The sequence below is a fragment of the Rosa chinensis genome, chromosome 6 (assembly GCF_002994745.2).
Source record: "Rosa chinensis cultivar Old Blush chromosome 6, RchiOBHm-V2, whole genome shotgun sequence".
Classification (NCBI taxonomy): Eukaryota; Viridiplantae; Streptophyta; class Magnoliopsida; order Rosales; family Rosaceae; genus Rosa; species Rosa chinensis.
This window is the reverse complement of record NC_037093.1, coordinates 34841365-34913453: the sequence shown is the minus strand read 5'-3', so window position 1 is coordinate 34913453 and position 72089 is coordinate 34841365. Positions and strand designations below refer to the sequence as shown.

General features: G+C 38.9%; 3 protein-coding genes and 2 long non-coding RNA genes across 7 annotated transcripts; 3 read left to right on the top strand and 2 right to left on the bottom strand.

The window, feature by feature from the left end:
• The first annotated feature begins 25390 nt into the window (after window positions 1-25390).
• Window positions 25391-29231, top strand: LOC112169011. Its single transcript, XM_024305947.2, has 9 exons — window positions 25391-25398; window positions 25545-25644; window positions 26578-26734; window positions 26815-27059; window positions 27230-27436; window positions 27516-27605; window positions 27768-27854; window positions 27947-28252; window positions 28945-29231. The coding sequence occupies exons 3-9, from the start codon at window positions 26584-26586 to the stop codon at window positions 29032-29034; spliced, it is 1176 nt and encodes a 391-aa protein (XP_024161715.2). The 5' UTR covers window positions 25391-25398; window positions 25545-25644; window positions 26578-26583; the 3' UTR covers window positions 29035-29231.
• Window positions 29232-32027: 2796 nt separating this feature from the next.
• On the top strand, window positions 32028-34507 carry LOC112174530. The gene is made up of 4 exons (XM_024312315.2): window positions 32028-32243; window positions 32340-32625; window positions 32711-32896; window positions 33663-34507. The coding sequence occupies exons 1-4, from the start codon at window positions 32193-32195 to the stop codon at window positions 33968-33970; spliced, it is 831 nt and encodes a 276-aa protein (XP_024168083.1). The 5' UTR covers window positions 32028-32192; the 3' UTR covers window positions 33971-34507.
• Window positions 34508-52034: 17527 nt separating this feature from the next.
• LOC112169790 lies at window positions 52035-53081 on the bottom strand. The gene is made up of 3 exons (XR_002924871.2): window positions 52928-53081; window positions 52782-52840; window positions 52035-52535 (listed from the first exon to the last, which is right to left on the bottom strand). It is a non-coding gene; the product is annotated as an uncharacterized LOC112169790 (long non-coding RNA).
• Window positions 53082-57218: 4137 nt separating this feature from the next.
• On the bottom strand, window positions 57219-61221 carry LOC112171229 (polyadenylate-binding protein 3). The gene is made up of 7 exons (XM_024308441.2): window positions 60749-61221; window positions 59281-60035; window positions 59054-59131; window positions 58820-58909; window positions 58403-58705; window positions 57813-58037; window positions 57219-57687 (listed from the first exon to the last, which is right to left on the bottom strand). Exons 1-7 carry the CDS (start codon window positions 61008-61010, stop codon window positions 57466-57468), a joined length of 1935 nt encoding a protein of 644 aa, XP_024164209.2. The 5' UTR covers window positions 61011-61221; the 3' UTR covers window positions 57219-57465.
• A 3540-nt stretch (window positions 61222-64761) lies between these two features.
• Window positions 64762-69183, top strand: LOC112173230. Of its 3 annotated transcripts, none has more exons than XR_005802126.1 (8): window positions 64762-65021; window positions 65242-65433; window positions 65544-65585; window positions 65718-66050; window positions 67340-67424; window positions 68156-68353; window positions 68530-68589; window positions 69045-69183. It is a non-coding gene; the product is annotated as an uncharacterized LOC112173230 (long non-coding RNA). The 3 variants fall into 3 exon arrangements; XR_005802125.1 differs by having other exon boundaries at window positions 65544-65594; XR_002925490.2 differs by lacking the exons at window positions 64762-65021; window positions 65242-65433 and having other exon boundaries at window positions 65519-65594; window positions 69045-69177.
• Window positions 69184-72089: the final 2906 nt, after the last annotated feature.

The following is a 72089-nucleotide window of genomic DNA, read 5'->3' as shown; positions in this document are numbered from 1 at the left end:
TTATATTTACTGTGGCTATACTAACTCATAGTTTGATGCCCTAGAATCTATCGAAGATGCAGGTAAAGAAGCTCTTCAATAACATCAATAGCTCAGAGTATGTGATAGTTACCTAGACATAAATGTACTAAAAGCACTAGCAAATATAACTTCATTTTATGTGCATATTATCTGCAGGGTTATGCATATATACTCACACAGCCCGGAATACCTTCTGTTTTCTGTGACTACTTCTATGATTCGGGTGATTCCATTTATGATCATATTGTGAAACTGGTACAGCAGTGCAGCTAGCTAGTTCCTGTATTAACTTGTGTCGAGTAGAAATTCTTCCTTCATTAAGCATTTGGACTTGTCTATAGATTCAGATTAGTAGATATGAGCCATTTTGAACTGATGCTCATGATTAGGTTGTGTACATAAGACAATGGTGGATTAATAGAAATTGAATGATTTTGGATGTGGATTTCATACTTTCATGAATGGGAAATTTTAATTTTCAGAATGCATGCATACCAATTGTAATATGTGTTATCTCAGATTGCAAGCTACAACAAAAGCACACCAAAATGTGTGGTTGCAGCTGCACAAAAACCAATTAGAAGTGTATTGTTCTTTTGACATTGGTACAACATAAAATTGTAGTCTAAATGGCAAAAGAACAACAGAAGTTAGATGAAAATGTTGGCTAAAGCGTATAACAACAACAAATAAGTGTGGTTGGACTTAACCAAAGAAAATATAACTGACCTACAATTTGTGGTCTCTTTTATATTCAGACCACAAATATTTGTCGTGTTAATAACCTCAAACGACATAAATCTGTCTTGCAGATATGCTTCACACAATAGAATTTATATCAGAATGTAGTTGTTTTGTTTCTCAGACAACACAAAATTGTTGTGTTACCGCTTTTAAAGATACAAATCACATTGGTCCCGAAATGCAAAACTCATCAAACAACACAAGACTTTTATTTTTTTATGTTGTCTGAAAAATCAGACGACAAAACACTTCTGTCGTCTGATGCCCCCAAGAGACGACACCGTACTAGACGACATATTTTTGTTCGTTCAGATGACAGAACTGTTCTGTCGTCTGAAGTCATTTTTGGCATAGTGAGCAGAGGTGAAAACTACCACGACGAGATCAATCAATCACGAATCCGTCTTCCAAAATGAACCCAAACAATCGACAATTTCTTACCTTCGTTCCAATTAGATACAACTTCTGCTTTTCAACAAGATCAAAGCTCACCCTAAGTTCTAGAACCAGGAACATTATCAACGTTAGCCCAAGAAGCATTGGAAAAGCTGTCGTGCGCTGAGTTTCCGACAAAACCCGTAGACACCCAAAACATCAATCATCAAAACTTGATTGAAACCAAAAACCAATCATAGCACGACGTAGAGAACGATGAGAGGGTTATGTTTAATACCACATGCAGACAATTCGGTGACCGGTTTATTTCAAAAAATTTCAGAGTTATCGGCAATTCAGCATTTACCGTTTCATCTTAAATTATTACAAATTACTATATAACAAGGTTTATTCAAGGTTTTCTTTTTATATATAGTAGTACAATTGATAAAATAAACATATCTAAAAGTTTCACTTAAAATTTCCATGTTTTTCTTCAAATTTCCATTATTTTTCTTGATTATTTACCGAAATCGATATATCCTCGATATTTCCTTCGAAATTTTCGTTTTCGGGACCATCGATATTTCCTCGAAACTCAATATTTTGGTCCTTAGCTGCACAATCTCCACCTCGCTACCGCCTTTCTCCATAACGTGAACACCAATGCCACCCCCTTTTCTTATCATTTTAATCGTGTACTTTGCAACTACCTTAGCGCAGCAATGAATGAAATGCTCTTCTCACAATGAATGCAATGCTCTCACAACGAATGAAATGCTTTTACTCGTCATACTTATCACCCAACGAGTGCCAATGACTATCGCCATCCTACCCTTAAATGGTCAAATATCGTATTCTTATACCATTATCGCCATAGGCCCTACGCCGGCCATCACAACGAGTACACGCAACAGGCAAGGGCAAGCTATATAACAATCCCAACTTATTTCCTACGCGTTATCACTAATGTAAATGTGATATCGCTTCCGGCTGGTTCTACTAACACAGCACAACGCTGTCCCTCGCGAACCCTTGAGTTGCCAATCGCAATCATATGAATGCTTTTATCATTAAATGAATGTCAATGATATGCGACACATCGCGATAACGAAATGAATGAATGAATGTTAAGGCTACGCGATACATCGCCACAAACGACTGAATATTTTTATCAATGAATGAATGTCAATGATACGCGACACATCGCAATAACGAAATGAATGAATGAATGTTAAGGCTACGCGATACATCGCCACAAAAGACTAAATGTTTTTATCAGTGAATGCATATCAATGATACGCGACACGTCGTGACAATGAAATGAATCAATGAATGAATGTTAAGGCTATATGATACATCACCACAAACAACAATGATTTTATCAATGAATGAATGTCAATGATACGCGACACATCGCGATAACAAAATGAATGAATGAATGTCAAGGTTATGCAATATATCGCCGATAATGACTAAGCAACGATACGGGTCAACTACCAAAACTGGAAAAAACTCCGTTGCCATGAAGGGCGATACACAATGAAAGGAAAGTAACACAGCGAAAGGCGAGTACGGAAATGAAAACGATAGCATAATAAACACCGATACATTTGTTATTCCAGAATGGCAAAGGAAATTTATTACAAAGGCTTTGCAGCCAATAGCGATACACCAATCTTTACTCTATACCAATGCGATATACACACTATACATAGACTAGCTTACAAATGCAATATTCACCATAGCACACAAACGCAATGTCCATCCCAAAAACACGAATGCGATCCACATGCCTTTCCTTGTCACCCCTCCGATCAAGTCTGATTCTTTGGAAATGAGGAGATTCGGAAGAAAATCACTGACCCTGGGATTGACGGGCTGGTCAAACTCTGGTGGGAAAGACTGGGGGGGCAGTACCACTCTCTGCCCCATCGCCACTCGATCTCCACCATTGTAGCCTTCGCTGCACCACCAACAATCTGTGCCCTTGGGTTTCTCACTTGAACGGAGACTCAGTTCTAAAGGAGTACCGATTGCTCAACCCGCCAAGGGATGGCATCACCGAGCCAGCCTGAGATTAGGCTATAAAGCCTATTACCCAGGCATGAGATTAAGCTATAAAGCCCAGAATTCTGGAAACGTAAAATGACAAAGGGGAGAAAAGATTTCAGGAGTAGAAGCACAATGAAAAACAAGGAGAATGCCATGTTGAAAATATGGTCAACCCCCCCCCCCCCCCCCACTCCGCCTATTTATAAGGGAAGGCCACCGCCATGAACCGCCCCCAAATGACCAATGGTCACACTGATTTAATGAACTGCAATAATGACAATGCACCAAATCAACAAAGCAACAAATAATTCAACACACGAGGGACTGCCGCCCAAAGAAATGTTTGCTCGCAATAAACCTTTCATATTTCCAAGCAAAATGAACATCCCAAAAACAAGCCCAATCGGTCAATGCCTCGACCAAATTCAAAACATTTACACATCCGCAAGCCTATCACTAGCAAAGTAAAAACAGAAAGAGATATTACGTCTCGCCCTCGGCACTGCGCGCTTGCCCCCTACTCGATCTCGCTCTCCCACTCCGTCTCTCTCCCCAACATTCTCGCCCTGCAACTCGACCTCGGCATCCAAGCACGCTTCCCCTTGTTCGCCCACATCAGCACCCTCCGCCTCCCGATCGCCAGCCAGGCTCGAGACGCATTTCGTGGCAGTAGCTGGTTCGCGGATAACAATCCTCCCGCCGCAACCGCCACTCGCGGAACTGGTTTGCGATCTCGCTGCTTTCTTTGCCTGCATATCGTTGACCATTTTCTCTTGGTCAATCCAGCCAACGGCGATAGCATCACTGATCGAGTTGAGAACTCCATCTGAGAAAGCCTTATTTATCTTCTCTTGAAAGTCGGCCGACAGAAGATAGTGATCCACTGCCTTGGCTGCACCATCTCGTTTGGCCTTCTTGAGCTTGTCAAAATTCATCTCGGCAGCGGAACGTAGTCGAATGCACTCCTCAGCGAAGGTACTAGCCCGAGTGTACTGCTCACTCAACTCCTTCCTCAATCGCTCTAGCTTTACCTCCCTCTTGCCAGCCTGGCGCTCAATAACCCTCAGGCGGTCAATTTCTCCATGCAAAGTACCGACCTGCCCATCCAACTCCACAACGCGATCAGGATAAGGAGCCAAACTCTCCAAAGCTGCGTCGCGAACCTCCAACTCGGCATCCCGCTCTCGGACCTGCCTCTCCAACTCTCGCAAACGTTCCTCGGCAACACGAACTCGGGTCTTAACCTCCTCCAAGGCTTTCAAACTAGCCTTGGCCTGCTGCAAATTACTGGTCAAGTCTAGGTTTGACTCCCTCAAAAAAGCAACAGCGTCCTCAGCCTCTCGACAACGAGCCTCCTCCACTGTGAGTGATCGCTCCAATTCCATCATCCTTGCAATCCCATCGTCAATCGCCTGCCTCATCTCCTCGTGCTCCACCTAGCAGGGATCCAACGAATCCTGGAGCTCGCGCGCCCGCTCCCTCTCTGCATTCAGCTCCCCCTACAGCCAGGCGATCTCACGACCAATATACGCAAGCAACTCAGCAGAGGCTTGATAGTTCATGTTCATAGCCTACATCGCACACCAAGCAATCAGCACATTTAATAAAATAAAAAAATAAAAAAAACAACAACAACAACAAAAGAGCAGCCAATAACACATGAGAGAGAATGTATGCAACACATAACACGTACCCTCATCAGTCTCTCATGGGCCTCCCAATACCCAAGACGAGGATCCTCAACATTCACATGGCTGCGATCACAATGGCAATTGCACAAATCAGCAAACATGTGTAGAATGGCACCATCTCTGATACCAATCTCGCCCAAAGTACGTGCGAGACCCCTAGCAAACTCCTCACAAGAACCCCGAGAGCCCCCACTTGTTGATCTCGAGTGTGCCACACCTTCAACCTGAGACCTCTTTCCCCTGCGAGGATCGACAGCAACACCCATCGGGGGGGACTCCCAAGATGAAGCTGGGAGGCAACCCTCTTCCTCGACCGAGCTCCATCAGTACGAGCACAAGTATCCATTACTCGGGTCCCATCCACCTCGCCAGCTTGGACATGGGTCTCCACAACCTGACTATCCCTGACATCCCCCTCCCCAATCACCCGACAAACCTCAGGCACCTCAGCAGCCGGAATCACATCACCAACGGCTTGGCTTGTCACTTCAGCTTCCTCGCTGTAGACAGTAATCACTTCTCTTGACACCGGATCACCAACGTCATCACCAAAAACAGCGTCCAGCTGCTCCAACACAACATCCTGTACCAAGCGAGCCTTGGCACTAGTATCGCTTTGGCACCGTTCAGCTTCCTTAAACTGTTCCTCCATGGAGATCTCCACTTCGACGCCCGGCTCCGATGGCTCATTCATGACACCACACTCCACCCCTCCGGACAAAACTCTGGGGGACTGCCTTGCGCTCTCCTGCATCTCGAGAGACTGACGCTCCCCAACAAGTATCTAGGAAAGTTTACCAACTTCACTCACTCGGTCAAGCGGCTGAACTGCTTCCCTGACACTTGGCCTTTGGAGGCCTTGAGCTACATGCCCCTCGACAACTGCCTGCTCCTTGGCTTGCCAGTTAAGGTACTCCAACACGTTGTCAAGAAACCTCAGGTACATCTCATCGAGCAGCAGCATGTTCACCCGATGATCAGTCACGCGTACCTCTTTATCGGGAAGCTCGACGTCACACCGCCTCGCCATCTCCGACTCTCGCAACAATTCCCTGATGATGGCATCGGTATCCACCTCAACATATGGAGCATCACTCTTGCTCGGGGCCTCGTTCGGTATATCCGCTGCAAAATGACCAAACAATGTTAGCGAGATCACAAATGATTGAACGATCAAACATCATAAACTATGAAAAACAGCCCCTCACCCGGGCACCTCCCAAGCTCAAACCTCTCATATATCGGAAGCCTACACAGGCGATAGAAACCCTTTTTCCCCTTAGGGAACGCGTCCAAAACCCTCACCACATGCTTCTGCTCTAGCGTGGTCAGGACAGCCTCCTGCCTCACTATGATACAAAGACATGCTGTTAGCACACCAACGGCAAAATTTACCAAAAACGCAATCACGATACTCACAGATAGGCTGGAACAGAGTCGGAGCCAGATGCACCATGTCCGGGTTTTGCCAACGACTAGGCAAGGCCTGCCCCTCCAGCGAGCATAAATGTTAGACAGAAGGTCCTCCATAATCGCGAGGCCGCTTGCCCTAAAGTTCACACACCCGATGTCCCCAGTCTTCGTCGAGAATTGCATCTTGAACATCGAGTTAAACTCGCCGATACTGGGACATTGTTGCCTGCTGAGCTTCTATAGTAGCAAAACTCACATTATCTACCTCAGCGCGTTAGGCGATAACTGATAAAAGTAGGCCCACCTCTAGTATCAGAAATGTCAACCCATACATGAGTTGATACTCATAAAAGTAGGCCCACCCCACCTCAGGGTGTCTAAAGCACTCGCTACCTCTCAAAGGGCGTAAGAGCACGATGTCGGGAATACCCCAGGCCACCCTCATATCGGCAATCTGCTCCGCTGTCATACTCAGACCCGGCTGGTCAATGGGCATCTTGCCAAGCAGCCGCCCACCTGGTGAATGGGGAATCTCCAATACCTCGACGTCCCCTGCCTTGGGAACCTTGGGCCCCGCGATATGCTCAAACCTACTCGGCACCTCCTCGAGAAGTGCCCACGGCACCCCCGCGAGGAGCACCTTCACCTCTTCCTTGAGAAGAACCCTCTCTCCTACCGCAACCACAATGCTCTCGTGCCATATTGCGAACGACAACCAAGATTAGTCAGTTACTTCCTACCTATCGCCTTCCTCGACCAGCCCCATAAAATTTTAAAATCTAATAACCTAGCTCGGAGCCGCAATAAGAAAACCAGACTAAATCCAAATTCACCCTCCCTAAGGACTAACCAAACCCACAACGACGCAAAGCCTACCGACAACTCTCACCTCCGGCAAACAACCCCTTAGCAAACCCACAATCCACACAAATGTTCTCAGATGGAAACCTAGGAAAGTCAAGAGACAGCGTACCTGTTCACTCCTCCAACCGGAAAATAGAGGAAACGACGCCAACAACCTGGAATTCCAACCACCAAATGAAATATTCAAGCTTTCCAAATGCTAAAGGCTCTACCTTTACTCACCTCTTTTTCAGTTCCCAACAAAAACAGAGGAACAGTAACCACCCCCATCTCCCTCCTCAGTCTATATATAGAGACCTCGAGAGTATAGGGACCGTTGAACGTGAAAGGACGACAACACCAGATCTCACCACGTGTCTGATATCTGTGAGCTTTACAGAGGTCATGCGTCGTCTCCTCAACTCCTTACCACTACGCCATTATTACATGTACGGACTCTAGTACACCGGACTTCCCGCACACGAAAAACGAATGACAACAGCACACATGTCATCAGGGCATAACATATGCGCCAAAAGATGCATGAAACCCTACCACAGATTCACGATAGCAACACAATGCCAATTGCGAGAATGCTCTCCTCACCCCAGCCAGGACTCCTCTTAAGTGGGGACTTGGGGGACTAGGGGCAATGGTCGTACAGAAGCCACGTGGCTTGAACTCGCCTTGTACTTCCGATACTTCTACCAAGGACAAACTCCCCACCCAAGAGAACTCTTGACCACGGACTTGGAGGACTTGTTGGTATGCATATACGTCCCAGGCACAAGTATCGGAAGCACAAGACTCATATAGCCAATGCAGAAGTAAAGAAAGCTCCCAGCTGAGGGTCCCGATACCCCTCGGGGAGATATCGGGAACCCCAAACGTCCCACACCAAAAGAAACGAGACCAAGCTCCTACAAATCTGCTACATTAAGAACATCTCCAACGATCCAAAGTGGTAACTGTTTACTATCGCTTTCCATTATCATTATCTTATAACGATACTGAATTAGGCATCAGAGTGTTGAAGGCCGGCACACCCGGTCTTCCTTCTAACCTTCGTTTGTTTTACAGATAAGCGAGAACGATAGCGATAGTAGCAGACCAAGACATCTCGCCGTTTAGCTGGATTTAATGCCTCTCAAGACAGCTGAAATAAGGTGTATGCCTTAAGCCAAGAGAATGGAGAATATAATATGAAGGTTAGCAATATGCCTGCCAGTCTTGGTACTCTTGATGAGCATGTCATCCACATATACCTCTATGATCTTACCAAGGTGCTCCACAAACATGGCTTTCATCAACCACTTATGTGGTGCCTGCATTCTTGAAGCCAAATGGCATGACATTGTAATAGTACAGGCCTTTGTCAGTGACAAAAATGGTGCATTCATGGTCACCATAGTGCATTATGATTTGGTTGTAGCTAGAGAAAGCATCCATCATGCTGAGCAGTTCATGTCCCGCTATGGCATCTGTTAGTTGATCAATACGTGGTAGTGGGAAACTGTCCTTGGGCACTCCTTGTTTAGGCCCTTGAAATCTACGCACATCCGCCACTTACCTTTAGGCTTTTTCACCATTACCACGTTAGAGAGCCACTATGCGTAATTGACTTAGCAGATAAAGCCTATGCCCTGTAGCTTGGTGACTTCTTCTTTGATTGCATGATACTTTTCCTCGTCAAAGGCTCTCCTTTTTTGCTTGACAGGGTCGAATGATGGCTTGATACTTAGCTTATGTGTGGTGATGTCAAGAGAGATGCCAGGCATATCCGCGTAGGACCAAGCGAAGACAACCGCATTTTTCCTTAAGAATTGGGTGGCTTCTGCCTATATCTCTGGGGAGAGTTGGGGCCAATATGCACTATTCATTCTGGGTTGGTCAGAGATACTAATGATGCGTAAGGATGTTTCCGGATTGACGGGTTCATTCTTCACATATTTCTTTTCATTGTCTCTCGGATCATCTATCTTGTTTGTTAGAGCTGGACGACTTCCTACTATTAGGATCTTGTGGCGGCTCCTCGAGCGCGTAAAGATTGTTTAGTAGTACTCTGGTGCAATTTGCTATCTTTCTGTAACGCCTCCGGTACCATTAGGCGTAGGGAATTTCATGAGTAGCATGTACCCAATGATGATACACTTCAACTTGTTGAGGATTGGGCGCCCAATGATAGCATTGTAAGAACTGAAATAGTCTACGACAATAAACTCTGTGTGTACCTCCACCGTGCAGGGGCTAGTTGCAATTAACTAGAGCATGTAATTGGATCCTAGTGGTTGTGTGATGTTGCCAGAACAGCTTAGCAAAGGCTCGTGATCCTGCAAGTGTTTTCTCTTGTACTCGAGTTACTTGTAGCAGTTGTTAAAGATAACATCCATGGGAGATCCGCTATCTACAACACTCTTCCCACTGACCATTTGTCAAGTATTACGTGAATTAAGAATGGGCCGTCATAGGGAAGGTGCCCACCTCGTTCTTCCTCTTCACAGAAAGTGATTGGCTCCTAGCCAGATTTGATCATCTTGGCGGACCTCTCATAGCTGATGTTAAAGATTTCCTTTGGGTGGTTAGCACGCTGGTAGCGCTTCCTCACCTTGTGTGACATGTTGATAAGAGCTCTATCATCAATCATGTTGATACGATGCATGGGCTATGTTGTTGACCATCGGTGCCGACTGGTAGACTTTGTATTGCTCTAATTTTCTATCAAGGTCAAGTGTCTCTATTGCTGTTTTCAGGGCATTGCAGTCATTAGTGCTATGACCACTACTTGCCGGTATTTCTCAGTTTTCCTACTCCAGGGAACTTTCTTAGTGTCGGTGAAATGATTTGATCCTTACACTGATTAATTTTTTTTTTATAAGAAGCTGTGAGGACTGTGAACACTGCATATTTATGGGGAGCTGCAACTTGCTTGCTATTGCGATGGTCATTGTGGAATGAGCGATTACCCTTGTTGTGGTATTGCTTATCCTTCGGACGCCTATCCTGGTAGTTGCCCTGTTGCCGTTCTCTTTTCTTGTCATTAATTTGTGTAACAATAGCGGGGGCATTGCTAGTGGTCCCTTGCTGGGATGAGGAGGGTTGAGTTGTCTTGGTGGGAGTTTGAAGTGGCGGTGGCGTGGTGCCATATGTATTATATTATGCCTGCACATGGAGAACCACCTCACTCATGACATGATCATATGTGGCGTTTGGGCAGTCGTAATTAAGATGATAAAAGAACGGTCCATTTATGAGCCCTTGCTTGAAAGCTGCCAGTGCCATTGTTTTGTCAAGATCCAGATATTGAGATGCAAAGGCCCTCCATCTTGTGATGAATGCCCTTAGCGTTTCATCGGCGTTCTGCTTGATGCTAAATAATTGGTTTGTGTTGTTGTATCCCTCTGCCATAAGGATGAATTGTGACAAGAAGACGTTCCACAGTGCCTAGAATGAATCGATAGATCCTGACAGGCACTTGAAGAACCGACATAGAGTTGCATCATCAAGGCCTTTGTTATTGGTTACCTTCTTGAATGTGTCCATGTGGACGAATGGATCTATCAGGCTGCTGTACTGGGCTATTTTTGGCATCTTTGCATACGCTAGCCTGATAACCTGCAAGATTCTAGCGGTGAACTGGCCCAGTTGTGTTGCAGATAGTGGATTTGGAGTTGGCGCTGGGGCGCTTTCTTCTGCTCTAAGTAATCTTTCTTCCAACTGTTGCACCTTTTCCAAGATTAGGGCAGTAGCATCAGTGATAGGCCTTGCTTGAAAGTGACTTGGGATTTGGGGTTGGCGTTGCCGGGGTTGGTGGAATTCTCACTGTTCTCGCTCGACCGCCGTCGCTGAGGTTGGTGCGTGATTGCAACTCCACTTCATGTTCTTGTATTGGTTATGGCGGGGGATTTCGCCCCAAGCCGACTAGCTTAGGTAGGTTTAATGCGACGCCCATCTGTATTATAAGCATTGATCTTACTCTTTTTCCCGCGTTCAAGATGTGTCTTGTACTTTGCGAATGTTCTCTCTGTGCAGAGTTAACATTGGCCCATAGTGCCCTTTTCAACTCGTCAAATTTTGACAGTAACAAGGCTACTTGGTTTTGAGCTTCCGCCTTTTCCTTTCGCTCCTGCTCTCGTTCCCTATTTGCCTTATGCAAGTCCTCCAACACCAGCTCTAACTTGGCAGTGAGGTCCTGTCCTGACGGTTAGCGGCTGCCTCTAGGTTGATTTCTAAAGTTGATTAGGTGTGAGGGATATGAGGAGTAACTTAGGGTTCACCACTGACGTTGGCTGGAGCGCTGAATAATGCACAGTTCACTACAACTGTGGGCTTGGTGGGTTGGGGTTGATGGACTGATCCACTTGAATGTCGGCCATCTCCCCACTACCGTTAGTCATTGAAGGTTATGATGGGATGGATTTTTGCTCAAACATTCCCACAAACGGTGCCAATGTTAATGTTAGTGATCTGATGGTAGCTAAATCCCGTTAACATAGGTTCAGATTTGAACTGCTACTGAAGAAAGCGTAGCGCTTGCGTCAACTGTCAAATGAAATACAAAGGGTGTCAAAGGAGAGACCGCACTTGGCGGTCTTCTCTACTTTTATGCCTAAGTCAATCAATGTATTTATGCTGACATGGTAACGTTAAGTAAGTAATAAATGCGTAGTAAATGAGGAGAGAGGAATGAACATTTATAAGTGAAGAGGATACTGATCTCTTCCTTGTTTTTGATGTGGGACTAATGTGCATCAGTTTGCAGCTTTTGATGTCTCAGCGAGGTGAGCTTGACGCCGCACGTGGCAGCATGTTAGTGATGATCTTGCTCTGAGCTTGAACTCAGGTGACAGCCCGTCTGATGGTGTTCCTGGAGGTAACACTCTTGACGGTGCTGGTGCCGTTGGTGGCAGCATGGGCATGACCCATTATAGCTAATTATGCTTAGGAAAATGCTTATGTAAGTATAACTTCTTAACAAAGCCCATAGAAGAGATTCCAACAAAAAATAGAATCCCAACAACAAATAAAAATAGTTATCGATTCATAAAGGAATCATGATCTAGGCTTGTTGCCAGCTATGGACCAGGTTTAACTAGAGACCAGATCTAAGATGTCCAAGCCCAAATCTAGTCCTTATGAGGACAGTTAAAACAGACAAAAGGGCAGTGAATACATAACCTCGTCACGAGTCCTACAACCAATTCAGCCCTAAAAGACCCAATAGACCAACCCAACTAGTGTTGGCCCATGATCATCATGCAAGGGAGAACCCTAGCACCAATAGTGACACGATCAAAACCATCATCATCGAAACTTGCAGAAATGACACGACCAATACAGAAAGCCACCACAATAATCTCCCATCCACAGCGAGTAGCCACCCCAGCATCCTCTCATTTGCAGCAAAGGTCATCTACAATATTCTTAACTTCCCGACTCTAGCAGCAATGCCAACTCCATCCAATAAGGAAATTCAGGCTGCCTTCATTGCTACTCCAACTCGAAACACCCAAGTCAGCCACCGTGGTAAGACTTCTCCAAACATCGTTTGATATAGTCTCCACTATGATATTCCTCTTCAACCCAATCAGAGCAGACAAATGATTCTTGATGTGAGCCATATAAAAACCCATAGGGTCCAATACCTGTAGTCTAAGTTGAGATTTAGGAGGATCACCCAATCATCTCGTCACTCTGATGCTCCTACACAAAAAAAGACATTAACTAGAGGATGAAGACATTCTAGTATCAAAGAGTGGACGGAGCCGCCACTATAGTACTTGTTGGTTAGCACAAAAGAGAGCACAACGAGAGAGAGAATAGGGTTTTTCATGTTTTTTCTTTGTGATAGATCTATACTTTCAAAGAAAATCCTTATTAACAAGGCCTCATTTGAATTTTCATACTGGCCTCTTATAATTTATGACCAGCAATGATTCAAGCCCTTTCCAGTGATTAAGAACAGTTTAGTATGACTCAAATTAATGCTATGTTTGTTAGCAGGTGAAGTATTATTTAAATGAAAAGAAATAGGCTGCAATATGCACAAGGTAAATGCATGTGATATAACTAGATTATTGTATTATGGAACTAGGTATTTCTATAGCTAGGTTAGTTCAGCCATCCTTCGTTTCAAGACAACGTACTACAATTATGGACCGTTGTTCTTGGGGTGCATAGAGAATGAGCAAGGAGCATGGATGCAGAGAAATCAATAGCTAAGAACTATTGATAAGAAGTAGAAGCAAGACTTTGCTTTTCTCCTTGGCATGTTGTCTAAATTGTCGGTTGCGAAAGTGTTGGCTATAAATAGATTTTTGCATTGAGTAGTGTAGTATTTGAGGGATATATTGTACTCTCTTGTTTATAGAGAATTTCCTTCTCTATCCATTGTTGTAAGAGAGTTTTCTTTACTAGATATTGAGAGGGGTGTACAATGGTTCAAGAGTTTGAGTTAGGGATATAAACTTAAGTGATACAGCTTGTGTCACAGTGTCACTACACCAAAAGGTGTCTTTAGGGACGAAGTCTAGTGACAGATTAATAAAACCGTCTCTAGTGATTTTAATAGAGATGGATTTTTTGTGACCATCTTTAATGGTGGTACTGATGGATTGAAATTCGACTCTAATAGTATTACAAGCAGAATGTGGTCCCTCTAATATTTTGGGTGCGACCTCAAAATTTTGAGTCTAAAAAATTTGAAGACGCGGCATTTCTCTAGCGCAAAGTTTTGGATTTAGTAATTTAAAAAAAAAAATATATCTTTGGATCAAGCAAAATAAGGAAAAATTATCCCATTTACCTCAGCAACAGATTTTTATTATCACCAATCTAATTTAAAGTAAAATGACAACTTTACCCTTAACGTAATTAATAAACTACATTTTATGCCACACATCATCAATCTCTCTCTCTCTCTCTATGCGAATCACCGTGACTTCTCTCTCTTTCCCCTATCTCTTTCTCTTTGCGAATCACCGGCTACTTTTCTCTATCTCTAATCATGTAACGTCCCGAACCTAAATTTACCAGTTTACGAGTCTTTCGATCGGTAAATGACATTTACATTTACTTTTTGGCTCCGTTTCGACATTTTAGGGGGCCCTAAAAGTTTACTTTTTGTTCGGGTCAAAATTTGAGAAAATTTCCTACATGAAAGTTGTAGAGGACGTTAAACCGAGCGGGTGCATATGTGGTACATAAAAATCAGAGTTCGTATGTGAAAGTTATGGCCAAAATACTAAAGTTACTGTTTATAGTAATTTTCTATAAATAGCTGACTTACTGTGGTAAGTTTCTGCTTTCGGAAACTTACCGAGCTCTCTCTCTTCTCTCTCCCCGATTTTCTCTTCCTCTCCGACCTCTTCACCTTCTTCCGACCATAACTCCTTCATCTGATGATAGATTTTGACGTATAAGATGTCGTTGGAAAGCTCTCTTCCTTCTTTTCATTTCTGGGTTCGTTTGGTAGCTTAATATGAACTGTGGAAGGTGCAGCATCAAGAAGAAGAGGACAGTCACTGTAGCAGATTGAGGTCAACGCAGGTTTCTTTCGATTCCGGCCACCCTAGACGATCAAGTTAGGTTCTTTGGAAGGGCCTTGGGACGTAGATGATGCTCCCCAAGTATTTTAAAGCGATTTGACGCGAGAAAGAAGAATCAAAGATTTGAAATTCTGGGTTACTATTCACAATTCAGGTTCAAACTTCTCCTTAATTGTTGAGGTACTTCTAGTTGTTTTCTGGATTTGTTGTAGTTGAGAAAGACGCTTAGAATGTTGAGTTGATGATGCTGGTAAAATTTGGTAGCCAGATATGGTGGTTGACCGGCGGCACGTGGGCCCAAGCACAGGCTCCTGTGGCAGCACGTGAGGGCGCGTCCAACCGTTTCTGGTGAGTTGTTTTGGTCTCTTCGATAATACTTGTTATTATGAATTTATAGATAGGTGTTTGGTGGAAATTGGAGGTGGTTTGGATATTAACGGGAATTTTCAAAATTTTGGAAGGTTCGGATTTTGATTTGGGAAGATCCGACCATGGGATCGATCCTATTTTTCGATATGTTGATGTAGTTATTGATTGGATATAATATATGAAGTTTGGGCTCGTTCCGTGTTGATTTCGAGCATCCAATAATTTATTGGTTTTAGGGTATAGAATTTATTATAGTAAATTAAGTCTCGGTTCTTGAGAAACAATTATTTATTATATTGATTGTTCAGGATGACGGATATGTGAGTTAAGGATGGGAAAGTTGGACGACCATTGTAGCCGCAAACCGTGAGTGGACATTTATTTTAAATTAATTGTGCATGCAGTATATTATTATTTTCTAATTGAGGTTTAATTTATTATTTGAATTATTGAGTTTTATGATTTTATAAACTTTGGTTTATTGAGATTTATTCATGAATTACTAGGGTTAGTATTGAAATTCCTTCCTTAGGGCTTTTAGTAGATTTTCGAGATAGTTAGTTATGAGTTATTGAGTTGGGACATGATTTCGGGAAGTGATCGATTAAGAAAATATTATGAGAATTATATTGATTTCGAATATCGATTTATATGATGATATACGAATACGAATGATTTATCAAATATTAGAGCACGATGGAATTATAGAGATTTCTTGAGTTTTGAGTTCCGCACTTATCAGCTTTGAAGTTATATTGAGAATTCTTTCCGAAAGCATTTATTGATTTATCGAGTATGGGATTTATGCTTTCGAGAATTTATTGAGATATTGAGGTTTGAGTTATCGAGATATTCCTGAGTTATGCTTTCGATGAAATATTGAGGATTTAGTGAATTAATATCGGGTTCTTTCTAGAAGCAATTGCCTTAAAGAGATTGAATCCAGTTTATTGAGGAGGTAAATAAGTCAGCGCATGCATGCTTTACCTGGTCGGCAGTCCCTTCCAGAATATTCCTGTTGGCAGTCCCCTCCAATGAGTCATTTAGTCGGCAGTCCCCTCTAGATGACATGAGGTAGTTAGTCGGCAGTTACCTCTAACTACCTATGGTTAGTCAGCAGTCCCCTCTAACCATCACCTCCTAATCCAGTCGGCAGTCCCCTCCGATGTGTCACTGGTTTGCAGTCCCCTTCAGGTGGCATGAGATGACTAATCGGCAGTCCCCTTTAGTCATCGTCCATTTTGAGATATGATTTGGGACGAGTAATTTAACAAGATGTTTGAAATGTGATTAAGTATAAGAGGGATTGGAGATTTTAAGAGATTGCAAGATGTTCTATTTTACGGGATTAAGATTGCAGCAAAGTGATACGCTCAAAGCAAGCATATAATTTAACCCTGAAAATGTCATTGTTAGTATATAGTAAATAGGGATCGTTCTATTCCGGGGATTGAGGGTACACCTGTAATTGCAAAAACAAATTAATAAAAGTAAAAAGTATTATTTACAAAAATAAAACAAAGAAAGAAATATATACAAGTAAACACAAAAGGGGGTTTTAGAATTATAAAATCAAAACTTAAAATAAATAAACGTAAAAACATATATACAAGGGTGGAACGCAAGGAACAAAAATCAACACCTCATCCATATGAATGAAATCCAATCACAATTCCTATAGTTGATTTTCTATGTCATGAGAAAGAAGTTGACCATGTGAAACGTTAGAAAGCAAACGATTTCCCATTTTTTTTTCCTTGAATAATTAATCTAAGTGAAAGCACCTAAATCAATCCTATTGAACATGCAATCATAGTCTAGAAAGCTAGCTAATCAAAAACACATTCAACGCATGAAGAACAAAGAAAGGATGTCAACCAAAGTGCACAACCTAGTTATGAATAAGTTCACCTATTTGCAATCCTCCTTAATTGATTTCGACTTTTGTCCAAAGCCTTTACTACTTAAATTAGCTCCAATTACATGCATATATCCTAAGTTGGCCACCAAAGAACACAAACATGCAAAAGTTTTCTGTAATCCAAAATCAATCAAGCAATCTCACATAAGCAACATTTAAATCAACATATAAAAATCACAACTTTATTTCAAAACATAAAAATAGGCTTTAAACTTTGCCCTTAACGTTTATGTCAACTAGAAATCAAGTTCATACGAAATCAAAACAAAGAAAACCAAAAAGGTTACAAGGAATAAGATAGAATTACACCATGAAGGATGAATGGTGGAAAGCTTGAGACGTTGGTCTTGGATCTTGAAAGCAATGCTCCAAAGCTTCACGACACAAGGTGGATGATGGCGGCTAGGAGGCTTTATGGCTTCTTCTTCTCTTCTTCTCTTTGCATGAAGACGCAAAGACTTGAAACTAGAGGATGGAGAGAAAGCTTGACGTTATGGAGAGAATTTTCTGAATGAAGAGGTGTGTTGTGGTGTAGCATAGGGGGGTTTATATAGGGGAAGGCAAGGCTTCATGAATTTAATTTCTAAGGAATTTTCTGGTTGCACCACACAGCTCTAACCAATGAATTAATGCCACGTCAGCTCTGCCATGTCACTCAACCAATCAAAAAGCTCCAAAATAAATCCATAATCTTTCCAAATATATTATTGCTGATTTTCCAAAGATTTAATCTGATTTTATTCACCATTTTCGGCCAAATATCTAGGCATGAACCTAGATAATGTATCCGGACGCATTTTGGACCTTTTCTCCCTTAAATCTCTCCATGGCTTTATCCTTAATGTCCTCCCCTTGATTTTCTCTTGATTTTCACATTAAAATTGCATATTTTATTCTCTAATTTCAGCCAACATATCTTGAGGGAATTGAGGAACGAATCTGGACTTGTTTTGAATATTTTCTTCCTTAAAATTCTCCTTTGATATTCTCCACGTAATCTCCTTGATTTTCCATGCAAAAATCAGATTTAATATCCCAAAAATATCTCCCATGTCATCATGTTGTCTCCTAATGCCTTCAGGTTTCCTAGCCTCATCAGGATTCTTGCGTTGACTGGGATTCCTAGTCGGACTAGGAAAACTCCATTTCTTCATTTCAGCTCCATTTATTCCAAGGTACTTAGAAAATAGAAACTTTTATTAAAATTACTAAAAATAAAAACTTTCTAAAGATGGAAACTTTCCTAAACAAGAATGATTTATTTAAGGAAATAACTATGTAAATATGAGGAAATAACAATTAAAACGTCGCATTAAAATGCTCCTATCACAAATATGGTGATTAAGAGTGTTTTCAAGATTATTACTGCATGCGAGGTTTTAGAGAATAACTTGGGAAAGCATTAAGTTTCACTTGTTCATTTGAAATTATTTATTTTTCGTCCACTCACTCTAGCGATTTTCAATGCTTTTCCCCTGGGCCCTTCGGTTTCAAATGCCCAGTTTGCAGGCCAGTTTAGCTTGAGGTTGAGCGTACATGGGGTTGAGGCATAGCTGTTATCGCTTCCGCATTACAAAAGTATCGGTCCTTTATCTTATATTCTATTCTTTTTGTACGCCTGTACATTAGATTGCTCTGATAACCAATGAAATTTATATTTTAAGTTCAAAATTGGTTTGTGAAATGGGAAATGTTATGATTTAGGGAGCATGATGGCTCTAGAAGTTAAAAGGTGGATTATTTTAGAAGTGTAAATGTCTTTCTACAGGTTTTTGGGTGGTCCACTTTTAGAGGGAGTTCCGCCAAATTTTTGGTAAAATTTTTCTAGGGTGGGCACCGGAAGGCCACTTTTGATTTCAAGGTGAAATCCGGGGCGGGTCCTGTCAGATCTGAACAGTCGAGAATGCCGCCAACAACTGGGAATCACCATGAGTTCTCTCTCTCTCTCTCTCTCCCTCCTTTCTCTTTTCTCTATGAATAACCGGGACTTTTCTTTCTCTCCAATCTGAACAATTGCAGATGTCGTCACCAAGACGCCGACTGCTACTCGTCGTCCTCTGTGGTTGAGGTTGACGGAGACTAAAGCTACTAGAATTTGAGTATTTGGTGGTAGATCACCGCTAGCCAGATCGAAGAGACCGCCGCTCGACGACACATTTGCCCCGAACCGAAGATCCAAACTCTAGCAACATCCACTCCCAAAGATGACGAAGAAGCTCCAGTCAGAGCTATCTAGCAGAATCTAACACCTAGTAGATGATCTCGGAGTCGGAGCTCTGAAGCACTAGTGAGAAATACGAACAGCTCTTTAAACAAAAATGGGGGCATAAGGAAAGAAAAAAGAAAAAAGAAAATTATTGGGGGACAAAAAAGGTCTATTAGAGACGATAAATATTTTGAATTGATGTAGTCTCCTCGTTTCTTTTCCTTAATCAAAATTTTATCTGTCTAATTTTAGGGAGATTAGTTCCCATTCCAGCGACCGAAAGGTCTATTGGGGGTAATAAAGGTCTATTGTGGGGCAATAAACCTCTTCGGCTCCCTATGAGATCTCCAAAGATATCTCTTTGGGGACCTCTGTCGAGGTTTCATAAACTTTTATTATCCCCCCAATAAAGGTCTATTGGGGGCAATAAATCTCTCCGGTGACTTATGAGATCCCCAACGACCTCCGACTAGGCTTTCGGAGAAGTCTGGAGACTGAAAACCAGTGATCTCATTCCGGTGCCCGAACTCCGGCGAGGTCTCCTACGGCTTCTCTCTCTTTCATTCATTCATTCTCTCTCTCTCTCTCTCTCTCTCTCTCTCTCTCTCTCTCTCTCTCTCTCTCTCTCTCTCTCTCTCTCTCTCTATGTAACAAAGAATGGTCTCAAAAATAAACAAACAAAAAAAAAATTAATTGGGTATCAGGGAAGACATTCTTAGAGTCCTTATGGTAAGTGGCAAAAAAAATAAGTTGGTGGTGTAGGGGGGGGGGGGGGGGGAAGTCCCTAGAATTAGTGTGGATGGTCAAATTCCCAAAATCTTTTATCTCTTAAGCAACAATATCAAACCCCAACCCTCTCTTCTTGATAGGACCCGCCCCGGATTTCACCCTAAAATCAAAAGTGGCCCTGTAGGGCCCATCTTAGAAGAAATTTTACTAAAAATTTGGTAGAATTTCCCCTAAAAATGGCCTACCCAAAACCTGTAGAAAGACATTTACACTTCTAAACCATCCATCCTTATTCTCCTGAAACCACCATGCTCCCCAAATCTCAACATCTCCCATTTCACAAGTACAAATCTCAATCTAATAACATTCATCCCACAGGTTATCAGAGCAATTCTAATATAAAAGGTAAACAAGGAAAACATAGATAAAATAGATACGCGGAAGCTGTGCTGTTGGCTAAGCCTCAACTCCATGTACGCCCGACCAATCTAGCCTGCAAACTGGACATTTGAAACCGAATGGCCCAGGGGAAAGTAATTTAAAAACAGGTTAGTGTGAGTGGACAAATTAAAATTAAATAATAAAGATAATTTAAATAAAGCAAACTTGAATACTTTCCCACGTATTTAAACTTATAAAACCTCGATGCATGCAATGTTTATAAAACATATTTCTTTAAACTCAAAATCTCGTAAAATCATATCAGCCCTGCTGGTTAAGAGAAAATCGGACTAGCCCCGCTAGTCAAGTAATAATAGGATATGGGGAAGAAATATCACCATACGAGTAAATGAGCCCCTGAGGCTCTACCCTCGACTGCCACTCACACATAGATTGTGTGAGGAGGAGAACTAATAACCTCGACTACCACTCACTTGCGGAGGAGAATCCTCGATTGCCACTCACAAACACAAAGTAAGTGAGGAGGAGACACTAACCGAACGACCCGAGTATGGTGACGAAAAACAATCGAAAACTAGTAAATCCATAAATCCATAAAACTTTCCCAATATCTCACGAGAAAAAAAGTATATTCCAATGACGTGGCCCCGCAGGCCAAAATATTCTCGAAGACATAAACAAATAGGCGAGAAATAATAAATATAAACAATTCCCTTGAAAATTTCATTTCCGATAATATTCCAGAAATCTCCAAAAATAGACGAATAAAATATAATACTAAATTCCGGAAATCACCTCGAAAAGTAGCTCGACGAAAATCAACATGAATCATAAACCAAAAATGATAATCGAGATAAATCATAATCTTCGTATATCAACAATGCAAGCAAATCCATAAGATATCTCGAAATCAATTTCCCAAAAGCCAATTATAGCAAAATGATAAAATGATAAACAAATAAGTAAATCATTATTTCGGGAAAATAATTGCATGCATTAATTCTTAAAAACAAAAGTCCACTCACAGTACTATTTAGGCGACCACGCATACGGATTTCATTGTCAAGCGGTAACTCGGTATAGCGCCATGTACACAATTATATTCCGTGAATAACAATTCGGCAATTAAATACAATTTCAAAATCAATCCTTTTAAGTCAACATCTCCATTTCCTTCTCCGATTCAACCCAAACTTTACCACTAACACCATTTCATTAATTTACAACTTCTAGGGCAGATTCGAAAGAAATCCGACAGTCGGATTGTCGCAAATCAATAACCAAAACTCTAAATTTTTAAAAAATCATAATCTATTAAAAAGTCCTCCAATCTTCACCAAAATCACATTTATAAGCTCTATACCAAATATAGGATTTTACTAGCTAAAAATAAAAGTTAAATCACTGTTCTACCTGCTGCCACGCGCCTCCCACAGTGGCGGCGAGTGGGCCCCACGCTCCGCCTGCCACAACCTCCGATGGCCACTAAATTTTGGCAGCATCTCCATCTCAACCTCCTAAGCACTTTTCTCAACTACCGCCAGGCCAGAAAACAATTAGAACTAACTCAACAATTATGAACGCACTAAACCCAAATTATGAACAGTGAGATAAAAATTCAAACCTTCGATTTTTCCTCCACGCTTCAAATCGCTGCCAAATACTTGGAGAGCATCATGTACGTCTCAAGGTGCTTCCAATGGACTAAGGTTTATCGCCGGAGGTGGCCGGAATAGGGACATATCGACTGTCCTCTTCTTCTTGTTTCTACACCTTCCACAGTTCAAATTAAGCTACCAAACCAACCCAGAAATGAAGAGAAGGAAGAGAGCTTTCCAACGATAGCTTATGCGTCAAAACTCGTCGCCGGATGAAGGAGTTATGGCCAAAAGAAGGTGAAGAGGTCGGAGAGGGAGAGAGAGAAACCCAAGTTACCACAGTAACTCATGGTATTTATACAAAATTACTATGAATAGTAAATTAGTATTTTGGCCATAACTTTCGCATACGAACTCCGATTTTAATGTACCACATATTCACGTGTTCGGTTTAACATCCTCTACAATTTCCATCAAGAAAATTTTCTCAAATTTTGATCCAAACAAAAAGTCATCTTTTAGGGCTCCCTAAAAGGTAGAAACGAAGCCGAAAGTAATAATAAATGTCATTTACCATCCGAAAGACTATTAAACCAGTAACTTGCGATCCGAGACGTAACACTTCTCATCTTTCATCAGTATCGACTCTTTATTGTAGCCACCATCTTCACCTCCGTCAAACCACAAACCTCTCAATGGTGAAACCATAAGCCTCACTACAAAAAACAATTCCAATGGCTACAGCAATTAGCGTCGGCGCAAAAATGCCGTCGCTAATGGTCATAGATTTGCTACGGGAAACAAGCTGTAGCAAAATTGAAATTAGTTTGCGACGGCAATTGAGAGCCGTGGCATAAAAATGATTTAATTGCGACGGCATTGAAGATGCCGTAGTTACATTTTTCTTGATTGTTGCTTCGCTATAATCGCCGTAGCCATTTTTACTTTTCAACTTATTTTTTTGATATAATATTTGGGTGTTAAAATTACAAACAAACTTAACCTAGTTGTACAAGGCGCCATGAGACAAAAATTAGGTGCGCTGAAAATTTTACTTCCCGATCGATGAAACCTCATACTCCATCTTCCCCCCTCCTCAACCCTAAAACTTTTCTTAGCCTTCTATGAAAACTCATCTAAATCTCAAAAACTTCATACCCCATAGTCAGTACTAACCTTCTTCTCTCTCACTCTCTCAAGTTGGGTTCAATTCGGTGGGTTCAATTCACTCTCTCAATTATCTTCTCCCTCGCTCTCTCAAGTTGGGTTCAATTCGTTGGGTTCAATTCGCTCTCTCAAGTATCTTCTCTCTCCCATCAGTGGGTTCAATTCGGTTAGTTCAAATTATCAAATGAAAGAGATAAGATTTTTGTAGTCTGAGAGGAATTAAGTACAGAAAATTTGTTTGGGTATCTGAAATTACTTTCGATTTTGCTTATTTGTGGAAGAACTATTATGTTTTTTGGTTTTGGTGGTTGGGTATGTCAATTGGGTTTCGATTTGGTATTGAAAAATCTTGGCAAAATCTCTTGTTTGATGATATATTGTATGTCAATCGATAGCCTTGAATGATTAATTGGTATTGTCTCTCAAATATCTCGATATGAATGGAGCTTACCTTTAATTTGCTCAGATGTTCATTGATTATTTTGATATATAATAAATACAACAGCTATTCTTTACGGGCTCTGCTATACTTGTATCTTAGTCCTCCCCCTAAGTTCATTATTTTTTCTTCTTCCCCTTATTATTTTACTCTCTGGTGTTATTTGGTTGCTCGAGTGATTAAAGGATTGTAATTGTTGATTACAGGTACAGGAACCCTTGGGGAGTATCAGTAAGATAGACCAAGCCGTGTCAGATCCAAAAGCACTTGCTGCATTCCAGGCTCTACTTTTAAATTAGGGGTCATCCAGAGCATCTGATATTTCCTGGGTTGCTATAATATGTCGATTAGTTTCTATAGCTTCTGCACAGTTTGGTTTTGAAATTTCAGTTTTCGGTCCTCTTTTCTAGGTAACATTTCCTGGATCCTGCATATCTCTTCTCATGTTCTTATAATTCTGTGCCTACATATGACATGCCTCAAAACATTTTAAGATTGTTGTTAATCTCTGAGTTTTGCCTTTTTAACATTTGACCAAGTTGCAAGTGCCCAGCAAAAGTAGTTCAATATGTAGTGAATAATTAATATCAGCCAATGAGTTCTGTGTAGCTGTGATCACTTTCACTTAGAAGTTGTTCAAAATGATATATGCTGCATATATACAACAAACATTGTTTCCAATTATATCAAGGTCGTGACTGTTTATTACTTCTTTTAGGTATTTTAACCAAACACTTGCCACCATCTTTAGGAAGAAAGTAACAAACAGACATCATTGCCGTCTATCAATCATGAAGTAATAGATTGAAAAGCTAATTAATCATATTAATTGTTGACTACAATCTTGCTGTAGTTTAATCAAACTATGTAAGTGTCATTTAGGCAAATAGTTGAAAACAGTGAGCTACAATTTATAGACATAATGGGTCTGTGTCAAAAATATCAGAGTGTTGACAGCAAATTATAATTGTCTATTAAACTTTTGTTCCAATCAAAATTTTATACAAGTAATTAAAGTTGGTAGCATGTCAGAACACTCCTCATAAATCCAGCTATCTACCAATTATGAACCAAACAATAATTTATGATATTTAGCTACTACTTGAATTCATGAAAGATCCCAACAATGAGAATGTATCCTCTTTCAAAATCGAATATGTCCAATAATAATTGGTATTAGAACCTAGTTTTACTTCTTAATAACCCTAGTGGACGTCCACCACCCTATTAAGAGAGGCCAATCATCAAAATATATTTTGTGACTATTTTAAATTGCCCTGACCTTATATTTATTTTGAGCAACAAATTAAATAGCACCATTGTGGTGTAGGTCACATAATGGATTCTTTCATTTCTGTAATATCAAGTGCCATAGTAGGGTCATGTGGCTAATACTTGTGCCACCAGAGGAGCGATGCTTAGTTTTGGTCGTTTTCTCATTTTGTTTTCAATTACGGTTGATATTTCCACTTCTTAGATGGTATTGATGATGTCTGTGAGTTAGACATGACACAATGAGTGTTTATAGGATAGGATCTGCTTGAGTTTGACATTTTGACATGAGTGTTTAGGCCCCTTCCAATACACACACACACACACACACACACTTTGATTGTTACGGACATTACAATATTTCCTAATTATAATCTGCATGTCGGGCATATATTACATTCTTTATTTCAGTTTAATTTGTCCAGTTTTCTTGGTCTCATTATAAAACTTAGAAGCTTCCACTAATGTGGAAATCTTCAGCAAAGCACCAAAAAGTTTTGTATTTTGTTTGATGCATGTTTACTAATTTGGCTGAATTTCATTCCCTTTCTTTTAATTGGTTTTGTTTGCCTCAAGCACTAAAGTTTTATACTTCACACCGTTTCTCAAGTATGTCATGTTGCTTATTGATTTTGTCTTTTTATAATCTACATAGAATCTACAATATATATGACAAGTAAACATTTCTTAGAAACTTGGAAACTTAGCGGATAGTTTCTAGACAGAAAAGTAATGATGTTCTTGTTACTTTGCAGTGAACATCTTGTCACTATTCGGCGACAATTTCCTGCTGCAAATGAACATTATGTTCAGAGTGTTCATTTTCGGGAATTTGCAAACTGGTTTAAGGAACATGTATGTTGCTAGCTGTAATTAGATATATTTAGTTCATCTTTCGGTGTCTTATAGTGTGCAGTTTTTAACTAGTGTTTTCCTAAATCAGGTTATCAATTTGCAAAGAACAAGTGATGTATTGTTATCAGAAGAAGTTATTGCTTTGTCTAATTCTCCTAATCTATCAGCAACGAGATTGACTTCTTATAATGCCAATGGGTTTTTCTTTCGAGTGAAAAGTCTTGATAATCATCGCTCAACACAAAACAGTGGAGTAACTTTACAAGAAGAAAAGAATCTTTCTATTGACTCTTCATCATATTATGGGAGATTGATAGATATTATCAAAATCACTTACTCTATTGGTATCAAATATGTTTTGTTTAAGTGTGATTGGGTTAATCCTGCTACAGGTATAAAGTTAGACCATTTTAACTTTCCTTTAGTTAATTTCAAGCGTTTGTTGTACAAAAATAATTGCATAGGGGATGAACCCTTCATTTTGGCATCTCAAGCTCATCAAGTTTGGTATGCTCCAGATCCTTCAGGACAAGATTGGTTGAATGTTGTTCACATGCCTTCAAGAGACTTATCCCTTGTGCAAACTAACAATACTAAAGAAGCTGGTATTTCAAGCGAGTCAATGGATGTTGAAATAGATGATTGAGATTGTAGCTTGTAATATAGTAGATGTAGGTTAAGACGACACTTATAGGTGTAGATTTTTGTGTGCAGATGTCTTTTTTGTTTGTTGGAACTTGGTCTTCATGTATGGAATATATGATATTAATTATTGTAATCTATTTGAAGTCATGACTATTATATTTGGACAATGTTCTTTAATTTTGTCATTTTGATTTATGATAAACTCTGGTATTTCTATCATATAAAACTTGTTGGCTATTTCAATTCAAAAGGTTATGACATCATATAATTGTAAATGTCTTTTTTCAGTTAACCATGAAGAAAAGGAAGATTGGTCGACCGCGCACCATGTTTGAATATATGAATTCCAGTAGCTCTCAATCTTCAAGTAGCAGCATCTCATCACAACAGCCACCGCCACCTCCTCCACCACCACAACCCCCTCGACTACCATCTCCACCAGCAGGTAACTCAATATATAATATATTTGTAATGCCGTAATTTTTGTTTTAAAGTTACAATTTGATATTTTTATAACTTGATTAGAGGTGGAAGTACAAGTTACTGCTGCAAATACCAGAGGTCAAAGTAAGGGTATTCCGGAGTGGAATACTGGAGTTAAAGTCGAAATCATGTTTGATTCTACCTTCCAGCCTGTAGGAGATAGGGCTGCCCAATTAAAATCGCAATTGGGACAAATTGTACGGGATGGCCAAAGAATTCCCCTAACAATAATAGATTGGAAGTCTGTTGGAGCTGATGTGAAAGATGGAATATGGAAAGAAGTTAAGGTATACATGTCATTTATATTTGTAGGTGAACACTTGAATTAAAAAAAAAAACTGCTCAATTCCACGTATTTACAATTTGTCTTGGTTCTGATTTGTTTTAAAACTATGAAGCACAAGTACTAGCTAGTTTCAAGTATAGACTAATCCTAACCCCTCAATCTATTTTGTAGGATAATTTGCTGAATGTTCCAGAAGGATATAAAACTGTATGTCTAAGATGTTGCAATAATCTGTGGAAGGATCATAAAAGCAAAACAAAACTCCACTTCTTTGAGATAAACAAAGAAGATCCAGATCTTATTTCAAAAGTTCCTGCCAATATTGTGACAGAGCAATGGAGTGAGCTAGTTGCCTATTGGAGTAGTGAGGATGCTAAGGTACTAGTGGCACAATATTTATAGATAGATTATTGAATACCAAAATAACTACCATTTAACCTTGAGATTGATGTTGTAGGTGATAGCAAGACGAAATTCTATCAATAGGGAGCTTCGGGGACCAGTTCATACTACTGGTCGAAAACATTTTGCTCAATTACGATTTGAGGTATTCCAGTTCATTATACACTTACGTGTTTTCTTCTGTAGGAGATAAGTTTATTCTTGTTTTCCATTTGAACTATAAATTTGGTACTTGTACTGAAATATGAAAATATGGAAATCTGGACTGGAGTATAGATTCAGTTTGCTATTATTTTGTATTTGACAGATGGAGCAAAATGGAGAAGAAACGGATAAGATGAATGTGTGGAAAAGAGCACGAGACCAGTCAAAATCGGAAGTGGTCCAAGTCATTGTAAGCTTTGCTTTTAGTATATTATATGATAATGTTTCAGTTTCTAATTTATATTTCCTTTTTCAAGCTGGTAATTCTATACTTGAATGTAGGAAGAATATGAAAAACGACTTTTATTAGAATCTGAGGACCAAAGGAACCTTAAGGTTGTTAAAGACCGGATATTTCATGAATTGATTGGAGAGGATGGCCATGGATATTGTTGCACCTATGGATCTGCCGTGCCTCGAAGATTTATCTACCCACTTGCACCAAATTCCTATGAAACCACTGATGATCTAATACAAAAGGTAACAGAGTCTGTGTCAAAGAAGTTTCAGGATCAGCTTAATATGCTTCAAGCTCGAATTGATTTTCTGGAGAACAAAGAGGGGAGAGGCACAGACCAAATTGGACAGGTTTGTTTCAATGTTTATCTCTTATTTGATGGGCACAATTTATTAGATGGTATTGATGAGATAATATAGCAAGACAAGAAATATGAAGTAATACAGAGACATTGAGATTTCAGTTTGTTTTGACAAGAAATATTTAGCTTTTGACAAGAAATATCAGCCTTTGACAAGAATTGTTTAGCTTAATATGCTTCCTTTGTCTTATGTCATATGTTGGTTTTGTATAAATGTCTCTAAAATGTCTTTTTAGTGGGAGGTTTTTCCTTGTTTAAGTAGCTCACTTTTGTTAGTTTTGCATATGTAAAATAGGCAGGTGGTTCTACTATGATCATATATGTACTCGGTCCTGCTTATTGTTTCAAGTGATGCATCATTGGCAATATTCAATTGATCTATTTGCCCTTTGCTGTTGTTTGAAAAATTGATAGCACAGATGTAACATTGTAAGATTTTCCTCATACCTTTATTAATTTATCAATGATGAATATACATACTAGTATCAACTTGTAAAAGAAACACTAGCTTTGAAATTTCCTCTCATACTGCCCTTCTCTTTGTAATATGATCATAAAGAATGGTGCGACTTGCGATATTAATTATTGGAATTGGGTTATGGTGTGACACATGAAAAAGGGTGATATGCAAAGCTATACATGATATATCTATGTTTGATTTTGTTTTTTTTTATGTCTTAGGTCCCAGATGCAACTAGTGACCGTGAAATTCGGAGGGAGTCTATAGGAGAAGGGAATCCAGGTTCAAGCAGAGATAGAGCAATGGACTGAGTTTCAATATTATTGCACATATATGACTGTGCAATGTTGAAATTTTTGTTAAGTGTTACTTTTGGTTGTCTTATTTAGATGCTTGGTTTTGGGTATGACTTTGTAGTATGTACTTCTTCTAATTACATATTCGGATACTGCAACAACTTAATTACATTGCAATGAAATAGATGAGTTAATGAACAATACGTGTTGTATATTGGTATTTTTATCCCATATTTGAATGTTGCAAAAATACAGGTTTGGTTAAAAAAAGTAAATTGCAGGTCGACTAATAGCATCGGTTAATTGCCGTAGCCAAGAATATATTTCTATATATAAACACCACACCAAAGCTACGGCAATGAGACCGTAGCAAAATTTACTGTTGAAAAATTGGTGGGAAAAGAATTGGCGGGAAACAAATTTGGCGGGAAAAATTTTTGGAGGGAGATAATATAACTGCTAAAAAATTAATTACGCAGCGACGGAAGCAAAATTTACTGTTGAAAAATTGGTGGCAAAAGAATTGGCGGGAATTTTTTTGGGAGGGAGATAATATAATTGTTAAAAAATTAATTATGCAGCGACGGAAGGTTGCCGTAGTAATTTTTGTAATGGCGATGGCATTAGGGGTAGCAAAAAACCGTAGCAGAATAAGTGTAGCAAATATCTTTGCCGTCGCAAAAGTGGTATGCGACGGCATTTTGCCGTGGCTATAAGTATTGGCAACGCCACCATTTGCGTCAGAAGCATTGCCGTAGCAGAGCCGTCGCAAATGCTTTTTTGCGACGGCAAAATAGCTTTTTGTGGCAAATGCAATTTTTTTTTGTAGTGGGCCTTGTCTCCTTCACAAGTCACAACCATAACAATCAAGGCCCATAATCTCTGGTGTTTCATTTCATTTGGAGGTGAAGGATCAAAACTCAGAAGTCTTGAATGGCCAAATTTAGACACGACCCCCTCATAGTCAAGGACTACAAGGTTTGTATTCTCATTTGACGCTCTTGCTCACTGCAAATCTAAATGGGTTATGACATATATGCTAAGTGGGTCTTTAAAATTTGAATAGAAGTTGGGGTATTCCTATTAGGTTTTTGTAGAAATGTCTAAATGGAAATCGCTAAGATTTGCAGAGAAGTTGGGCATGACTTTTAGGTGTTTGTAGAAATCTCTAAGCGGTGCACTTAAAATTGGATTGGTTTTGACTATTGAAACGACTCTATTTTCCTTTCAAAGCCACCTATTTGAGTATGTTAATCATTCAACAAATGATGGTATGAATTTGAAAGTGGTTTTAAGGCTAGCTAGCGTTTTTTATTTTTATTTTTATTTTCATAGGCTTATTCTATGATAAAAACTAATACATGAATACTATTCATGAAATGGTTAGTGGTGTTATATTGGTGACTTAAAGTTAACACATGATGAGCAAGATTGGAACATCAAATTTGACAATAAGTTCAGTAACTTTAATTTAGCCATTGTTCCTTGTATATTTCATTTTCTTGTCACTTTTGTACTACTACAATAAGTTAATTAGACAACGGTGAATTTGTGTTGTCTGATGACCAACCTGACTGTGCTCTAAATGCGTGTTGTGTGATTGAATAATTAGACGTGCAATATTCATTACCTCAACAAAATAACTATTTTTGTGGTGTGAATTCTGCGCAGGCATGTGCAGGGATGCCTCGACATTGACATGGCCATTCAGACAACAAAAGAAGAATTTTAGCTGTTGTATGAGATTCATAACACACAACAGCTATAATTCTTCCTTTGTTGTCTCAGATTCATAACACATAACAGCTATAATTATTCATTTGTTGTATGAGATACATAACACACAACAAAAATAAAATTATCTCTGTTATCTGAATGATGCATCAGACAACATAGATAATTTTATTTTTACTGTGTTATTAATCTCAGACAATAGAACTTTATTTTCTTTTGTTGCTGGACGTTGGTTCACACAACAACTACATTTGGTTTGCTGTGATGTAAATATTGCAATCAAATTAGCTAAAAGCCAATGACTATTGTAGAAGAAGCCTTAATTTTGAACTCTTTTACAATCATACAACAAATTGTTTTGTATTGTGCTGTACGACTCAGTATTGGACAGTAATTACCACATAAACAGTACTCTATTCCATATCATTCAAGTACCATTTTTTAAACATCCATACATTTAAGTAACTAAATAATGTACCGAACAAGATAGCAATCCTAGCTAGCTACACATAAATCAAAAGCATTCCTAGTCTCATTAATCAAAACCTGATACAATATCACTGAAACTCAATGTATGTTGTAGCATATGCAGATATATCAGCACAAGTAAAAAACTATTTCCTCTGAAACTCGATGGCTCCTATACGTATGGATTGACGACAAAACTTGGTCTACTCATGCGAAGAGAGCTTTTTAAGCAGGCTGAAACTGCATATATTGCACTATATTCTGAGTAGCACATACTGCAGCAAAAGAGCATGATACTCTACCCGGATGTTCTGCTTCATAGAGTCTGATAACTCTCTCTGCAATTCACACAGTCCTGTAGAAAACCATGAAAATTAAAGACCATGAAAAATTTGTACCACCAAAAAATCCTGTAATTGTCTTTAGTGCTCAAACATGCAAGGCATTCTTTATAATTATAGACCAAAAAAATAAGAGGTTGAGAGTGTAAAAACCTTGCCAGATGAGTATTTAGCTGCCATAAACTTTTCTGGCGTAAGAGTGTATTCTAAAGTCAAACAACAAAATATTTCCGAAAATATCACGAAATTTCGAAAATTTCTCCTAATATTAGATATATCGAGACTTTAAAAAAATGGAAATATCGTGGAAATTTCAGCGAGAATATTATCGATTTTTCAGCCCTTGTGTCCAACTAGAACTTCTCTTTCGATCATAATTTTTTTTTAAATTTAAATAAAATTAAATAATAGTTAAAAAAATAAAAACCGATTTCCACGTGTTTGCTCAAACAGTACCGCGCCAGTTCGTCCAAAAAAAAAGTATCGCGCCAAAGTACCCTAAAATTGGCGCCAAAACCCAAAATCCTCAAATCAAATCCCCTTTAAAATTTCCTGACCTACAAATCTCGAAGTGAAAATCGGAAGCAGAAAAGGAGAGATAGAGAGCGAGCATCGAGAGACCGGAACAACATGTCCACCATCTTCTATGCCGTTCAGTGCTGCCAATGCTCCACCATGCAGGTTTGTACTGTACATCTGTGAACATGGCTACCATTCGTCTCTGTACATATTTTGGATTTGAATTTGTTGTTGATAAATGTTATTAATGAATGATAGGTGAAGCAGAGGAGTAAGAACAACAAGTGGACTTGTGTGGTCTGCAATCAGAAGCAGTCTGCACGCAAGGTGTTCGCTGAAAGTCCCATGGCCAGAGACCTCCGCCCCTTCGTCCAATCCTCCAACATGTCCCGCCAATTCACCGACGAAAAACAACTCCACGATCTTGCCCTTGTTTCTGATGTTCATGAGTGCAATACCCAAAAGAGAAGACGAACTGATTGGACCGAGTACCTGGATGCTGAGGCCGATCAGCGCACCGAGATCAAGCAAGAAGATGATGAAAGAAAGTAGTTTTTATGGGATTTGATTGGAACCTGAAAATTGGGCAAAGTGTTGATGTATTTGTGGTTGTTTCTTTTTTGATGCAGGTGGTGGTTTTGAGCCCCAAGTTGTAACTGAGTTGCCGCCGGAGTTAATCAAGAAACCAAAGCTGAACAAATACTATGATGCTTCTGGGTCTGCGGATACAGAAAATGGTGGTGTCTATGAGCTTCAAAATCGTAGACCAGTCATCTCTAAGAGGGATTCCAACAAACATGTGCACTCCCCCGCAGGTATCTGACCTCTTTTCTTCCTTTACATGATAAATTGAATTATTTCTTCTACTCTTTTAGGGTAAAATGATAATACATAGTGATATTCTGTCATTCTGATTTTGAGATCTTGCTTGCTGTGGCTAATGAGGTTTTGATTTTCTCCTTTTCTACTGTCTTAGATTCTAGGTGGGTGGGCTTCATTGTTTATCCATGTTGTCTTTTCTTTGGTGGTTGTTTTTACAATTGTATTAGTCGTTGGTTAATTCAAGGTTCTTTGTTATACTTTCTTGTGAATTTTACATCTGGTTTGTCTTTATTGTTAACCCATTACTCTAAACATAATTTAACAGCTTTTGCAACAGAGAATAATATACTAAACTCTAGTTGAGTGACCCTAAGGCAGTTCCTGCTGTAGATGGCTATCTGCTACTACTTCTGTCTTCATCTTCTTGAATTTACTAGAATGCTGAAGAAATATTTGATGTGAATGGTAGAATAATCACAAAACAATGACACTTACAGAGAATGCTGGTAGAAAAATTAGAATACTTATGGGTATGCTTGTACTATGTACAACCTTACTAAACCCAAAATCCCAGCAGAGTATTTAGTAGTTTTGCAGGTGAATTGAAACCGTTCAGAATATAATGGATACTAAATTTGAACCTCTCCTCAATATATGACAATGAGTGAATACCAGAGTAAGGTGTATCTGTGGTTCACTGGATGGATCTCTCATCAGACCTTAAATCCGTAATAGGTTTGTATGTATTTTGAATTGCAGATGTGGAGAACTGGAGGTGCGAGTTGACAATAAACAAGAACACTTCAAATTGGAGCCATCTCATGATGCAAGATGACAAGGAATCAAGAAAATTGCATGCGACAAAGGCTTCACTTACAGGTGCTTCAAAGTGGAATGACTACGTAACCGAGGATGATAATGATGGCTTGAGAATCATCAACAGAAAAAGCCGTGAAGAGAATACAGAGCAATGGAGTAATGAAACAATAGCAAACTATGAATATGAGACGGTAACAACTGATGACAGGGTAGAAGATGACATCCATCCTGATTTCTTGCAAGGCTGATCTGTTGTCTCCATCCTTGGTACTTCTTAAACAAAGATTAATGGCTACTAGAAAATTTTGTTCCTGTTACTAATTTGTACTCTGCTTTTGCTCCAACCCATCCAACGGAGGTAATATTATCAATGCATTACTTATAATGATGTTAGGTTATTGGCATGTAACTAAAGATGAGAGGGTATATATATCCCGTCTTATTTGGCCTCCCAGAGCAAGACCAACACGTGATTGATTATTGGTCCAAGATTGGTTAAGTCAATGCTATCGTTCATATGCATGCAAGTGACAAAAACTGTGTGCTTCACATCGATCATAAACTATTGGCGTCGAGTTTCTTGCCCCATAGCATCATATGCCTCTGAATCATATAGAAGACCCTTATGTTTGAGCCATCGCCCATGTGAACCAAGTTGAAAGGCTCATAACACTTCCAATGTTATTACTCGATGCAGTAACAGTCTAGCATTATTAAGTTAATGTGTCATAGTATATTTTGTACATTATTAATATCAATCATATGTAATTCAAATATTCAATCAATTTTAACAAAAACTAACCACACATGAATTTCGAGTTTGGAACTCGGCATTTACCCTGGTTGTAAACCTTGAATTCTGTTGTCGGATTCGGATTCGATGAGCTTAGCAAGCTTAAATATTTCAATATTCAGACCACTATTTTTGCTCATAAACTCATAACAACAATAACTAATTAACTACCATTATGAACAGTTGCTCGCGATGGTTTAAGTTTCCCAAAATACAAATTCTTTTAAATTTCAACAAAAACCGAAATCTTGGTAACTAATACGTATAGCTTGCCAAGTAGATAAGACTGAGGTTTGGTTGCTAAGATGAACCACAGAGAGAGAGAGAGAGAGAGAGAGAGAGAGAGAGAGAGAGAGTTGTGGAAAACTATGACATGAGGTAACCGAGCTTATAGGCTCCGTCGTGCTTCTGCATGCAAATTTACAATCCTAAAAAGTGGTAGTGAAGTGAAATGATGGCAGAGAGATCAAACATTCCAAAGTAGTAAAACATCTGTCCAATAGAATTGAAATGGTAAACGTAGATAACCAGACAGCTATTTTATTTTTTTATTATTTATTTTTGAAATGAACAGCTATTTTATTTTTGACTTCATTGAAATTTTGAACGAATTTTATATTAAGAGTGACCTATGAGATGGTCGGTCTTCGTCCTTAAGCTTTATATTTATATCTAAAACAGCTTCCATAAATCTTGTTTTTTCTCTATTTTAGGGAAAAGTAAGTATTTACAGCAAATTTTAAAATGGGTTAATGCTCATACACCCTGATTCTATCAAAATACTTCCCCAAAACCCCAACAAATTACTTTTGTTCCTCTCTACCCAGACTCCTGTCCCTTTCTTTCTTCCTCACCCAACTTATCATTTTTCTCTACTATCAGTACCCTTCTGTTGACTCTTTGCATAGTTTATAATGTTTTTAATATTTTTGCTTACATTTGATGAAACGTGGTGGACCCATTCTTAAAGTTATTTGTTTAAATAGAGACGTGATAAAATCCATCCTCTATTCAAAGGTAAACAGTACATTTTACTATTCATAATTTCGATTATTGATAGGCTTGAGTTGATTGCTATTTGCAAAAATACGAGCAAAGAATTACAAAAAGAGAGAGAAAAACTGAGAAAGTTGAAAGCTTTTAGAGAAAGTCTTGATCATAGAGGATCTCCCAACTATTGGGATATCATTTATAGGCTTCAAACTAGAATCTATAAAGTAGAACAAGATATTGATAATCTCATATATGTTCTGGAAGAGGAACAAAAACCTCTTGATTATTTGAGCATTGGTTAGATCCGCACATCACTGGCATCAGAGCTTGTAAAATAGCTCAAAGGAGAACCCCTCCTAAATGGGGACAATGTCAGAATTGTTATTAGAGAAAATAAATTCTCTATTAAATTCCTCTGATGAGAAATATCAGAGGCTGTTACTAGAATTATCTAGATGTCAAACTCATCTAGAAAAACTACCTGCTATAATCCACCAATTGGAAAGATTGGAAAACAAACTGGATTATATCAAGGATCTTCCAAAAACGGAAGAAGAAAAGCTGACAGTCGTCAGTAGAAAAATCAATGAACAGCAAAAAATGCTGGATTCTATGAAAAATATACTGAAGGACAAGAAAGTGCCTACAGTAAAAACAAAGAAAGCTAATGGATTCAAACCATTAGAGAAACCAGATACAAATCTTGTTCCAAACATGATTTTTCTGGAACCATCTACTAGTCACACTAGTATCCGGTATGAAAACCCGGAGAAAAGAGATATCAAGATGTTAAGCATCTTTGGAAAAAAGAAAGGAGTATAGCTCCTAAATGCTGAAGAGTTCGAATTCAACGAAATCGAACAGGAGGTAAAAAACTCCTCAATTCCAAAATTAGATTTTAAACAAATCTACAAGAGGGGAAAGTTTGATTTAATGGATAGCCATTACTTTAAACTATTGGAAATTACAACCCCCGCTACAGCAGGAGGAGAGACTGATCTTCTACTGATCACTCCTTCAGAAGGTGCCCGAGCCCAAGCAAAAAAATATCAATTTATGCATATTGGAGCAGTCCAAGTAGGCATAAATCTGCTTGCTCGAGAAGGTATAAACTGTTCAGTGCTATGTGTCTTACAAGACAATAGACTAACAGATTTTCAAGCTAGTTTGTTGGGAACGCTTGAGGCATCCTTATGCGATCAAGTAGCATATTTCAACTGCTTCCCAAATTTCACCACCAGCTTGAAAGATGCAGCTCACTGTCTACGACTGAGAGTCAAGACAGATGGCATATCCATGAAAGAAGATATGAAAGAACTAGCAATAGCATACAGAATATACTATAAATTGATGAGTACTACAGTAGCCCCCAAGACAAGGATAACAAATGTCCCAGGTCTTACTACTGGATTCCTCACCAATCAGAAGAACCATTCACAACAGATTCATAAAGTTACTTGGAATGAAGTGACTTTTCCTCTTGAATGGAAATTATCCGGTCCAAAAAAGCAACCGGAAAGAGCAAAGGCAAAAATCTACGAGAGTAGAAAGACTGGAGAAATCAGCCTCAATTTCGACAATCACAGAAAAAGTGATGTCTGTTCTGAGAATCTCAGGATAAACAAGAATCTTCTCAGAAGAAGTTACAGCACTAGAGAAGCTAGTGTTAGTGGTACAAAACCCACTATTGAAGAACCAATATCAGAAGAAGAATTGGAAACTGATCTGAACAGATCACTAAACATGCTTAGAGCACAAAAGCTCTATGATCTTTATGAAGAAGCTGAGAATTGTGAAAATCCTGAACGATTAGAAAAACTAATCGAAGAAATGAAAGAATTCAAAATCAGAAAGACAAGAAAAGTCTTTCCTTATCAAGATATTGAAATGGAAGAAGGAGAAAGCTCCAGAACTTTCATTAGCAGAGAAAAGGGGAAAGAAAAACTCCCTTTTCAGAAAGCCCCCACGGGTAAAAAAGGGGAAAGAAATTCCCAAATATTTGTCCCAGAGGACAATATGCATAGAGTTCCTATTACGAACTATGGCATCTCGTTAAATCTAGACAAGAGTCTAGACAAAAGAAAAACCATTGACCAATGGGTAGATAGCCTGATGATGGCTTCTGCACTTACCCTTGGAAAATTTGAAGCACCAGATTTGCAGGTGTACTATGAAACTACTCTTACTGGAGTAGCAAAAAAGTATTACCTATCTTTCAAAGAAACTGCCAGAGGAAGAGACTGGCTTGAAGAAATCAAAAATTCAAAGTCTCCGTATGATTTTGTAGTACCCCTGTATGATCAGTTCTATGGAGATCTCTCAAATCTGAGTGAAAAAGCCAAAGAAACGGCAAAATCGAATATCTATGCTCTCAAGATCTGTGACATGAGATATTTCGAAGAATACTTGAATGAATTTCAAGAATATTACTGTACAATTGGTGAACTAGAGAATACTGATATAGTTAATCTATTGCACAGAAAACTCCCTGAATCATGGAGAACAGCTATGAGAGAAAGCATAGCTGAAAAACCAATTGAAAGATTTTCAGTTGGAGGAATTGCCGACAGAATCCGGCAACTATTGAAAGAGCAATGCAAAGCCAATCTTAGAGCTAAGATGGCCAAGAAACAACTCAAAGGAGTTGAGAATTTTTGCTATGGAATACTTGACATACCAACCAACTGGGGATGTCATGACTCCAAGTTCCACAAGAAAAAGAAAGAAAAATATTACTCTAAAAAATTCAAAAAGAGTAATCAGAAAAGAGATTGGAAATTCAAGAGAAGTTCCAATCACAAGAAACAACAGGATGAAGATCCTAAAAAGAAATTCTTCAAGAAAAAGAAGAATACCCATCAGCATAAACAACCAAGCAAGAAAGCTTGCAGATGTTGGCTATGTAAAGCTGAAGGGCACTATGCCAATGAATGCCTGGAAAAGGGTAAAAGATCTACTAAAGCTCGCTTTGAAGAATATGAGCAAATAGTAGAAGTAGCAAATATAAAAGGCTACGAAATAGCCTATTCTAATGATGAAGATGACAACAGGTCAGTCTATTCTGCCTGGTCTGAAGAAGAAGATTCATCTGAATCTGAGTCAGATTCTGAAGTAGAGTACTTCGAATCTAGACAGATGAATGTTCTAAGAATCAAAAACTGGGAAGAAAGCAAGACAGAATCTTTAATGTCTTCTTATCAGGTGAACCCTGGTACATTCGTTTGTGACTACTGCTTATGTCACGAAAAGAATGGTCTCCCTATGTTTTGTGAAGAGTCTAAGAAGACTTATCACAAAGAATGCTTCATAGCTGAAGCAAGAAGAAAAACCAAAAATGACCTTGTCAGCCAATTGGTTGAACAAGAATATGAAGAATTTTTCTCTGAGAAAAAAGAGAAAGAAGTAGAAACTCTGTTCCAAGAAATCATGGAACCATCTTCCTCAAAAGAAAAGGAAGAAATTATCGGTGAAGAAAAAATCGACGAAAATATTGAACTGGTTGAAACACCAGAAATTGTTCCAGAAGAATGTAAACTATTCATTCCATAGGAACAAGCTCAAGAAAATGAGCTTCAACAGTCGAAGGTCATCTCTACTAGTAGATACAGCAACTACATAGAGATTGGACTAAAATTCCCTGATCACAAAAAATATCATCTATATGCCTTTGTAGATAATGGATCAGGATTTACTGTTGCAAAGAGATTTGCAATTCCAGATGAACTCTGGAAAGAAGATAAGAAAAAATCTGCTACTGGTGTTACATTTGATGATAGCCATCTCACCATGAAAAAAGTAGCAAAAAATGTTCAAATCACCATTGGTGGAGGAACATTTATCATCCAGAATGTTTGGCAATCTGAAGGCCAAGGATCAGATTTCTTGTTGGGTAATGATTTTATTCTCCAACAAAGATTTATTCAGGATGAAGAAGCCATAGGCTTCAGAAAAGGAGAATGGGTGTTCTGGGCAGACCGACTCACACACGCAAAAAGTGTAGTAGGTTCTGGTTTTACTACTCATTATCAGAGATCGCAACAGAATAGTGGTGATCTTACCCCCTACAAACCAAAATTTGAGCCCATACTCCAAATCAAGCAACAAGAAGAATTACTTGTTGAAGAATCTTCTGAAGATGAAGAAGAAACTAGTGAAGACGAAAAAGCTAGTTTCATTCATGAGCATAACCTCAAGCATTTCCAGAATAAGCTTGAGTCTCAGAAAACTCCCACTCTTGAAAAAAATCAAGAAACTACTCGAGCAGAATATCGACGTAGATCCTCAGAAGTTTTGGGAAAAAGACCCAGTGGTCTGTGAATTAAGATTACATGATATAAATGTCATCTGTCATGTCAAAGCCATTCCTCAGTACAAAGAGGAAGATCAAAAAGAATTCAGAAAAGATATTGAAGATCTCCTGAACAAGAGATTAATTCAACCCTTCACTAGCCCTCATCATGCTCCAACATTCTACGTGAGAAATCATGCAGAAAATATAAGAGGAAAAGCTAGAATGGTAATTGACTACAGAGATGTCAACAAAAAGACTGTCAAAGACGGTTATCAAATTGCTCAAGTGAGAGTATTGATTAACCAGCTCAGAGGAGCTAAAGTCTTTTCGAAATTCGATGCAAAGTCGGGTTTCTGGCAGGTCAAGATGCATCCTGAGAGTATTCCTCTCACTGCATTTGGAACACCACAAGGTCATTACGAATGGCTGGTAATGCCTTTTGGTTTAAAGCAAGCTCCTTCAATCTTCCAGAGAAAGATGGACAACATCTTCAAACATGTTGCGGAGTTCTGCATCGTCTATATAGATGACATTCTAGTCTTCTCCAAAAACAGAGAAGAACACATGAAACACCTCCACGAGGTTGTAAAGCTGATAGTTTAGCATGGAATTATCCTAGGTGAAAAGAAAATCTTCTTTATCCTTGATGAAGTTGATTTCCTAGGAATAAACATCAAAAATGGAGTGATAAAACTCCAACCTCATATCCTTGAGAAGATCTGGAAATTTCCAGATAGAATTCCCGATGCTAAGAGTCTAGAGAGATTCCTTGGTGTCATAAATTATGGGAGAGATTTCATCCCTAAAATCTCAGGGTTAACAGCAATGTTATCTCCTAAGACAAGTTCCAAAAGAAAATGGAACTTCACAAAAGATTATGAAAAAATTGTGAAGCAGATAAAAAATCTCTGCAAAGACCTCCCTCCTCTACAACAACCAGAGGAAAATGATGAAATTATCCTCCAAACAGATGCGAGTGATAATTACTGGTCCGGTGTGGTTCTGGCAAAAACGCCTGGAACTAACATTGAAAATATCTGTAAATTTTATAGTGGCAAGTTTAGCCCTGCAGAACTGAATTATCCCACAAGGGAAAAAGAAATTTTGGCTGTCAAGAAAACAATTTTAAATTCTCCAGGTTTTCTTGGAAAACCCTTTACTGTCCGCACCGATTATGCCAGAGTAAAGAATTTCAAAAATTTCAAACTTGATAAAGCTGCTGATAGAGGAAGATTAGCAAACTGGCAATTATCTCTTAACCAATATGATTATAATGTTGAATTAATTGCAGGTAACAAGAATTATCTTCCAGACGCATTGACAAGAGAAATGGCAATGTTCAGCCAAAGAGATGACGACGAAGGTCGTAATCCCAGAAGCAGAAGAACTGGGAAAGAACATGAGCCTGAAGAGGTCCCCAAAGAAAAAATTCTCAAAAGGTTTCTGCTAAGTCCAAAAGGACTAGCCACAACTGATCAATCCCAGGGTAAAGGATTGGCTAGCCCGTCTCAAACGGCAGACGGTAAAGGCTCATCAAGACCGTTGATGGCTGCTGCTTTGCCAAAAAGCAGACCAACTCCAACTGGAGTTATAAATGTTTTTAATTATGAATTGAGAACTTTTGATACTCCTGTGTTCAGAACTGGCAGGAGACTAGCTTATCACCAGAAAGCAATCTTGGATAATCTCCTTTTTGCTTTTCAAGAAAGAAGCAATGGTCTAATGTTCCTAGCTCTCTTTGCATTAGCTGAAGAACTCTACGAAAATGGTAGGCCACAGTTTGAAGAAATGAATACACAGCAGAGTGCTGTAAGAAAAGAAAAAATTCACTTTCTTGAAAGTCCTGAAAGTGCTAAGGTCCCTATCATGGCATTTAATGAATCAGACTGGCATGAATTCCATAGTCTGATAGGAAGTCATAATTCAGAAGACCAAGTTCCTCCAACACTTTTTATTATTGCAAGACCTTATGTGGGGAGATACTTAGTCAATGTTCAGAGTGAACATCCTCAAGAACACAAACTCTGGCTTGTTGAAAATGGTTTCGTCCATAATCTGTGGACCAAGACAAATGATGATCTGAAGGGTTTGCCGCCTATCATTGTCAACACAGTCAAAAATATTAGAAAAAATGACTGTATGCTTCGTCTGAAGTTTAGATCCACTATTCCAGAATGGATCCAGAAGGCAAATGGTGAGGTTGAGTATATTTCTCCATATCACTATGTGAGAATTATCCAAAGGAAATATCTGCAGCCTGCCTGTGTTGGGTACAACGGCCAACCAAATTCAAGCATCCCATGGATGAAGGCTATGACCCTGGAGTACATAAAAAAGATCATCTCAGAAGATGTCCACAATACCTTCCTGGCAGTAGGAGAGAAAACTATTATCACTGCTTACGATCATCCTGACGTAGTCAGCAGTAACCTATTCCTATCTCTTACCAGAAAAGAGATAGATTCGACAATGGCATGCATGCACTGGGTGGAAAAACTTGAAACTGACAACCACTACAAAATGTATGTTGATACAGACGTCGAAGATAATGCAACAACAGTCAGAATGGCCCAGACAGACAACAACTCCTTTGTCTTTGGCTATCATTCAGAAACAGATGAGAATATGTGAAGTAGTCACAGGTGAAGAAGAATAGCACCAAAATAGCAACTGTTGCCTTTAAGACTTCTGCTTAAAGCAAACTTTTGCTTTTTCCAAAAGAGAAGTAAGAAACATTTCACCTCTCACCTAACCTGACTTTTGGCTTTTCCCTGTACGACCTCCACCAGCAGGAGCACTCAGAAAAGCAGAAGTTCACGGAGTTGTTCTGTACATTTTTATGTTTTGAATTCTAGTTTGAGTTCCGCTCCCTATATAAAGAACTTTAAGTTCCATTTGTAAGGCATCGGAAAATTGAGTATAAGAGTCTTCTCTCAAGAAGTAAGAAAGCCATAGTAGCAGTGTGCTTTTCCTTCCTGTTCAGTTTGCAGTAGTGTGTTTTCATTACAAGTAAGTACCTGTTCTCATTCTTATGGATAGTTAAACAGCCAAAGGCTGTTTACTTGAGGATGAGGCTCTGGATTTCTAGCATGTATTTCTATTTGAATAAATAGAATAAAGAATTACCCACCCATTTTGTCAAAAGTAGCAAAATTAAATATCCTTAGCTATTACTATCTGTTCTATAGTTTTGCATTCTGTCTATAGCTATCATAATCCATTTCCTATTTTGCAGTCTGAAGTTCGTTCTTAGTATTTTGTTTACCGGAAAAAACCAGTTTTAAAACTAAGATTAAGACAAGCAGCAGTGATTCCGCCTGTTAAAGTATCCGCTAGGCAGGGAGCCGTTAGGAGAAAAACTTGGGCATGTTGAAGGCTAGTCTTGTTTTCATTTTTGTTTTTTAGCAAAGTTTCTAAGGTATACAAAAGAGCTAAAAGCAGCTTAAGACCACATAGGATTCTACCCCTTTTAGTCTTTTCCTAAGCAAATAGTAAGATACGAAAAGGTTGGTGCATTTGGGCACAATACATAGAATTTTTGGGCATACGGGAAATATCCCTTTTAAAATTATAGGAATTGTTCAAGTAAATCCAGAATATGTGTATGGCCCAAACTCTAGATTACTTGACTTAGTTGTAATAGGGTTTTAAATTAGAGATATTCTCGGAGATATTCATAGATATCCGATTAATTGTATGATTATCTTTCCTTTTACAACTCTGATTATATGTCTTGTAATCCTCTATATAAAGAGACCCATATTATCAATGAAAGTACGACTCAATTCTCTCCCAATTGAGTTTCCTTAAGCACGTTATCAGCACGACGTCCTAATTCTGAAACAAATAGCTAAAACCATATATCCGAAAACAAAACCTTGAAACCTTTTCTGCCTCTGCCACATAACTTGAAGACTTCGACCTCAGGAATCCAGAACCGGCGGCAGAACCACCAGAACCGGCCAAAAACTTATCGAATCGGCCACCAGAATCTCTAAATCACCCGCAGCAAATACTCCACCAGTTAACCACCTTTCGGACCTCCAATTTCTACCAAATTTTGCCACCAGAAGCTCCTCCATCCAACGATTCGGGAACCGAAAAAAACAGCCTAAGAACAAGTCTAGAAGATACTGAACCGGCAGCCAAACCCTACAGCAGAAAAACCGGCAGAAGAAAAAAAAGGGAGGGCCCAAGCCGCTGACGTTAGCAAGCCATGTCAGCAGATCGGTGCCACGTCAGCAGCTCAGGCGACAAGTCTCCGCCAGCAACTTTTCTTGCCATTTTCCGGCGACCTATTTCAAGGTATTTTTTACTAAAAGTTTCCTTTTTTTGACTTTTTATTCAGTTTCTCTTCTTTTTCTCGGGGACTTGCAAAATCCCTTCTTCTACCTCCCTTTCTTCATCATAGGGGAGACTTAATTAAGCCGAACTGTGAGGGTTCGTGCTCACTCCAAGCTTGGAGCTTGTAGAGTCCTCCAAACTTGGAGTTTGTGATAGGACTCGCCCCGGATTTCACCATGAAATCCGAAGTGGCCCTGCGGGGCCCACCTTAGGAGAAATTCTACCAACAATTTGACGGAACTTCCCCCTAAAAATGGACTACCCAAAACCTGTAGAAAAACATTTACACTTCTAAATCATTCATCCTTATTCTCCTGGAGCCACCCTCCTCCCCAAATCACATCATTTTCCAATTCACATTACACAATTCCTAACTTAATAACATTAATTCCACGGTTATCAGAGCAATTCTAAAACAAAAGGTGCAATAGAATAAAAAAGTAAAGAGGGTAAATGATTGATAAATCCTACAATGCGGAAGCAGTGACAACTATGCCTCAACTCCATGTACGGCCGACCTCAACTAATCTAGCCTGCAAACTGGGCATTTGAAACTGAAGGGCCCAGGGGAAAAGTATTGAAAAACAAGTTAGTGTGAGTGGACAAAAATAAATAATCAATATAATTTAAATGAAGCAAACTTGAATACTTTCCCAGTTATTTAAATTTATAAAACCTTGATGCATGCAACGTTTATAAAACATATTTCTTTAAACTCAAAAACTTGTAAAAACATATCAGCCCCACTGGTTAAGAGAAATCAGACTAGCCCCGCTAGTCAAGGAATAGTAGGATATGGGGAAGAAGAAATCACCATACGGGTAAAGGAGCCCCTTAGGCGAGCACCTACCCTCGACTTCCAGTCACACATAGATTGTGTGAGGAGAAGAACTAATAACCTCAACTACCACTCACGTGAGGAGGAGAATAAATCACCTCAACTGCCACTCACAAACACAAAGTAAGTGAGGAGGAGACACTAACCGAATGACCCGAGTATGGTGAGGAAAACAATCGAAAACCAATAGATCCATAAATCCATAAGGCTTCCCCAATATCTCACGAGAAAAATAAGTATATTTCAATGACGTGGCCCCGCACACCAAAATATTCTCAAATTCATAACAAATAGGCAAGAAATAATCGATAACTATAATTCCATTGAAAATCCCATCTCCTATAATATTTCAGAATCTCAAAATCAACGAATAAAATATACCATTAAATTCCGGAAATCACTTCGAAAAATAATTCATCAAAAATCATTATGAATCATAAACCAAAATGATAATCGAGATAAATCATCATCTTCGTAAATCAACAATGCAAGCAAATCCATAAGATATCTAGAAATCAATTTCCCAAAAGCAAATTATAGCAAAATGATAAAATGATAAACAAATAAGTAAATCATTATTTCGGGAAAATAATGGCATGCATCAATTCTTAAAAACAAAAGTCCACTCAAAGTATACGGCTAAGCTTTCCGTTTATTCGAAGTTTCCCCCCGTGTGGTTCCTCCTCACGTCCTGTATAATATAAGGCTCATAAATAAATAAATACAGGAATTTATGATAATTAAATCGAATTTCTAAATGTCTCCTTTAATCTTAACTCCCTCAATTCTCCTTGATATTCATCCAAACTTCACCAATAATTTATATTCATCAATTTATAATTTCTAAAGCAAATTCGAAAGAAATCCGACGGTCGGATTCTCGTAAATCGATAATCGAAATTCTAAACTTCTCCAATCTTTATCAAAATCACATATACAAACTCGACATCAATTATGTGATTTAATTAGCTAAAAATAGAATTTAAGTTACTGTTCAAGCACCACCATTTTTCACGCGGCGGCTAGCTCCTCCTCCGGCCACCAAATTTCGTCGACAGCATCATCTCAACATTCTAAGCATCTTTCATAACTACAATATTGATCAATTTTGAGTGTACATGGTCGATTTTACCTGAAAACTGAAAAACCCTCAATTTTGTTCAAATCTCCGGTTCTCCTTCCACGACTCAAATTTGATGATGAAACTTGGTAGGTTGGTATAACATGGCAAGAGAAACAAAGCCCAGTTAGCCTCAACATCCAATTTGGCCGGAATTTGAAGAAATAGCCAAAAAACCCAATTTACTACAGAAAACTTCTTGGCTTCATATCATCGTCTATAATGCATGATAGGATGCAAGGCATATATTGATGGAAAGCTTGTTTCAAGATGAAGAGATAAGTACTAATTTTATGGCCATAGGTGTTCGGACAAAGCGGTAGTGACGTCGGGAAATTAGGTCGGTGGGAGAAGCAAATTTGGAAATTTTCTGGGTATTTCCAGAAATGGCAAGTCAGACTTACTATTTATAGAATACATTTTCAGTGAAATTATAAAACTACCACTGACTTGAAACCCTTATAACTTCTTCGTTGTAACTCCGATTTTAGCGTGCCACATGTTTCGTTTAACGTCCTCTACAACTTTCATGAAAATTTTTTTTTCAAATTTTGACCCGAACAAAAAGTCAACTTTTAGGGCCCCTAATAGTTCGAAACGGAGCCGAAAATAAAAATAACTATCGTTTACCGTCTGAACAACTAGTAAAACGATAACTTGAGATTCGGGACGTAACAGTTTGTTGAGAAGAAACGATCGACCACAAACATCATTGTTTCGATCTAATCCAACCCATATTGGAATCGAATTTCTTGAAAGAGACTACGCTAGGAAATTCCTAATTTTTTGGAAGTGACTCGGAAATTCCTAATTTCTTGGAAGTAACTACGCTCAGAAATTTTTATTGTTTTCGTGGTAGCCTTTTCGCTCTGAAACTAACCCTAATCTTTTGTTGTTTTTCAAGATGAGTAACCTGAACAAGTTAAGCTTCGCTCCCACAGAGACAACAAGCGCAGGATACCACAAGTGGGTCCGTGATGTGTGCCAGCATCTTAAGTCTGATGGGATCCTAGATACGATCCAAGAGCCAAGTCAGAACGTGCTTACTCCTCAACAAGCTGCCGCTTTTGAAGCGAATAAAGCTACAAGAGAGGCCAATGAAGCTAAAGCCATAATTTTCATGACAAGGCACATGAATGACGCGCTCCAGAATGAGTACCTTAATAAGGAAGACCCAAGAAAACTATGGGTAGAACTCGAGCAGTGTTTTGGCAACGTTTATGACTCCCTGCTTCCTAATTTAGAAGTGAGATGACATAGCCTCCGCTTTTGTGATTTCAAGTCTGTACTTGACTACAATTCAGAAGCACTTCGTATCAAGTCTTTGATGGAATTCTGTGGGCAGAAAATCACTGATATGATGTTGATCAAGAAGACTCTCTCTACCTTCCCCGTCTCTACATTGATGATAGCCAAGAACTATCGGATTGATGTCAATGTCGAAAGCATCATAAGATTTCATGAGCTTATTGGAGCCATGAACGTAGCTGAAAAGCATGACAACATACTTGTGAAGAACTATAACTCTAGACCCGTGGAAGCAAAACCAATTCTGGAGTCTAATTATAGTCGCGCCCCTAAGGGAGGGTGCCAGGAGCGAAACCCTAAGGAAAGGGATAATTCTAGATGTTCTAGTCTATATTCTCCCCCTATAGAGGAAGGAAACCGCCAACATAGGTGTGCACAGAACTGTAGAGGTTAACGTGTGAAGAGAGAGAGAGGCAGAGCCTTCGGCTATGATGGTGGCTCCACCAAGGATCATAGCCGTCCCCAACGCACTCTAGGCGTGCCTTGATCAAGGGAGCCTGACCATGATGATGCTTGTCTTCGGTGTGGAACGTCCGGACATTGGGCTAAAAGATATAATGCACCCCAGGATGTCGCTAACACATACAAGACGAATCGTGAAGTAAGGGAAGCAAATTACATGGAGCAAGAAGATCAAGATGACCATCTCGCTCTAAGGGTTGAAGACTTCAAAGGCTGAGATCTAGAGATTGGCGATTTTGATTAAGTTTTTATTTTATTTTCCAAGAGATGTAATAGACAATTGCCATATACTTTGTAGAAAATGCCACTGGTCTAGTCTTTCTTCACATAGGCTCATCCAAAATGAGTATGATGTCTAGGAAGGTTTTGAGATAAGTGGTACTTAAGCGAGCTTTGCTCCACCGACATCTCTCTACTCACCTGGTCATATTTATTTTGGAGTTGTCGAAAGAAGTTAGACGACTACAATTGTTTTGCATTAGCTAGCATTTTGGATTAGATTTTCTTTGGTCAAAGAGACAATGATGTACTCTGTTGCTTATGAATAAATTTCGATTTCTTTGACTGATCTGCGATATTCTTGTGACTACGATGGTTGGGCCATCAGTATTTATTCAAGGACATGGAATAGCCCAAGTTCCCCTTGCCAAATGACACCTTAATTACCGTCACATAAACTCTCTACGCTCATAGGGCAAATCGCACCTATGAATAGCCAATGGATTCCATGCGAAAATGCATGTAGAGAATGGAAATTAGTTCCTTTGCAATACCTCTAACGATTGTGAACAAAGACGCATCTTAGAGAAGTTTATGTGTCTCTAGTGGACTTTATGTCACTATTCGAGCTATTAAATCCAATAAAGTTATGAGAGAAGATCTCTTGGATTTAGACACATATTGGCTTTGTCATGACAGGATAGGTCATCCTAGTCATGATATGATGATCTGTCTACTAAATACTTCACATGGACATCTTTTCTCTTGAGCGAAACGAAACATGAATCAAAAGTTAATTCTTGGACTAAGTGTGACTGCTGCCGCTGCCTTTGGCGCCACCGCCATCCACCACCAGCCTACGGCTGGCACAGTCCCTATCCATGATGCCATGGATGGCGTCCATCATGGTGATGGCACCCTAGGTGATGTTGCAATCACCAACTTTGCTCATGGCCAACCAAAATCCTTATTGGTTGCTTCTAAAGCCTCTCGCTCATTTTTACAAAGCCTGTCCCTTAGGGAAATTAGGACTGAGACCGTCCTATGCAAAAGATATGAAAATACTCATTCTGTTCTTACATAGAATCCATGGGGATTCTGTGGACTGATTCAACCAACTTGCGGATGCTTAAATATTTCATAATGTTGGTTGATAGGTAAACATGCTGGTCACATGTTGTGCCATTATCCACTCGTAAATGCTGCTTATAATACACTCCTAGCACATATCATATGACAAGCAAGCAAGGGGGTTATTCAATTATATTACAAAGTCTTTCGGTTTTGAATGACGTCAAGGATAAGTTCTGCTAGCTTTGGGCCTTTGACTATTGAAGTGTTGGTTAACAGATTGGCTAGTTCAGATATACATGAAGATAACAAGTGATAAGGATAGACTTGTTATTCAAATTCAAATACAAAATACAAGTAGTTATCACTATCTGGTTACACCTATCCAATGACTACTATATATAGGCAGCAACACCGGAGAGAAAGAGGGGGGGGGGGGGGGCGAACGAGAGAGAGAGGAGAAAGATATTCAGAAAACAAGAGGCCAAGACTCTGCCAAAACATAGGGCGAAATCAAAGCAGCTCGGAGGGAGAAGTTCAGGTATACACTGCATCATGCTGCTCTTGCTTGCTTCGGCAGGGAATTAACAGGTTTTCTTCAAGCAAAAGGGAGCCTGTTCATGAACAACCAACACCCTTTTGAGACAACCATGGTCGTTCAAGAACGGCCGAGCAATCTTCTCTTGAATTAAGACTAACATGGTCGTTCATGAACAGCCGACGTCTTAATGCAACACGGCTGGTGGGGTTTTAAATATTGGAACATTGGGTCGTTCATGAACGGCCGAGTTCCGATATCACAACCTATACAATACATCCACTGCCTTCAAAATCAAAAATACATAAAAAAGCTCCCTGCCTTGTTTCTCTCCTTCCACCACAAGATGCCATATTCACCTCCTTTAAATTTGGCAATACCGATCGCATAAGAGAGCTCCCCTACTTCTGCTTTTCATCCACCACCCCTTCCAAAAAGAAATACAAAACCAATCCAACATGCCAAGCAAAGAAATACAAAGCCTCATTCTTATGATTCGTTTCTGTAACCTGCAAACTAAAAGAGATAAAATAAGATGGTTGGAAAGAAAGCAGAGTTGTGAACAGAAGGTAAATGAAAGAAAAAAATTAGAAGGAAGGCAAAACTGTTAGGATCGTTGTGGTATGGGGCACCCAATTACAACTGAAGTAGAAACTATGAAAATGAGTGAAGCACAAGATGATAGGCAAATTGTAGAAGGATTTCACTATAGCAAAAGGATACAACAATTTCTCTTCTGCAATAAGGAGAGCAACAATTGAGAATACCCTCTCTCTTATAACAGGAGGAAATACACACTAACAAAGGAAAGACACTTGAGTTTTAGGAGAAATCTCCATTTTTCTCTCTAAACTCCACTCCCTCTCTCTCTTTATTTTCACTCACCACAACATGGGATACCAACTCTATAACTCAAGACCTCTATTTATACTAGATAGAGGAGGTTACAACTAGCTTCTTAAAGCTTAAGAAACTTAGCTATAGATGAGTTGTAAATGCAATCTTTACAACTATCATATGTTGGAAAGTAGCCACAATCTTTGACCTATCAACAACTTAAGTATGAAGTAAGTCACAATCTTTGACCTATCAACAACTTAAGCATGAAGTAAGTCATAATCTTTGACTTATCAAAAACACCATGCTTATCAAGAACTTAAGCATGAAGCAAGCCTCCATTTTTGACTAATCAAGAAGATCATGCTTATCAAGAACTTAAGCATGAAGCAAGCCTCCATTCCACTAACTGGATCTCACTTTAGCACGAAAACCAGCTATAAACCCGGAGCTCTGATCGTACTTCGTCGCCATTGTTGAAGATGAGGATAAAAGCAGTCTTGAGAAAAGATAACTGCTTGGCGGCAATTGGAAATAGGCCTGAGGAGATCACTGACGATGGCAAGTGGAACGAGATGGATGACAATGCGATTGCTAATCTGCATCTAACACTAGCCGATGAAGTATTGACAAGTGTGGCGGAGAAGAAAACGGCAAAAGAGATATGGGATACACTCACAAAATTGTACGAGGCCAAATCACTACACAACAAAATCTTCTTGAAGAGAAAGCTTTACACCATTCAGATGATGGAGTCGACGACAATGACCGACCACATCAACACACTCAACACCTTGTTCTCACAGCTCACAGCAATGGGGCATAACATAGAGACGGGTGAACGTGCTGAAATTCTACTTCAAAGTCTACCTGATTCGTATGATCAACTCATCATCAACTTAACCAATAATCTAGAAATACTAGTCTTCGATGATATTGCAGCTGCGGTTCTTGAAGAAGAAAGTCGGCGCAAGAGCAAAGAAGATAGATTGGGTGGCTCACAGCAGGCCGAAGCTTTGATGAGAGAGAGGGAGTGGAGTTTAGAGAGAAAAATGGAGATTTCTCCTAAAACTCAAGTGTCTTTCCTTTGTTAGTGTGTATTTCCTCCTGTTATAAGAAAGAGGGTATTCTCAATTGTTGCTCTCCTTATTCCAGAAGAGAAATTGTTGCATCCTTTTGCTATAGTGAAATCCTTCTACAATTTGCCTATCATCTTATGCTTCACTCATTTTCATAGTTTCTACTTCAGTTGTAATTGGGTGCCCCATACCACAACGCGTCCTAACAAAAACTACAGGCTACCGCTTATCTGCAGTACTCACCTCTGTGAAAGTTGATAGTAGAACTTGGTGGTGGAGATACAACGACGCCTCCATACAGAGCATAAAATGTTTGAAGTGAAAAGGCTAGATTGAAGCTCGTGAATAAAAAAAGTTGGCTAATGCTTTGTGCAGCGGTGGTGAGGCAGTGGTGGAGCAGCTATTTTGACGCTGTGATGCGATCAAGTGAAGTGAAATTTTCATTGTTGCTATACATGGTCAAAGCAAAGCTACTGGTAACAACTAACAAGTTTAATTATATGACTTCTCTGAAATCGTTGATGCAAGCTGGGAAGCAACAAATATAAAAAAATGAAATTTCTTTATGGAGTCATGATGACAAGAAGACAAAAAAACATGTTCAACTTGGAACTTGCAAAAGCCAAACGGTGGCAAGTATGATTCAATTAATTGTTTCAATCTTATACTTGCTATACAAAGTTAGTAAGAAGACAAGAGACAAATAAAGGCTTAAACTTTGAATGTCACAAGCTAGAGGACAAAAAGATGGCTTGTTTAATTAATTGAACTTTTGAAGTACTGACAGTAGGAAGACAACAACAAAGGCAAAATGCAGCAACATTAATTGTTTTAAGTGAGTAGCGGTGAACAATTGCTTGGCCTTTAGGAGGGATGTTGTGCAAATGAGCTTACCTTTCCGAGACTTTGATTATAGAGACCTGTACATAATGACAAATAGCTTTAATCATATAAAAGCTTGTCAAAAAAAGGAGCTGCAAGTCAATTCGCAATATATAATTGAACAAGTATGCAGCAAGTTGGTTTTGAATGCAAATCAGACCAAGAATTACGTGCTCATCTCTCAATCAAAACAAAAATGAAAAGAAAGAAGACGCTCCATCGCTGAATTCCAACTAAACCCAGGCAATTGATAATCAGAAAAAAGTAGCAAGATGAGTTCGTACAAGTTGTGGGAGTACGCGCCAATTGCTTGAAGAATCGTTCCGAACCCGTAGCAGAAAATCTGGGTAGCAATGAACAATCAGAGCAATCAGTACATAAACAAGAAATTGGAGCTACAGAGGAGAAGTGAGAAGTGAGAAGCCATTACCCAATTTTTGAGAACAAGGGAGTAATTTCCGATTCTTTGTGTAGAAGCAGAGGTGTAGAGCATTGTGACAGAGCCCTCCTTTTATTGAGAATACAGGAAGGTGTCTCATTCTCCAATTCGAATTGAGATCGACTCCCATCTCTGATTTGGTACCTATCCGTTTGGGTTAGCCACAAGGACTCCAGCTGATCAGTTTGGCCAAAGTGAAGACGGAACCTACCAGTGTGACCTCGTGCATTTCAATGTAGATTACAATTGGGCCTAACGATAATAGAGCTAAAGGCCTGGAAAGAAAGATGGGTGCCCAAATCATTCAGGCCTGACCCAGTACGGAGCTAAAGGCTTAGAAATATGGAAGAAATACAGACCACCTTTTTAAAACCCGTTTATCTCGATATCTGGGTCTGGCCAAAATTCGTTTGTTGACAACACAAAAGCCCATTCTTAAGGCCCAGCACAAGATTCAACACATCAGGTGCCCAAATTAAATTCAAGTCTCTACAGAAGAAATACATTCGACAGATTCAAAAATAAATATGTGTACATCCGTTAACACAAAAATTCTCTCAACACCAGAAATACAATTACCAAGAACTACAACGGTTTGATCCCTCCTTGAGGGTATGTAGGCAATCTAGCGACCCACTAGATGTAACCGCAAGTCCAAACAAAAATCCCTGACCCCCTGGTTCATTCAATTCGAATCCCTGACCTCATCAGTCAAATTCCGCCAAACACCAGGAAAAGTCATGGCCTTTCCAAACAAATCGAATCCTTAGTTCACCTACACCAAATTCGTCCAAACACTATTCATATTCCAAAAAGCCATACCCTCCAATTGGTCATCCACTCATTGGAAATCTTGAACTACGAATGGCTTGATCTCTCTTCAAGGGTATGTAGGCAACCCATTCAGACATCCGGGTGCAGCCACGAAAATAAACAAACACACACATCCCTACAATTGATTTCTTCATAATAGGAATCAAAGGGTGTTTCCCTGTAACAAGGGATTGTAATTAAAAGACATATTCTGTCTTGAATGGGTCGAACCCGAATTAATTAAAACTCTATTCTTTTAATGAATATGAGTGAAATTATGTTGGGCGACATTTACGCTCACTATGTGCAAATTTTTTCTCGACACTACGATGGTAGTCCAGACATTGGTAATGCACACGCATCTCCTTATATCTGCTTGGGGTGATGCAATATTGCATGCAGCTATGCTAATTCATCTACAGCCCACCGCCACTCAATCTACCTCTGCGTTACAGCTAGTGACTGGGTACAAGTATCGTACTTATGTATATTTGAATGTGTCATTTATGTGCCAATTGCACCGCCACGCACTCTATGATGGGTCCTTACAGACGAATGGGCAACTACATTGGATTTGAGATTCCAACAATCGTCCTCCACTTAATGCCCTGGCTAGGCGATCTCTTTACCGCATGTCTTGCGGATTGTCACTTTGATGAGACAATCTTCCAGTCGTTAGGGGGAGATAAGAACACGAATGTTCAGCAGGAACGACATGAATTGTCTTGGTCTTTCCCCACTATGTCTCATCTCGATCCCCACTAAAGTGACGAGATCACACATATCTGCTATAAACATGCCTGCAAGGAAGGACGTCCCAACGAGAGGACGTAGCGCCACCCTACACAGAGGTAGGCATGTCGCCAATGCCAAAGAGAGTGGCACTCTGGCATTATAGGCCATGACCCCAGCTAGGATGCGTGGGAGGCCCGTGGGTTCGAAGGATATTTTGACACAATATAATCCTTTCATCATCAAGACTCAAAATCCGCCTCATGAGAATCTATCGGATTATGGTTATCGTTGGGGGACACCTCAACATCAGAACCTATTCTTGAGAATATAGAGCTCTATGAAAATTACACTAGTGTACATGAAACGTGGGATAGAAACTCCATCATAATGATGACGTAGTTGCACATGAATTTGTTGAGTCAGATGATATCAAAACACGCTCCATTGATGAATGAATGCCAACGTAGAGAAATTTGGTCTAAATGAAAATTGTGGTCTAGGGTAAGTTGAATTCTGTAACGAAGAGCTTCGTTTTTGAGCTAGTGATGCCAACACCTCCTGACATAAAACCTGTTGACTAATGGGTATTCGTTAGAAAGCGTGATGAAAAAAAGAGATGAGAATCTCGCCTTATAGCGCAAGGCTTCTCACAAAAGGCCCTGGAATCGACTACGATGAGACATATTCTCTCGTAATAGATGTCATTGGACTCTACTACCCTGTCAGTTTGGTAGTTTCTGAATAATTGAACATGCAGCTTACAAATGTGGTCACTACGTATCTATATGGGGCTCTAGATATGGAATGTACATGAAGGTAGGTTCATGGTGAACTTCATTTACCAAAGTCAAGTGGCTCTAGACCATAGAGCGCGTTTACAATAAGGTTGAAACGCTCACTAAAAGTGACTACTTGATTGGGAAGGGATATGTCCACACATTTCCATAAATTTTTAAGGGCTTCCAATGAAGATCACCATGAGTAAAGACCGTGATATGTTGGAGGTCTACAGAATAGATCCTAGTTGCTATACCTTCGAACAATGCAGAGATTATTGTTCTTCACGAAGTGGTTCGTGAATGTATATGGATTGGATCCATAGTTATACATGTTCAAACAATTGGGGTTTGAAGTTTACCATAGATGAGCCTACGAGCATTTAGGATAATGCTGCTTGTTTTGACCGAATGAAGCAATGCTGCATTAAAAGCGACAACACCAAGTATAATCAGCAACAACAGACTCTCCTCAAGATCAAAGTGAATTAGGTTCAATCTGAGAACAGTGTGTCAGACTTGCTTACTAAGTCATTGCCTAAATTCCACTTTCAAGAAACATGTTGATAGCCTCGTTTGCGAAAGTTATCCGAACTCTCATGATCGTGGTCATCAGGGGGAGATGCAGACATCATGGGGAAATGTCTACATGTATGGCCTTGAAACGTGAAGGGTGTGTTGTGCTCTTTTTCCCCTTCGACCGAGGTTATTTTTGTCCTACTGAGTTTTTGTTACTCGGCCAGGTTTTTAATGAAGCAACGAGAGGAGCACCACATTTGGGTGACACGATGAGGAGTGTTCAAGTAAATCCAGAATATGTATCTGGCCCAAACTCTAGGTTACTTGACCTAGTTGTAATAGGATTTTGAATTAGAGATATTCATAGATATCCTATTAATTGTACGATATCTTTCCTTGTACAACTATGATTATATGTCTTGTAATCCTGTATATAAATATGCCCATATTATCAATGAAAGTACGACCCAAACTCTAGGTTACTTTACCTAATTGTAATAGGGTTTTGAATTAGAGATATTCATAGATATCCGATTAATTGTACGATTATCTTTCCTTGTACAACTCTGATTATATGTCTTGTAATCCTCTAAATAAAAAGACCGCTATAATCATAGATAATATATTATAGAAAATATGATAGAGAAGCTGTTGAAATTGCGAAAGAAAAATTATAGAAATTTTAACTTTTAAATCTACATAGTAGAGATTTAAAATTATAATATGGTCCCAGTCTCCCAGACCATGGTACATGTGGTAGTCCGGGTTTATGTTACTGGCCCATATGACTTGTAGTTATTTTTGATTGGTCTATTATTATTATTTTTTTCTTTCACCTTCTGTATGGTCCCATCAAATTCCGAGATCACAGTATAATTCCTCGCATAACCTTTAAATTTGAGCTACAAATAATGAACTAGTTAATTATCACCAATGATTTTATTGGATTGACCTTTGTGATCTCTTTTGCTTGATGTTGGCACTGATAATAGGTGTTTTAAACCTCGTGAATGTAACAATGCAGCTAATTGTCTTGAAGTCTTTCGCCACTCTTTAGTTGATGGCACTAGATGATGGTCAGCCACCTATATTAATCAAAAATCGATGTAAAAGTCTGACAGATGATTAGGTAGGCTGAGGCAACTCTCTCTCTCTCTCTCATTATATACTAAACTTTTGTCTCAGTGTACCGACGTACACTTACACCAACATAAATGAATAGTTAGATTATATTAAATACACTCTTAAGTTATTAATAAAAATATTAATTATGAATATTAAGATTTGAGATCATCTTATAAGTATTGGGTCATTGTGCATAGAATAATTTCTATTCAATTAGTACTGTATAGTATATAGGGACCTCAAAAAATCACGCCAAATCAGAAAGATAAGTTTTTAAGAAAAAGAAAATAATAATAGTTGGTCAGTTACACTAATTTTATTTAAGACGCTGAACATGGTTTTGTCCAAGTACAGCAAAATATGAAAAAGAATAAGAACTAATCCGCGAACTGATAACTAGTTAAGATACTGGCAAAAGATCCTAGCATTCTTAGGTCTTTGAATACCCTCCGATTATCATCCAAGAGAAAAAAAAATCCCACCAGCAATAACTAGTATAGGCCGGTGAAAAAGAGGGCCGGACCAAATAATTTTCGAAAAAAAGAGATGAATGAGTACTGACTAATTCAGATCCAATGCACCAAGCTGATCGGTGACATCAGTCTTTGATGTAGCTTTATGAAGGACATCCATCGCCTCAGCTACCTTATCCTTGAGAGCATCTGGAGACTCGATCAGATGGAGAACTTCTGTCTGGTCCATCTCCAGCAACATCCCAGTCACCTTAGCTGTGAGTTCTGGCTCAATACGCTCAACAAGTGGATATAGCTGCTCTCCCAGCATCTGCATATTTAAGATGTAACAATAACATAATTAATGTATTGTGCTCTCCTTTCGCTCTAGGAGTCCTGAATAAATCCCAAATGATATCTCAAGATTGAACAGCACTATCCAGCAGAATAACATACCAAACGCTGATTCTCGGGAGTAGCAGAAGCTAAAGCAGAAGCAAGTGTTGACATAGGCACTGGCCCAGAACGCTGGATATCACTTGATGTCACAGGCATACCTGAACCGTCAAAGGGCAAAGGCATCATTGGACTCACAAGACCTTGGGGAGACACAGGAGACTCAACTCCGTTCCGAGCATTACCCATGTATCTCAAGCCTTGATTGGAGTTACGGTGCATTAACTGAAATTAGGTACGAATGAAAACCAGAGGTGAGGAAAAGAGACTAATAAAAGACAACGATGGACTTCATAAGAACAGTACTCAGCAGTAAGCAACTCATTCTGCCTAGAGTACTAGCACACCAAGAGTTGACCTAACTTATGCAAGGACAGTACTATATTTATATGGATTTGTCCTGTTCTGACCTGCCTTCCAAAGTTCCAGACAACGCCTCATACATCATGACAATGTGTTGCTCACTTAAATGATACTATCATTATAGTTTCGTAAACTCATAGAAATTTGACTCATGTCACATTACGAATCGACCTACTGGAGGTAAACAAAAGGAAATGGTGTTCAGCTAAATCAAAAAATTACTGCACCTGCGGCTGCTGCTGCACTTGTTGGAAGTTGCCGCCTCGGCGTACACCAAATCGCTGCCCAGGTTGACCTTGCCTCTGAAGGTGATATGGCATAATGAAGTTGGGAGCAACACCTGGACGCATCCCAGGCAAGATTTGCTGCTGGAAGCCATAACCTGCAGGCTGATGCGGTAGAAGGCCAGGAGTACCTTGACCAAAATACAGCTGCTGAGGGGAGAGTCTAGGTGCCCCAGGATGAAATCCAGGAATTCCCGACGGCAAAGGTGTCATTCCACTTGGTGCTCGGATTTGGGCAAAACGTGCCTGACAAAAGAGTAAGGTCAGCCCTTGCACCATTGGTGCATAGATCAGGATTCTTTTAGTGTAACTCTATTCTTTCCAATATGACAATAGGAAGAAGCAAATAGAGAAAAATACCTGTAATCGAGCCTTCCTCTCTTCTTTCCGCTGGGCCACAGCAACGTATAGAGGCTTCCGTCCAATCATCTTCCCATTCATTTCATTCAACTGGAAATGAAGAAAAGAGCGAAAGATTAAACTCTTTTTCTTTAAGAAACGAAAAATAAAATAGGCGAAAGATTTTTGGGGTGTGGGGAAGACGCCACAAATTAAACTCTTTTTCTTTAAGAAATGAAAAGTAAAATAGCTTACAGCTTTGTTAGCTTCCTCTGGGGTAGAAAAGGCAACAAATCCAGATCCCTTGCTCATTCCTTGATGATCAAGCATGACCTTTGAAAAATCAAGAAAAATAACACTCTTCAAAAAGTAAAAACAGACGCTATATATTGTCCCACAAAAAAAAAAGACATTATAGCTACCCCTCTAGAGAGTACTAAATATGGGGACGTAAGCCAGCAGTACAGTGGATATAGCAATACCTTGCATGATGTTATTGTTCCAAATTCAGAGAATAGCTCCTTTAGTTTGTCATCATTTATGGTGTCATCAAGATTTTTCAGATATAAATTAGCACCTTGTAGCTTCTCAAATCTGCTGATTCTTTCCTGTTCAAACTTCGCTCTTAACTCTGCCTGCCTCTCTATCTTCTTTTGAGCCTTCCCAACAAACAAAACCTTATCATTAAAAGTTGTCCCATTAAACTCATCAATTGCAGCAACAGCGTCTTTAGCGTTTTCGAAGTTAACAAAGCCAAAGCATCTAGACTTTCCATTATCCCTCATAACTGCAGCACTAGTGATGTTACCAGATTTTCCAAAAAGTTTCTTAAGGTCTTCATCTGTAGTTGTCTCTGACAAATTTTTCACATAAATATTTTGAAATGAATTTGACCTCTGGCGTCGAACATAAGGTCCAACGGAAACCTGTTTCTCATTTATCAGCATGCCATTCAGCTTGTTGATTGCATTATTTGCAGATTCCTCATTGTCATACTGTACGAAACCATATCCTTTTGATTGACCACTGGCATCAGCTGCAACCTTGCAAGAGAGTACGGTCCCAAAGGCAGAAAAAGTGTCCAACAATGCCTTGTTATCAATAGATTTTTCCAGGTTCTTGATAAATAAATTTGCATATCCGCTCTTCCGAATGCTGGGATCGCGATGAGAGTACATGATCCTAATGGGTTTCCCATTTATAGGAGCAAAATTTAAAAGCTCCTTGGCATTAGCAGCTGTCAAGATCAAATCAAAATCAGATTCTATGCAAGAATTGGCCGTGAAGTATAAATACCAAAAACCAAAGAAGGAAAAATAACAACTGCTGCACGTTCTGAATATTCAGTTCTCTCTACAGGTACACTGGGAAAGTTCCTTATAAAATTAACAAAGTTCTCTCGTTTCTTTAGAGACTCAATATATTACTTAGTAAGGGGATAAGTATTTTGAACTACGAAACCTATAAACTTATTCTCATTCATCTCATCTCCATGTAAATAAACATGTAACAAGTAGTAATGACTTCTTCATCCCCTAACCGTGGTACATACAAAGGGAAACAATGCAAAAAAGTTATCCTTCTGTTGATAATAGTGGGTGATTATGAAAAGTTTGACAGCTTCATAATCCATTCCATTCAACAATGAAAAAAACATGCTATCAACAGAAAAGTATATAATCACTCTGTTTTCCTCCACCAAATGAATGAATGATGAGCAAAAGGAGAGTTTAAGTGGGCATGTATACATCTGACATATAAAAAATTGAAAATTCAAGAGATAAGCCATAAAGAATGCGATCGAAGAATCTTCCTCCCAAACATCAAATAACAAATCAAAAAGATGCACAAGAAACTAACAAAACAAATGAACTAATGAGTATCATCACCAAATAGAGAACATGCATAACAAGAGAGAATGGAGAGATCGAGATGGAGAGAAGGAGAGACCATCCTGTGGAGTGGCGTAATTGACATAGGCATAGCCAAGCGAGTGCATTCGGGTCTGATCCCTACAAACCCGGAGGGAAGCAACCTGAGCCACTTGGTTGAACAGATCGTAAAGTTGCGCTTCGTTCACAGTCGGGTCCAGATCGCCCACGTACAGCGACACGTTCCCGAACCCCACCGGAGCCGGAGCCGACACCGGAGATTGTTGCGTCACCGGAACAACGGGTTGAGCCACCTGAGACGACACCGCCGCCGCCGCCATTGCCGGACAAACAAATGGTCGAATAAGACGGGGTTAGGGTTCGTGAGTGATTCGAGTAGGGTTTCTCGTGCTCTATAAATGGAAATCGATATATTTTTTGAAAATGTGAATGAGAATTTATTTTTCAGGGGCTGGGGGGTTTATATATATTTTTTTTTTGGTTTTCTCTTCCGTCTGAGGAGAAGTGTAAGAGAGGCGAGAGAGAGAGAGAGAAGAGAAATGGAAACTGGGCGGAGAGTGGCGTTTATATATGGAAATAGGGAATAATACTGAAGTGGTACGTTTTGAGTTCATGCCGTTTAAGGAAATCAAGTGCACGTGTGGGTGACGATGTCGCAATCGACGTGATTTTTCGCTTTTTGGGTTCTATTTGGCCCACCTTGGTAGTTACCATTTACCAAGTCGAGTGGGATAGCAAACACGTGGCTTAATTTCTTTTTATAGTACATTTGTTTTTGGCACTATTTTGTTTTCTTGCTTGATGAGGATGCGTTTTGGTAGTTTCATTCCTTACGCATGAAAGGATTTTTGATTCCCTATTTTTTAATAAGAAAAGATTCTAACTAATCATTACAGGTGATCGAGTTGATAAAAATATCTAAGTATGAAATCTCACACTCTGGTTCAAATATCGCCGACACCAGTGGCGGAACTGCTACAGGGCCTGAGGGGGTTCAGACCCCCTCCCCCCAACGTTTGTCCAAATCTTCACCAGATCACCTAAATGTCATACAATTAAGCTACAATTAAATAAAACAATTGAATCACTGGACCCCCCCCCCCCCCCCCAAACACACCCATCAGCAACACAACTTACAAAATTATAATGAGAATAATTCAAAATTAATAGTATTTACTGTGTAATAACTATCCAAATTTATAATGAGGAAATATGGAAATGCTTCTTAGAAGATTTTGCAATTTATTGTAATTGATGTCTAGTTTCTTCAATTATTTTATTATAGAGAAAGTTAACAAGGTGTGTTTTTTTTTGCTAATAAAGTCAACAGAGTGTGTTGATTAATATGGAAAATGAGGTTTTTTAATTTTATATTTTATTTGTTATATTAAAGTTAATGTTTTATGTCTAGACCCCCGCTAGCTTCAGATCTTGGTTCCGCCACTGGCCGACGCTGATTGAAGTTATATCTCAATTTATTTTTGATGGCTAGAGGGGAGGAAGCATTCAGACATGATCTTTCAGCACTGATTAGTTTGTGAATCTAAGAAGACTTTGAGGAACCGTGTGATCTCAATAAAATAAATAAATAAAAAGATTCCAACTGAAATTAAATACTTGGACAACTAGATCCAAAAGAGTCTCCCAGACTTACTCCCCATGATGAAACATAAGCAATAAAGTCAACTACACTCGAGATGCAACAAAATTGAGGGAAAATGCCAGGTGCTTTAAAGCAAAGTTGCTCTAACTTTGTGTACCAAACAACTTAAGACCTTTGACTTTTTATATAGGCTACTTTTAGTATAAGCACAGCCCTCCCAAACGCACCCTAGATTTGATTCCCTATGGAGATGCTGTTTTACTTTACTTCTTATTGTGTGGAAAACAAGTTGCCAACAAGTGAAACTTACTGGTGTATAAATATAGCTGACCGCGTATAGCCTACCCGCCACGGTCTATAAATATAGCTGGTTGATACTTGATAATATGTCAAACCATTAGTTACTGGTGAGTCTCGTATCAACTTACGGGTTCTGATACTTGATCAGGAAAGAGTTTTTGGGGAATTCAAACCCTTATCACCCTTTGTAAATTCACCACCTTACTATGTCTTCTGCTTTCCACGTATCTTTGTTTGACTACATACTTCATTTCCTACAAAGCATTCAACAGAAGAAAAAAAAAAAAACCCTTGTTCGCCGCATGGCTCTCACGTAGTCCATTGAATTCCACCTCCAGCTCTAAATTTCCCATAAAGAGCCTCTTGTACGGAGTATTCAAGAAGAACCAGCTTTCACCAGACACTGTGAGAGGAATGAATTAAGACACCACTCGATTTCACAAGAGATAACATGACTATTAACGAAAAAGAATTTCAAAACCATGAAGAAGAAAGATTACCAGGAGCTCCTTTCAAAAAGATTACCAGGAGCTATAGGCATTCCGAAACGATATCTTTGGTGGAAACTCTTGTAGACATCGACGGTGCCAAAGTACGGCTAAAATATCGTAGGAACTGAAAATACCAAATAGAACAATATTGCAATATGATCGATAGAACTGTTTGATAAGGTATTAAGAAGTACACAGGAATTACTAATGCAGTGTAAACCTCTCCACTCAGGAAACTTCATTGCGTGGGTTTTGACGTAGCCAACACGAAGAATCAATCCAATATGAAACAATCGAGTTTACAGTATACAAGTAGTGTTGTTCATAATAATCACTTTCAATTATCCAACTGCTAACTTGTTTTACAATTGTTCTAACTCCTAACTCAAACAACACAACATGTAAACAATTCAATCTTCAATCTTCCTTGCAATCAATAGTCTCACTGATCTTAATTGAGAATGAATTATGAAAATGCTAAAGTATGCAAGAGAATACATGAAACAAGCAACGAGAGTTTTTCAGTAAAAGTTTTGAGTAAACATGTGTAGTACATAGAAGAACAATTTTGACACACAAAAACTCTACCAAGAAATTAGTTTTCAAAGCTTTTTATAGAGAAGCAAGACTCCCCCTCAATCAAATCTCTTTTTCATGTCAATCAAGATGAAAATAAGGAAAGCTTTTAAAACTGATTTGATAAACATTCAAAACCAAAACTTCCTAACTTTTAGCAAATCAATCATTTATTTGATATGCATCATTAAACCATTTAATTGCAGATAACCAAAGTAAATCATTTAGTCGATATGCATATCAAAGATAATGATGGAATGAATGTATTTTCACTCAAGATCAATGAGAATAGTTTTACAGATTTTCCTTATCAGATCTTGTATGCTTCTTTGACTTCTTGAGTCACCGGGAAACTTGGAGAAGTCCTCATCCTAGTTTCCTGCAACTTGTGCTCTCCTAATTGCTGTGGGAAAGTTTTGTGTTGAGTAGTAATAGTCCAACATACTTACAAGAACCCTGGATTGGAGTCTCCCCTCCATCATCTTTGATCTTTTGTTCATCAATTTGGGTGGAGAAATTGTCTGGGTAAACGATTAGGTACTCTCAACAATGAGTAAAAAAATTCAAGAAATTATGGGCAAGAATCGAGTTCTAGAGCTAAATTGAGTAAGAAATTGCTGCTGAGACAAGAGTTTTTGACTAAAGAAAAGGGGAGGTCGGGACAAGTTCTATCCTATGAAGCATGGATTGGATATTTCAAAAATCTGACTATGGTGTATCGTATCCGTATTGGATACGGATACGGATTGGATATGTATGCGTATCTAAGACCCTCAAAACGTATCATTGACTATGTAGTGCTGTTGACTTTGTTGATACGTCTTGGATACGGTTTGATATGTTTTTGGATACGTTTTGGGGATATTTTAGACAATTTATTATCAATTAAAACCTGAAACACACCAAGCCGCACTTCTCTCTTCGCGTCGTACAGAGAGTCAGTTGCTTCTTCGCAGAGTCTCTCTCTGTCCGTTGCTTCTTCACTACGAGGATGGGTATGGTCTGAGTGAAAGCTTGAAGGTTGAAGCGGTGTGGCCGTGTGGGTTGATTGGTTGAATGCTTGAAGGTCGTTCTGGGCTATTAATTCTATTTACTTTTACTATATACTAAAGGTGGGTTACTGTTCCTAAGCAGCTCCTTATGAACAATGTACTTTCGCTTTTGCCCCCGCTGGCTGACCCGGATTTTACTATATTCCCCTGCCACCTGTTGATATGCTGAGCTGACAAATAGTAGAGTTGTTGCATGCCCTTCTTTCTCTACGCAAAAGAGAGAGCTTATTTGCCTCACAAAAAGAGGGGGAGAGAATTGGGTCATGTTCGTCGAGGAGAGACACAGTACAACTCACTTCGATTTAAGAGGTATTTACTGGGTTTTTTTTCAAAAAATTTCTTCAAAATCACACTAAATCTTTTTATGTCACTGATTTGGGGTTTGGGCTAAGTATTTATGATTTTGAAAGGATGGTGATGGGTTTCTCAGTTAAGGAAGAAGAACACGAATCTTGGGTATTCGATTTTCAATTTTTTTTTTGTTTAGTTTTTATGGTTTAATCAGTGATATTTTTTTTCATGTCTTCAGGTATTTTGATTGATTTCTCAGGTTTGAGCCTTCATGCAGCTGTAATTTTTTGTGTTAGTTTTTTTTTTCTTCATTCTCAGTTGAATCAGACTTCAAACTTAGTCGGATGAGTTATTGATAGGTTGAATTGGGTTTTTTTTGTGCCGTTGATGTTTTAAGATTTGGGCTTCTGGAGGATACACCATCAAACAGGTATGAGGAAGGGTGTAATGGATTTAGTACCTGCATGTTTTGCCTTTCTTAAATTCTGATATACTCATTGTGTTTTTCTTTTTTTAGAAATAATGGAAATTGTAATGCAGATGGTGCTGGGATTCGGAACGAAAGTGATCGGAAAAGGCTAGGTTCTCCAGGTCATTCCAAAACATCCAATGTTGAAACTAGCTATGCTGCAAAAATTCCCATGAATTGAGCATGTCCTTTTTTCATATTTCTGATATTTTCAGCACCTTTCTTATTTGTACTCCTATTTATAGTGAGGAGCCACTACCAATCTACTCCAGAAGCAAGGTAATTCTCTTTGATACCTGCTCTTCTGCGAGAGACATGCACAGAAAGAAAGAAGAAGAGGGAAATTCACATCACGAGACTGATCGGAGAGAGAAGGAGAAGCATCTTTTTGATAGTACAAATATAAGAGAAGAAGAAGAAGAAGAAGAGGGAGACGGGAAGGAAAGCAGAGGCAGAGTAGAGAAAGGAAAAGATGAATGAAAATTAATGAAGAGGAAGTGCCTTTGGGATTTCGATCCACTCTGATCAAAATTCCAAGTTGTGCGACAAAGGTCAGCTCCGGAGTTTCCAAGAGAAAGGTACAATTTTACACTCAACCTTCTTTCTATTCAATTCAACTGCCCTTTTGTTTTCAGGTATTAATTAGCGTCTGGAAATTTCGCTTGCTCACGCAAGTGAATGGATCTTTCACTCTTTTCGCACATACCCAGATCTCTTTTTTTTTTTTTTTTTTTTTTTTTTTTTTTTTTGCGTTTAATTGCTTAAATCTAAATTCTTTGATGTTTTCAATTGGAGGTCTCAATTGGGTTTTGGTGATTGTTTTCCTTGGTTTTTTGGTACTTGATGTGGGTTTGGATATTGGTAATGGAAAGTAGCCTCCTTTTGATCATCTGTGAGCTACTATAGTTCAATTTCTAACGGAAAGTTGTTCATTGTGAGATTTTTGATTCTGGGGTTTGGTTAGTATTGATTGACGAGTTGGTTCAAACTTGAAACTCACTGTTGTTGCTGAGAATGATTGGTGTTCAATTAATCGGTTGCATATTTTGCTGTAATTTGGTTATGATCGAGAGGGTTTTGGCAATTATCAGTTTTAGTATGTGATCTGAAAATAATGCCGGTTAGATTTCGTCAAGGTTCATTAGTAACGTCGTGTTCCGAATAAGAGGCAGGGAAGAACCCTCTATGGATTTGGGGGTTAAATGTTTGTTTAGGATATGGGTTTAGATCTGGGCGTGATGAAAAGTCTGCTGTTAATGTAATCCCAAGGTTTGAGTGCTTTTGTTATCTGGGTTTTGTTCTTCTTTTGTTAAAGTTTATTTATTTTTATTTTTTTGGTGAGAAGTTTGTTGGGTACTTGAATCACTGTGGTTGTTGATTTTTGTTCATTTCAGTCATTATGTTTGATTGTTTGGTATCCGAGTTCTCAGAGTTTATGCATTTGATTGATCATGGGTACGTTTGGCAATATGCTTCTCTATACCATTTGGTTCACACAGCAGCTCTCTCTCTTCCTTATAAAATTCTCTCTCTAATTATTGTTGTTCATAATAAACGTATTCAAGTTTTTTGGTGAACAGCATATATGGCTTTTAGACCTGAAATCTAATTCTTTGTTATCTACTTTGCATCGAGTGATATAGGATGATTCTGCAAGAATCATGATACAAGTTGATCTTGGTTTTATTTGTTTACAGTTATGATTTAATGGTCAGCCTGTAGTTTTGATTACAATAAAGTACAAATTCGTAGAAATTAACATCTTCATATCCGCTTATTACTTTCGTTTATTTATTGATGGTTTTGTTATTTCCCAGTAATATTTCCAGAATGACTGACTTCTAACACCTTATGGTTTTACCTGTAGTTTGGAGTCAAAATTCGTCTAATCACCTCTTTTCGGGATACTTGCTACATTGAGATTCTTCCTAAATACAGGAATGCTACATGAGGTATATTTCATTTGCTTACTTCATATATTGCTATAGTAAAACTTCTAAATAAAAGCCAGTCAAGGTTCTTTTGTCTTTGGTTCAGACTTGACCACTCTTTTGTGTTAGTAATATAGTGAGGGAAGATTGGTTAAAGAACATGGACATTAATTTAATTTTGTTTTGTGCTGGAAAGAAGCATATGGTGAATCTTTGGTTGTTGTAGAGAGATGAATTAGTTTAGAAGAACATATTAAAAACTAGAGTTTATAGGAAGATTCTTCAATTGTATTTTCTTTCTTTTGTCAAACTTTTAAAATTGGTTTGCAGAGAAAGATGAATTAGCTTTGGAAATAAGGTTCTTTTGTCAACATAGATACACCTATATAAATTATAGGTAGTGGTTGTAATATTACACCAACCAAAACTACATGGCGCCTCGAATAGAAATCTGGAAAAGTAGATTATAAAATTTTGATCATTAGGGCTCAACTTTCAGGGATCACTAAATAGTTATATCAGATAAAATAAATGGAAAGTTGAGGCCTAAACCAACAACTGAGGTCTTCTCTTTTATGTAAAATAAATGTAAAGTTGAGCCCTAAACCAGCGCTGTTGAAATGACGCTTTTGCCCTTGGTTTTTTTTTATGTCAAATACGCTGTTGTGCGTTGTTATTCAATGGTCGTTCTGCCCTCCTTTGAGATTTTTTTGTTCTGCTGCGTATCGATCTGATCTTCTTCTCTCTTCTAGAGCCCTCTACTCTAATCCTTCACACCCGGGTCAAAATCCACCTCAAAACCCAAAAATCACTACAAAAAAGAGCAACAGAGAAAGAGAGTTGTGAGCAGCAAGAACAGTTTTGACGACCATAGCTTCCAAAATAGAGCCGACCCAGAAGCTGGTTTTCTCAGATGAGCACAAAGCCACCATCTTTGCTGCAGAACCAAGGTTAGCAATTGAATTTTCAAGGGCAAGCTTTGCTGTTTATGATTTTCTATTGGTTTGGTTCTCAGATTATAGGTTGTGAGGGACATGATTGCTGTTTTGTGATTGGCTTCTGCCATTTCCTTCTTTCTTCTTTAATCATTTTTAGTATCGTTATTAACTCTCCTCTTCGTCTCCAGACTGATCTGATGAATCTCGGTGATTGGATTTTGATTTGAGGAAGCTGAAAACGTATCTGGGTAATTAGTTTTCCATTCCTGTTTCTTTTTTCTTTCCCCCCCCCCCCCCCCTCTCTTTTTTACATTATTAGGAAGAGGTTTGGACTGGAAACATGGGTTGCTACTTGCCCATCTTTCTTGCTTTCTTTAATATTCATAACATTGTTGAATTTCTTCATTTGAGTATTGCTGGATAATGAATTGGATTGTTTCAGGTATATATACTTTTAAAACATGCTGAAACTAATTTGGATATATAGCTAATGTCTTTACAATTTTTAGCTATTATTATGATAAAGAAGCTAGCTTTTTGAATCCCATAAGCAAACAGTATATTGCTTTATTTTACTGATTGAAGCTGTAGGTTTACACTGATCTTTATTTTAGCAAGGGTTTATATGTAACTAAATGAATCACTTTCTTCAAATGCTAGGCATGGCTTTCAAAATATTTAAATTATGGTGGTTTTGTGGTAGGTTGAAACTCAATTTGAACAACAATGGGCGGATGGTAAGGTGGAAGAATGGAAAAATGCAATTCACGATGGTGAACATGTTTAGGATTAGCAGACTGTTATTCACCTTAACTATTTTAGCACAATAGAAGATAAAAAGCTAAAGGAGGTAATGGTGATATTAGAAGCTTAAAGATAAGTGAGTTAATAACTACTTTTAAAAACTCAAAATCAGTAACGTGTTTGAAAGTCATGAGATAATTGATTCCTCTCTCTCTCTCTCTCTCTCTCTCTCTCTCTCTCTCTCTCTCTCTCTCAATTTCTTTTCCAGCCACCCAAAAATAATCAATGCTTTCCTCATCGCAACCAGCACCATGTCTCCTTGTTTCTAGTATTCTATCAAGATCTCAGATTATCTGGTCTTCGAAATCGATCCAGTTCCACGAAGCCATCTCACCAATTTGAAACGGAATTGAAACCCTCACGCCAACTCACCAACCTCGTTGCACCGAGTGATTCCAGGGCGCTGACGAAATTTGTTCGTGGGTATGCAGAGAGCACCAAGCCTCACTTTCCTGGCCTCCTCTTCTATGCCTTTAAAGGTGCTTCTCCTTCCTCAAGGATACCCTCAATTTGAAATTAGTAAAATTAATTCTCATGTTTAATGGGTTTACTGGGTTTGAATTATTGATGAAAATTTTGAATTAGAATTGAGAGTTTGGGACATTTCAGTGCAAACTTTTGCTTGAGTTCTTCGAACGTTTGATATCTCTTCTTTGTGCCCACCAACTAGGCCTCATCAAAAAGCCCATAAACTATTATATATATATATATATATGTTGATGTGCTCATATTTTCTTATATTTCTATGCCTCTTTGGCTCTTTCTCTTGGTATATATGTTTAGTTCTTCTTATTTATGGTTCATTTACGTTAGTTTAGTGTCTTTGTAGGTGTGTTTCAAAGAAAGAAGAAAAGAAGCTAAGCTGAGCTAACTAACACAGAAACTATTGTGCAGAACACCTATCTTCACTGAATTACTGAGAAATGCTCGGATAGAATTACCCTATGTGTCTAGTTTCTGAGGAAGTTTACGGTTTGCGATTCCGACTTTTCTAGAAGGAGTTATGGTAATTTAAGTGAAGGCAATTCAGCTTGGACGGGAATCTGCAACATCTTTTACAAGTTCATGTCTAGAACCTAACTTCGCTGAATTACTGGGAACTGCTCGGATGGAATTAGGAGCTGTACCCTATATGCACGGAAAGCCCCATGTGTCTAGTTTCTGAGTAATTTTACGGTTTGCGATTCTAACTTTTCTAGAAGGAGTTATGGTAATTTAAGTGAAGGCAGTTCAGCTTGGACGGGAATCTGCAACATCTTTTACAAGTTCATGTCTAGAAGGCCCAGCACATATATTTGGAAATCTTCAGTGTGCCACATCATCATTATTGAAGATCCAGGACTTTTAGACATGTTTATATATGTGTGTGTTTATATATATATATATATATATATATATGTAAAAGTAAAATACAATTGGAATTGGTCTACTCATTTCATTTCATAGTCCATTTATATAGGGAGAGAATTACAACGGAAATATCAATTACAATGATGACATTAAATGCTGATTGATCCGTAATTGTGCTGATTGATGGTAATCGCTGATTCCTTGATTCCCTCTCCGTCAGTCGCTTTGACGAAGGCACATAATATGTTTTTCCTTTAACACTCCCCCTTGTGCCAAGTCAAAGATGAAATGGTGCATGAGTTGTTGTCTCACTAAAAACCTTGCCAAGTAACAATAAAAACCCTGTGGGACAAAAAAAATACACCTTGGTCGAAGGAAAAGAGCACAACGCACCTTTTACATTTGAGGATGACATGTGTGTGTTAGACTCCACCCTGACGTCTACATCTCCCCCTGATACTTACATTAATCAGGGGAGCTTGGAAAGACTTCGCATTCATATGTTTTTCACATGTTTCTCAAATGTGGCTTTGGACAATGGTTTGGTGAACAAATCTGCCACATTCTCCTTAGACCTTACTTGATTCACTTGAATCTTGAGGAGAGCCTATTGTTGCTGATTGTAGAACAACTTTAGCGATATGTGTTTTGTGTTATCACACTTAATATAACCTAGCTTCATCTGTTCGATGCAAGCTGCATTGTTTTCATAAATGCAAGTAGGTTCTTCAATGGTAGAACTCGAACCACTAGTCCCTCGAATATGTGTAATGATAGTTCTTAACAATTGACACTCACGAACCACCTCATGTAGAGCAATGATCTCTGAGTGGTTCGAGGAGGTAGTCACGAGGGTTTACTTGGTTGATCTCCAAGATATCACCTTGTTCCCAATGGTAAATACATAACCAATTTGGGAACGACCTTTATGTGGGTCAGAGAGGTACCCAACATCAGCAAAACCAACCAAAACGTCATTTGGCGTTTCAGTGTAGTGAGTGGCGCTTTCGCCATCAACATTTCCTTTAGGGATTGCAGTTCCATTTGCGGTCCCTCTTGTCTCTCTGTAAGGAAAAAATAGTCCCAAGTCAATGGTTCCTTTTAGGTATCAGAAAATGTTCTTGATACCATTCTAGTGACGCTGCGTTGGCGCTGAGCTAAATCTAGCTAACAAGTTCACTGAGAATGCAATGTCTGGTCGAGTACATTGGGTTAAGTACAATAATGCTTCTATTGCACTTAGATAGGGAATTTCAACTCCCAACACCTCTTCGTCATCTTCCTTTGGGTGAAATGGATCTTTCCTTGCATCCAAACTTTGACCGATCATGGGAGTGCTAGCAGGATGCGCTTTGTCCATGTTAAATTGCCTGACTTTTGGATATACGCAGACTGGTGGATTATTATTCCACAAACTTGGTGTTCTAGTTCAAGGCCTAAACAGAATCGAGTTTTCACAAGATCCTTCCTCTCAAATTCGGATTTCAAGCAGCTCGCGGTATCTCTTATTTCATCAAGAGTACCTATTATGTTCATATCATCGACATATACTGCTACAATTGCAAATCTGGAACTTGTTTTCTTTATGAATACG

What these genes read in the sequence shown, in the direction of transcription:
- LOC112169011 (XM_024305947.2), top strand. Translation starts at nt 26,584, where the DNA reads ATGAAGAAAAGGAAGATTGGTCGACCGCGCACCATGTTTGAATATATG. An exon ending in GGAGTAGTGAGGATGCTAAG is followed by an intron (nt 27,437 to 27,515) that starts GTACTAGTGGCA and finishes TTGATGTTGTAG; the next exon opens with GTGATAGCAAGACGAAATTC. An exon ending in CGGAAGTGGTCCAAGTCATT is followed by an intron (nt 27,855 to 27,946) that starts GTAAGCTTTGCT and finishes ACTTGAATGTAG; the next exon opens with GAAGAATATGAAAAACGACT.
- LOC112174530 (XM_024312315.2), top strand. Translation starts at nt 32,193, where the DNA reads ATGTCCACCATCTTCTATGCCGTTCAGTGCTGCCAATGCTCCACCATG. An exon ending in GCCAATGCTCCACCATGCAG is followed by an intron (nt 32,244 to 32,339) that starts GTTTGTACTGTA and finishes AATGAATGATAG; the next exon opens with GTGAAGCAGAGGAGTAAGAA. An exon ending in ACATGTGCACTCCCCCGCAG is followed by an intron (nt 32,897 to 33,662) that starts GTATCTGACCTC and finishes TTTGAATTGCAG; the next exon opens with ATGTGGAGAACTGGAGGTGC.
- LOC112171229 (XM_024308441.2), bottom strand. Translation starts at nt 61,010, where the DNA reads ATGGCGGCGGCGGCGGTGTCGTCTCAGGTGGCTCAACCCGTTGTTCCG. An exon ending in TTACGCCACTCCACAGGATG is followed by an intron (nt 60,036 to 60,748) that starts GTCTCTCCTTCT and finishes TGATCTTGACAG; the next exon opens with CTGCTAATGCCAAGGAGCTT. An exon ending in CAGAGGAAGCTAACAAAGCT is followed by an intron (nt 58,910 to 59,053) that starts GTAAGCTATTTT and finishes CTTCATTTCCAG; the next exon opens with TTGAATGAAATGAATGGGAA.